Here is a 72,089-nt window from a genome sequence, read left to right on the forward strand (position 1 = left end):
AATGAAAAGAAGGGAAATTGAAAATGGGAAATTTTGACAAAATATAATAGAAAGAAAACCCCTGGCCTTTCCTTTCTTTCTTCAACATAGCTTTAGCAGAATCTTTTTAATATTTAAATTCATAAATTCCCTTTCTTCTTGCTTAGCTCTGAGAAGGCCTCCCTACTGGGATTTATGACCTATGTTGAAGGCAATCCTGGAAAGGATTTATAATAGTGCCTAAACTATGGTACTCTGCCTGAGATGAGAAAAGATGGGGCTTGAAAATAAAGTCATGGATTTAGGTGTTCGGCTCTCTCCCACCAGTGAGACTTTCTCTGGACAAGGCTCAGCCTAGCAGCCTGGGGAGGCCTGGGCTACAGCTGTTTCCCTGTGTGCTGCTAGCCAACAGCACAGAATTCTCCATTCAGAAGCTGGAGGAAAAAGTTGGAAACTAAAACCAAGGGCAGTAGATGCCACACCAAACTGAAGGCATATGAATTATCTTCTAGATGAGTGAGGGAACAACATCTGGTCTTACTCATAAATCAGATCCTGCCCAGCAGGCTCAGGGCATGGGCTTCCTTACACAGAAGCGCAGGAGGAGACACATGAGGAGTGTGGATGACAGTGTGATGCCTCACACGGACGTGAAGTAGAGCAACAGTAAACAGGGTGTCCAGGAAACAATGGGAGGGGCCTGCAGAACTGGGAGCCATTCAGAAACCAGAACTTGGCTCAGAGTACCTGGCACAAGACAGAGGGCCACTTTGAGAGCAAAGCTACAAACGTGCAAGTTTGGGGGACTCTAAAATGCAGTTAGAGTTGCTGATCGAAGGCCAGGTTTCACATATAAACCACCTGGAGAAGACTTTTGGTCACATTTGAACATTTTACATTCTACCTACCTATGCAAAAGCATTACCTTTAGGATGTCCTCTATTAATGAAAAGCCTTTCCTTCCCCCTCTCACACTTAGAAGAATTTGCTATTTGGCCATTTATGTATATTGTATCTTTTTTTCTTGAATTGCTCCTTTTTCTTTTCTGACATCATACTGAGTGATCGTGATTTAGAAAAATATGTCAGGTATGCTTAGTGTGGTAGAAAGTCTCCTTTTCTCCTTCCAAGTTTACTTTCCATCTATCTCAGCCTTAACCTATGTCCAGGGAGAATGACTTCCACCAACCGTGTAATAAGACCTCTCCTGTCCTCTGGCTTCTAGTTGGGTTTGACCCAGAGGAAGTAAGACATGAGATCAGATAATGGGAGAAGAGAAATCTTGGGGTATTTTACCCTGACTCTCTTCCAACTAGATGGTGGTTTGGCTGGGATTGTGTTCCCCTTGAGTGAACATCTCAGATGGCCCCAGTCAGATGGCTAGAGCTCTTTCTAGATTCCAGAGGTAGTCTCTGACTGTGCTTGTGTTGGTCTGATGGTGGGAATAGCTTCCTGTCACTGTTAGTCTTAGAGGGCTTTGTTAACCCTTTTTGAATCCCTTTAGCCTGCCACACCTTGACACAGAGCCTCTTTATTTCCTCTTCTTAAATTATTCTCTTTTTTTTCTTAAATTATTCTTATATGGGCAACATCTCCTATTCCTCTAAAACTCTGTTTAATAAACTGAGCAAAGATATATCATTTACTACATCAAATCTGAAGAAACACCAATCTATTACAAGCAAAGTCAATGCAAAGGGCAATGACAATAATCCCACAGATAAGGGGGAAATGTTTCCAGAAAGCAGTACCTGGCTTTTCATACCAGAGTTCAAAATATGGTTCTGCCTCTTGCTAGATCCACGAATTTGAACAAATCTTACAGTTTCTCCAAATCTGTTTCTTTCCTAATAAGATGAGATTAATAGTAATATCTGTCTCATAAAATGCTTGCAAATATTCAATAAGATAATTTGGTTTAAATGCATAGCATGCCCTTGGCCTTAAAACTGATAGCCTAGCAGCTGTGATAGTAACAATAGTTTTAAAATGATGTTTCCAGGGATAAAAGCTCAACTGAGAAGTATACTCTTAAACACTTTAAAGATGACTCTTAGTGACCTATGCTAAGGAAATTCCATGGCACTACCTTATTCGGTTTATAAACTCCCATGGCATTATTGCTACAAGAATAGGAAGCAATAACCTGGATTATTATTTTATCAATTAGTCTCAAATAACATAAGGTTCCCAATCTTGAAGTATCCTTTCCTCCAAGCTCAAAAGATACAGCACGTTAGGGAAGATGAGAGAGATGGTGGTAAGGATGATGGCGACTTTTCCTGAGGTGAATTACTGAGATTCACTCTTACTGAGACTAACTACATGACAGCACTCACTATTCTAGGCATCTGACACATATCAAATCTTTCAATCCTCATAACAGTTAGATAGTGTATATCATTATTTTCTCATTCTATAAATAGAGCAGATGAGGCAGAGATTAAATAACCTGTCCATGGTCATGCCTAGTAAGTGGCAGAAGGGGTGTTCAAACCCTGCGGCCAAAGCTCCAACGCCCATGTGCTCTACTGCCTCACCCTGAAATTTCTACCCCATCTTTTGATGCCATGGATATCTGGGTTCCATCTTTATGAATACAAACATTTAATTTAAAATTATAACACCACTGAAAATTTTTGTCAAGCAAGCACTTTACAGAGCAAATATCATTAGGCCAGTTTAATTTATTATTGAATTTTCTATTCAGCACAGTTAAAACATTTTTATGTTTACTTTATTGAAATTATATTCATCAGGATCGTTTTTCTGTAAACTGTGCGCTGAACATCTGATTTATTGGTCAGTCATTTTGTCCACATAAAATGTGACTGATTATAGCTTCTACCCATAGTACTTTTCTTTTATGGTTATTATAATAGAGCTTCAACAGACCCACATTTAATTTACATGAATTCAATTAGCTTGGCCAAAAATTAAAATAAATCTAAAAGTTTCAGTGATTTCCCAAATCCACCCCCAAGGGATTCTCAAACATTAAAAGGTTTCATACATGGTGAGGATAGAATTGAGTAGTGATTCCTTCAAAAAGAAATGAAGGAATTAACTTGGGGTGGGAGGAGAAGGGTGTTGATGAGAAACAGCTTATTAACATAATCTCAAAATATCTCCCTACAAATTACAATTTACAAAAGTTATAATTGGCTACATAGTGGAGAAACAAAATAGTACCTTAACCAAATGATGGAAACTACCATCGTGAATACGGGACAGGCACAATGTGCCTACAGGTGTGATAGCCAAAGGACACAACATCACTTAATTTAGCAATCCTACCAAAAAATACATAACTAGAATCACATTATGGGGAAATGTAGATAAACCATCTTCAGAGACAGTCCTATAGGGGTGCCTGGGATGTTCAGTAGGTTAAGCATCTGCCTTTGGCTCACGTCATGATCCCAACGTCTTGGAATCGAGCCCCACATGGGGCTCCCTGCTCAGTGGGGCCCATTTTTCCTCCCTCTCCCTCTGCCCCTCTCCCCACTCATACATTCTCTCTCTCGCTCGCTAATAAATAAAATCTTAAAAGAAAAGTCTGTAAAACCAATCACCTGTAATCTTCAAAATTCTGAAGGTCAGGAAAGACAATTAAAGCTAAGGAACTATTCCAAATTAAACAAGAACGATAACTAGATGCAATATATGATCATGCACCAGATTCTGGAGAAAAACCACCGAGAATGATATAATTAGGATAACCGAAAAAACTGGAAGCGGACTATTATATAAATAATAACTGTAGCCACATTAAATTTCCCAAATTTGCTAACTAGACTGTGGTTAGAGACGAAAATACTCTTGTTCCTGGGAAACAGACCTGGAAGGATTAACTGACACGAAGTCATGATGTAGTCGACTTACTCTGAAACGGGTCTGCAAAAAGTTGTGTGTGTCCGTGACCGAAGAAAAGGCAAATGTGGCAAAACAGTCAATATCAGGGACTCTCGAAAGGGCATGCACGCCTTCTTTAGAACTTCATGAAACTTGTCTTTAACTTGGAAATTGTTTCAAAACAAAGCTTTTTGTAAAAAAAAAAAATAATGACTTTAAGTCTTTAGAGAGACACTGACGAAAACTGGAAGGACTGTGAAAATTGAATGCAGAGCATAGTGGTAATGCTAGAGCTGGCAGTCTGGAATTTTCACCAAATTGCGGAAGTGTCATGAAACACTTGAATTATTTACCTGTTGATTATGGTCCCATCCATGGAACTGCATACTGTATATAATACCCAGTTACGTATACATATGATGAACAGGACTATTTACCAAAAATACTTGTACTCTCTATTTATGGGCAATTCAGAGAATTTCCAGGGTTATTTTTACTATACATGACTTTCCACTTATTTTAGAACTTAAAACCAGGTTTTAAAAATTACTTTAATTTTTAACTAAAATTAAAAATTTTAATTTTTAATTAAAATTAATTAATTTTTAATTTAAAAATCACTTTAATGCATTTCTAGAAAGCCCACTTTTTTCTAGGTCAATTTTTGCAGGTCTCCATTTTTAAGGATGCAGCTTACACCTACATGTAGGGGTTCGTGTTGATTTTTTATTTCTGGTCTGTGTGCTGGATATTCTCCTTTTCCTCTCCCCATCTGTGCTTCCCCCCTTTGCCACCCTGCTCTGAATCGAGGGGGCTGCATGTCGAGCTTCCATGCCCTTGGGTTTCCAGTTGGATGTGAACATGGAGAGATGTCAGCAGATCAGAGGGTGAGAACCGAGTGACACTGGGTGTGTAACCCCTAGGTGCTCCCTGGAGCCGGCCAAGAAAGGTTTCATTCCTCTACTCCAGAGGCCACAGTCCCTGTTGGCCAGCTCATGCTCTAGTTTTTAGTCACAGCTGTGTCAAATGCTGGCTCCCAGAACCGCTACCAAATTATCTGTTGATAGAGCGAAGCTGAGTTTTTTGCTTATCACAGAAGACAGATCAGTACCTTGATGGTCTTAGCAGAGGAGGAAGAGCAAAGTCAGGATATGTATACGGTTTTGAAGGTCTGGTTTAAGGTAGATTTTTCAGTGGGAGCACTTGCTTAGGACTGCACGGAGTTCATGATATAATAGTTCAGGACTGGTGGATACAGATGGAGAGAGATCCAGGTGAGTTTAAAAAAAAAAAGAAATAAACAGTTGCTTGATAAGCTTGGTTGAGCTATTATTCTGAGGAGTGGACATGTGCTCAAATGAGGCTATGTCAAGCGGCACAGTATTGAGATGAATGGACTTTCAGAAAGTTCCTAAAACAAGCAAAAATGTTATTTAAAACGTCATCTTTCTGGGCATGAGTTGTCTGAAATAGCAAAGTCATGTCAGTGTAGACTGTCCACCCCACGGGTTTGGGTGGTTTCTCTTCTCAGCTCCCATCCTTTCGGGACTAGGGATGGCAACTGCTTCCCACTGAGAGTAGCTTGCGGGGTCCTTCATCACCCCGTGGTTGGTCTCCCTTTCCTGCCTGCACCCTGGTCAATAATCTATTAACTTTTTTCACTTACCCCATTTGAATGCGCCATCTGTTTCCTGTTGGGATGATTATGAGTTAGAGAAGCATTTATTTGACAAACCACGAGAGACTCTTACCCATAGGAAACAAACTGAGGGTTGCGGGAGGGGTGGTGGGTGGTGGGGGGGGGTGAGGTAACTGGGTGATGTCACGAGCACTGGGTGATCACGTGTGTGATGTGATGTGATGAGTACTGGGTGTTACGCGAAACTGACGAATTACCGAACTCTACGACTGAAACGAATGATGTACTCTATGTTGGCTAATTGAATTTAAATAAAAAAGATAAATATGCATTCATTTGTATATATTGTTGACTCTGCAACTCACACAGAATTGCTCCGCTGCCCAGTATTCACCAATTGTGTTGTTAGCGCCAGTCGGTATCATTGTGTATGGTCTGTTCAATGGAGGTGAAGTAAACAGCAAACTGCATTGTAAAAGACTGTGCTTTGTGCCTGGATCACGGGAGCCCACCTACAGAAGTGGTCTCCTTGATCTTCTGCATTCAGCCTAACAAAGGACAGGAGTTCATTAACCCACTCCTGCTAAATGCTGGGAATATAGGGCCTGCAGGCCCTAGGGCTGCCCTTCTGCCCCTGGTTTTGAAAACTGTACTTCTTTCTCTTCTCTCTGGGTCTCCATCTCCATCATGATAATGTACACACTGACTCAAAACTGCTTTAGTCTTGGTAGTTCTAGCTGCCAGGAACTGGAAACTTGACCATAGTCCCAAGTGCAAGGATGGCTACAGGCTGACTGCCTTTCCTGTTGCTGCTGGCCTCTAAGGATTCTAGCATCAGTCTGTGAATTCCTCTGTTCTCTGGACACTTCCTGTGGGGAGGGGTGTGTGTGTTTGCTGTAAACCTCCAATGCCACTGCCTACCCATACTACCTACCCGACTGCTAAACTCTTTGGTATGGTATCTGTCCCCTAAGTATCTACTAGAGAAAATGGAAAAAAGGGTCGTATAACAAGTCCTCCCATAACAGACTTACAAAAGCTTGAAAGAAACTAAACCTTTAAAAGAAACCCAGCAAAGAATATAAATGCATGTCTAAACACATTTCCTGAATATATGGAAACTCTCTGGTCTTTCTCCTCCCTAGGAAGATCATCTTTAATATACTAGCCGTGCAAACGCCCGCAAGTGCTGCGCGGAGTTATTTAGTATGATTCAGCGTGGCTATTTGTTAGATCTGTTTGGAACGAAATGAAAGAAAGGACCTAAGACAGGCACAGAGGAGCGCAATTATAGGCAAATCACACTAGGTTTCATTCATCATTCTTTGCTTTCATGCCAGGAACTATTCCAGCTTACTTATAATATGCACATGACATTTATTTCAAGGAGATACAAAAACTCATATGATACATATCTCAGTACTTACAGAAATAAAAGCGAACTCTACACAAAGGCCTGTGTCACAGTCAATTGTACGACACTTTAAAAAAAGAGGGATCGTGGTTTCCTAAAGGACATGTTATGAATACCCAATGTATAAGTAGGAAATAGGAAAACTCCCTTTGGGCTTCATGTAGGGCTCTACTCTGAGACAGCCGAGAAGCTAAAACCCGAGTCATTTCAGGAATTTTGTGGGCCTCTTATGCAATGCATTACAAGGGACAACCTTCCTGCTGAGACTATGTTTAATTTGTACTGCATGAATTACACACTCTACAATCTAATATAGTGATTAAAAGCTTTGACTTTCAAGTTAAATAAACCTAGCTTTGAATGCCCGCTCCTATTCTCACTAGCTCTAAGAACTTCTGCAAATTAATTTATTTCATTAAACTTTGGTCATTTCAGCTAAAAATGGGGATAATGTTAGCACCTTCTCACAAGGTAATTATAAGAATTAAGTGAAATAATGCATGAAAAATGCAAAGCATGATGTCTAGCACATAGCGAGCACTTGGCAATACTGTGTCGTTCAAGCTGCTGTTGTAATATTGAACTTGTACTGGGGTATGGCCAGCATTCACATTTAACCATACTATCTCTGTCTGGATGAAAGGCAATAAATAACACTTTCCTACCTTCTTCCTGTACCACCAGTAGATAACATCCAACGGCCCATTAGGGATTTTTCATGTGGAAGTTACACCTGAACATCAAAGTTGCTATGTCTGAAGTCAAACTTTCATCTTCCACCTAAAAAGAGTCTTTCTAATTTACCAACTGTTGTTAAACTGAAAAATCCCTTTGTTCTTGAAGATAGCTAGATTCATAAATTTGATTCAATTAAAGGCTAGAAAAGTGGAAAACAGAACCATGTATATGCATAGATAATCTGGTCATCACCATTAGTCATCATATTTATATCATGACAGTAATCCCTAAAATGGGAAGAAATAAAATTCAAAGTTTTTCAAAAGGTCCATCCAATTTGGAAAAAAAATTGATCAATGCTTAAATTTAAAGTCCTTAGTAAATTATTTCCAAGTCTTAGAGTTATAAAGATAACTAAAATTTTTTATCTCTATAGTACCTTAAAGTTTACCAAAAATTTTCACTGATATTAACTCTTCAAGGTAATATCAAGTAGGGCTTGATCTAATCTAAGTATCTAATAGAGAAGATGGCAGAAAGGCTCATATGCCAAGTCCTCTCATAATATACTCTCTATCTAATAGAGAAAATTTAAAAAAAAAAAAGGGGTCATAGGACTATCATTCTTGTTTTACATATACTCACACAGAGACAGTACTTTTTATTGGACTATGAGGAAAAGTGCAATGCCATTGATGAGGTGGCCTAAGCAGAAACCCAAGTGAAGTGAGGGACCACCCATGCAGCTCTCTATAAAGAAGAGTATTGTAAGGAAAGGGAGCAGCAGGTGAAAAGGCCCTGAGGCAGGAGCATGCTCAGTGGGTTAAGGGAATAGCAAGGTTGAGGATGGGGTTAGAGCAGAGGTAGCCAGGAGCCCTACAATATAGGGCTTTGTAGGCCATGGGAAAAGACTTGGAATCTTTACTGTGAATATCACCAAAAAGCTCTCAGCTACTAACTAGTTGTGAGGCATGATTTTGAGTCTTCTGATTCTAAATCTGAGATGGTGAACCACAGAAAGGGCTTTCTAGGCAAGCAGATAAGACCCCAGATCGCAGCTCCAAGTACCACCACAAAACTCCACATCATTTTGTCCTCTACCACACCAGCATCCAGCAAATCTAGAATCTTTCTTGTTCCAACTCTCTTATGAAACCAGCTCACATTCTCAGGCATTTCTTTTTTCTCTCCTTTTGCTGAAACCTGTTCGTGGGAACACAAGGGCCAAGAGAGTGATCACCAAAGAGGTGATCCTTCTTGTGCTTTCTGCTTCAGCTACTTGTCAAAATTTAATTTCAATCCAAACTTGGTCACACTTTCTAGTTGTGACATAAGACAAGTCATTTTAACATCTTTGTTTTCCTCTCTCTGCAAAATAAAGATTCCAATTCTATTGATATTTTCAGAAGCTGCTTTATCCCAGAAAAATGAGGTAATAAATGTAGAGCTGTTTTGGTCTCTCTTCTAGAAGGATGATATGCCAGCAAGTATTCATTAAGCAATTGTATGTTCCCAGCCTGAGCAAAGCACCATGGAGCATAAAAAAGTAAAATGCCTGAGTTCTGACTACAGAGAACTCAAAATTCTCTTCAGGAAAAGAATAAGGCTCCATAGGCAACGCCTAGAGCCTAAGGGTCTTAAAATTGAGAGGGATTTTGCTAGGTCTCTTAGGCTCTACTCCTTAATGGGGCCATTGGAAACAGTTGACATCAGACTGGGCTTCGGGCTTCTCCAAATCAATAAGAAGTTTTGGTCCTCATTTCCCCCCTTCAAGGTGTATAAACTCTTGGTTTAAAAAAATAATCATATTGGGTCTTACAAATAGAAAAAGGATGTCAAGGTCATTTAGTTCTTTCAAGGAGCTCAGGAACATATTCTGTTCAACAAGGCAGACCAAGTGGCTATTTTCTGGGGATTTCTGAGAAGACCCCTGTACCCAACCCCACCCTTAACCTTTCCCACTGGCCCAACCCAAAGTGCCTGTAATTTCCACTTTTTAAGTCACTTCTTTAGAATCAATATATTCTATGTATTGAAAGTCCTTGTTAGAATGCAAGCAAGTTACCAAGAAGAAGTAACCCATTAACTGATCAGCATGTACTAATATATCATTTTCATTCCAAGGAGAAAGGCCTTAGGAGACTATAAATACGAGAGGTTTTAGAAAAATAAGTAATGATTGAGAGAACTAGAACAAAGGAACCCAGAATCAGAGACCCTGAGACTTTGATGGACCAAGATCAAAACACCTATTACTGCGTTCAGTGCTCAGAGGTGAAAAGGAACATGCAGGGCAGACACGAGCACTTAAGGCCAACGCAGACAACTCCCCGATGTGGAGTGAATTGCTCTGGTGTTCTAGAAGGAGACTGAACAACAGAAGTGACCTTGGAGATACTCTGCTTCAATTCCTCCACCGTCTGGGACATTTGAGTTACTCAATGTCACTCAATAAGTAAGTGACAGAATAAGAATTAGAAATCTAGACTCCTGACTACCCGACCTGTTTTGCTAAGTTAAAAAAAAAAAAAAAAATTAGTGGCTCTCAAGATTAGAATCTTTGGTTAGGGTTTTTCCAGATCCTATTTTCAAGGCTTCCGGTCTCTGAATTAAAGGTTCTTTTATTTTGGCTATTCTGAATGTTTATTCAAGAAAAAGCTATTAGACAGGGCTCAAACTGGGATTAGCATGCAAAGAAACTTAAATCCTTGGTAGAGTGCATCTCGCAATTCAGAAGTAGGAAAGTTCTCCTGGATCAGAGGTTGGTGCAGTATGCAGACACATTTCCTCTTTTCTTCCCACACTCTCATCTTAAAAATAATACCAGACAGTACTAGACATCAAAGACAGCCAGCTGAGACAGGAGGAAGTGACTGTTCAAACAGGGAGGGATTCAGCAAGGTAAGTCCCTAACAAATAAGCCCTGGTGATAAATGACACAAAGCCATCACCTAATTTATCAATGTCTCCAAAAACATACGGATGTAGCCCACAAACATCATGAAATGTTTTCCTGATAATGTTGGTGATTGATTCAATTTTGTACACAAATTGTTCTTGATAAAAACACCTAAAAACTAAAACATGTTCTACTTTCTTTTTTCTTTAGCTCAAGTGAAGACACCATGGTACAATGAACAGAAAATAATGTTTGAATTGCATAGATATGTTTTTTTATTCCTGGTTCCAGGATAAAAGAAAGAATATCAAATAGAAGTGTGAAAGGGGAAAATATGAATTTTATTTATTTTGTGTATCTGTTCAGTATCATAGAGCACCTTGGTTAAGGTCAACATTCAGGAGCTAAAACCTGCACTCAATACAGATCTAGTCCTTATTGCCTATGTGACCATGAACAAGCTATTAACCTTACTTCTCCGGAAATACTAATAACAAAAACCAATTAGAGAATTGTCATGATGATTGAAATTGAAAAAAAAAGAATCACATATGAAGAACCTAGCATAATACCTAGCACAAAGCAAGCACTTAACAAAAATATATTCCCTTTCCTTCAGGTGCCTTCACTGGGAAAACAATTATCTGTATAAAATAATTTAAGAAGTAATTTACTCAGGGATGCCTGGGTGACTCAGTCGTTAAGCATCAGCCTTCAGCTCAGGTCATGATCCCAGGGTCCTGGGATAGAGTCCCTCATCGGTCTCCCTGCTCAGCGGGGAGCCTACTTCCCCCTCTCCCACTCCCCCCTGCTTGTGTTCCCTCTCTCCTTCACAAATAAATAAATAAAATAATAAATAAATAATAATAAATAAATAAATAAATAAATAAATAAAATCTTTAAAAAAAGAAGTATTTATTCAGAAATCTTAGTCCTCTAAATATCTTGTCAATCATTTACAATTTTGGTTATGTACACTTTAAAAGATTTCTTGGTCCTTGAAAATACCACCAAGAAGAACAACACTCGGGATTTTAAGAGGAAAAAATTGGAAGGCATTCAATTTAAGAGTGATGAGATAAAAATGTTGAATTCCTGAGTAGGAACAGGGGTTATAAGCAAAGTCAAAGATAAACAATAGACAGGAAGAAAATATTTACAATGCAAGAGTTAATAGTCTTATTTTTATTAAGAGCTCCTACTAATTAAAAATATAAATGTCAATGGAAAAATGGTCAAAATATTTGAATAGACAACTTACAAAAATTGTCACCAGGTGTATAAAAACATGTTCAAAACTATTAATAAAAAACACTAAGACATAGAGGTATTATTTTGGTTATCAGATTAGCAAAATTAAATAAATCAGTAATATCCAGATTAGCAGAATTAAAAGCCAAAGAGAAGGTCATATTTTTGGAGGGAAATATGGTATTACCTATAAAACATTTAGATGCTTATACTCTGACCCAGAAATACAACTCAAGAAAGAATTATGGACATAATCAATGATAAAATGTACAAAGGTATCCAAATCATTAGAAACAAATCATTAGAAACAAATACCAATACTTAGGATATTTTCAACTATAAGTAACAATAAAAATTTCAAAGCAGCTAAAAGATAAGAAAGTTTTATTAACTCATGGGCCAAAAGATATGAAAGGACACCTTGAATGTTGGTTAATTTATTGGCTCAGGGATCTCATGAAGAACAATGGTTACTACCATTTTTTCCTGTGCTTGGCATGTAACTTCGTCCTCACAATAACTGCACATGTTAACATATGGTTACACCAATTCCTGTTTTATACCAACACTGAACAAAAGATGAACAGCTCTCTTTTTGTAACCCGTGGAAATGTCTTTCCAAGAAACCTTCTCTTTAGACATCTTCTTATTTCCCTTTGGCCAGAATCATACCATATACCCATTCCTTTTTTTTTTTTTTAGATTTTATTTATTTATTTGACAGAGATCACAAGTAGGCAGAGAGGCAGGCAGAGAGAGAGAGGAGGAAGCAGGCTCCCTGCCACACAGAGAGCCCGATGCGGGGCTCGATCCCAGGACCCTGAGATCATGACCTGAGCTGAAGGCAGAGGCTTTAACCCACTGAGCCACCCAGGTGCCCCCATATACACATTCCTAAGCAAATGCCTAGCTAGCAAAGAGAATGGGATTTCCTTATTTGGTTAGAAAGAACATGGCCTCCTAGCAGTAAGTGGCCACACCTACATCTGGGAGCTACTTTAAAGAAACAGGGCAGAGAATAACAGGGAGAAATTCGGTACTTTGGTTGAAAAAATTGGATCTACAGTTTGTTAACTCCACTGAGTAAGATTGAGAGGCAAATGAATCAGAACAGGAAAGATTATGTTGTAGGCCTGAATTTCAAAAGGTTAATGCAATAACACTATAGGTTTCCTTTCATTCAAGTCAGTCTTGTTCAAGTCAGCCGGCTGGCTCTCCTTGGCCGTTTACCTTCCAAGTGACGTAGGGATCTAGATTTCTTTTAACTTGTGGTTCTACTTAATCTCAAATACATCACCTCCAAGGTTTTGCAGAAGTTAAAGAGAGTGTAATGATTGCACAGGGATTTCATAGCCAGCCTTGGGAGTGGGTTACATTATTTCTACTAACACCCCATTGGCCAGAACACACAGTCCTTCCCCCAATTGCAAGAGAGGCTGGGGAAGGTAGTTTGTGTGCTCAGAAAAGGAAAATAAAATCCCAGTTTGGTTATATACAGCTTTGTCCCCATCAGAGGGGACTTTTTAAAAACATCTTTCACTACTGCAGAGAACAGTCGTGAGGTACTTCAAGAAACTAAAAGTAGAACTACCCTACAATTCAGTAATCATATTACTGGGTATTTACCCCAAAAATACAAAAGCATTAATTCAAAGGGATACATGCACCCCTATGTTTATTGCAGCATTATTTATAAGAGCCAAATTATGGAAGCGGCCAAATGTCCATTGAAAGATGAATGGATAAAGAAGATGTGGGATGTGTGTGTGTGTGTGTGTGTGTGAATGTTACCTAGCTATAAAAAAATGAAATCCTGCAACAACACAGATGGAGCTGGAGAGTACAATGCTAAGTGAAATAAGACAGTCAGAGAAAGACAAATTCCATATGATCTCACTGGTATGTGGAATTTAAGAAACAAAACAAATGAGCAAAGGAAATAAGAGAGACAAACCCAGAAACAGACTCTTAACTATAAAGAACAAACCGATGGTTACCAGAGTGGAGATGGGTGGGAGGATGGGGGAAATAGGTGATGGGGATTACAGAGTACACATATCATGATTATCATGATGAAAAAAAATAAAATATTTAAGATGGTAAAATTCAAATTATGCATATTTTACCACAATAAAAATAAAATCTCCCCCTCCAAAAGATTTTTCTTCTTTACACATTTGTTCTATCCTGTGGGTTTTTTTTTTTTTTTTTGCAAATAACTGTTATTCCTTTATAAATTAAAATAGTTGTATATGCAAAGCAGTGAGGAAAAGTCCCCAGTCATGCCTGATAAGTAATTTTACCTGGTTCTGATAATGTTTAATTTTTTTTTTCTTGTATGAAAATCCTCTTTCTTTCTTTTTTTTTTTCCCCATCATGAGGCCTTGGATAGAGAAGAAAATTACAGTGGAGCACCTGTAGGTTATGGATTCACCTTACGGCATCTTAAAGGTCAAGGATTCAAAATCTAGGAGGTAAAGGAAGTCAGGACATTCTAGATAGAAGTTTAAGGAACACACAGGGACATATGGGAGCTGGCCTCACTACTTTTTTCTTTTTTTGTTGTAGGCTGTTTGTATTTTTGTTTACTTCTCTTTTTTATTTCTTATTGTGGCAAAATACACATAACATAAAGTTTACTAGTATAACCATTTTTAAGTGTGCAATTCAGGGTCATTAAGAATATTTACAGGGGCACCTGGGGGGCTCAGTTGGTTGAGTGTGTGTGGCTCTTGATCTCAGCTCAGGTCTTCATCTCAGGGTCATTGTTTCAATGTTCCTGCATTGGGCTCCACACTGGGTGTGGAACCTACTTATAAAATAAATAAATAAGAGTATTTGCAGCGTTGTGTAGCCATTACCACTACTCAGTTACAGAATTTTTCATCACCCTACATGGGAACCCCACATTCATGAAGAAACCATTGCCCATTTCCAAACTCTTCCCTCGGCCTTTCATAACCACTAGCCTATTTTCTGTCTACAGATTTTGCCTTTTCTGGATATTTCAAATAAATGCAATCACACAATATGTGGCCTTTTGTGCCTGGCTTCTTAGATGACTTAGCATGAGTCAAGTTATGTGATCATCTGCAAAGTTATCTGAAACCAGTCCTGTTCAGAAAAGGGAGTGAATTTCAGTCTTTGGCTTTCAAAATCATTAATTTTTCTCTACACAAAGAAGTCACAGAGTAGCTGGAAGAGGTGAACATACAAATACAAAATTATAATAACATATGGTAAATGCAACGATCGATCGATCTTGTTTGGGAGGAATGCAATTATCCCAATCTGAGCAGTCTCAAAGGCATTTCCTAGAGGTGATACCAGATTTTTGTATCAATGGATTAAGAAACATTAATAAAGCAAAGTGTTCTTAGGGAAAAGAAAGGAAAGCTATGTGAGATCAAATAACTAACTAACTAAATAAATTATATATATATACTTGAAATACTTTAAACAAATTGGCAGCTCAACAGTCCACTAAGTGAATTGTTATTTGGGGGCAAGGCCATGGACCATGCAGGGTCAGACGTAAAGATGGTGACCCAGGAAGAATTCACCACAGTAAACCTCTGTCTCATCGCCATGCTCACTGGGGCCTGTCTTTCACTCAAATCAGATCTCATCTCCCTCAAAATCTTCAGTCATTCTTATTAATTCACGTACATTTTAATACTTGAGGATTCACTGGCTCATAATCTTCTTTATTCACATTTTATTTCTGGCTGCCACAAGCAGATATTAGCTCTTTCAAGGCAGAGGCACACAGAAGACATGGCATTGAATCCTAATGGAGTGTCACTATTTCTTACAGGCAAAGTAAAATCAAGCACATAGGAAAGATGGTGAATTAGATATCTTTCCTTTTAATGAAAAAAAAAAAAACAAGTAAATAATGTGGTAAGACTTAGCCTAGGCGAGGAGGAAGATTAGTAACAATACTAAGCAAGTGTGACCAATGCTCCTTTCACGACGTATATGGCTTCTTGCCTGTGCAACACACCCTTTTCCTGTGGTGACTTCAGTCAACCTCCACTTCATTCATTTCCCATGGTTTTGCTTGTTCCGTCCATCGAGGCTTTCCCCATCCTCAGGCCAGAGCATGCAAAGATGAGCCCAGTTGGTTCTGCCACCCAGATCCAGGATTCCTCATGACCTAAAGGACGGCCTTTCTCAAGGCACCTTTGGGATGATTCAGTATCACTATAATTGCTTTGGGGATTCAAGCTTTGGGGAGGGCGAAGTTAACAGACCGACTTGGGATTACATGCAACCTCTCTTGACTACTCATATCCGGCTTTATTCCAGCCTATGGAGACCATGTACGGTTACATTCAATGTGAAAGAAATGGTCTCACTAAGGCATCAATTTTCTACCCTCTGTACCTTTACCACCAAATCTTACAAAAATTAAAAATCACCTCCATCTCAACCTCTCCCCATGGACTTAACCCCAAACCAATAATTTCTCTGTTCTGTAGTCAAATTTATGCCTACTGGTTAAAAAATAAATAAAAAAGGAAAGGTCATTGCTCTATGTACAGGTTACACTGGGGTCATTTTGCTGTTGTACACATGATGATCCTGAAAGATCCGTTTTTTTCAAAGAATTAACAATCATTCCCAGCATGATAGCCGACTTCTTTTAAGCTGACTTTTAAGATAAAGGAAACAAAGAAAGTAAGACCTAGTCTTTCTTCTGAGGAACAAAGAAATGCAGAAGAGCCATATTCTTGGAAAAGTAGGAAAACATGCAGGAAGGAATGTGGAATCTTACCACAAATAATAGATTCAGGTAGCTCAAGGATAATATTTTCTTTTAAAAATATTTATTATACTTGCCTGGAGAACCAAAAACCATTGTTCTTTGGCCAAAACAAATCAGGGGAAGAATGTTGGATTTCGTACAACACATTTCCCTATGCACATAATACTAGATAATCAAAATAAACATTGAAAAATACCCATCATGTTTTAGGCAACCAGAGAAGGTAATATGTAAAGAACTCTACAGTTGAAAGGGGGAAAACATGTAAAAAAAAAAAGAAAGAAAGAGAAAGAAAGAAAGAAAAAAAAAAGACAGTTGGATTTTATATTATTATTATTAGGGGCTGGAAAAGAAGAGGTTTTGAACAAGTGGTATCTACATTACTTACAACTACCACAAACAGAAGGTACCATATGTTGGGTACTTGGCAGGTAAGAGAATAGGCTTTGGAGATGGGCACACCCAGGTTTGAATCCAGAACCTCCTATTCACTTTCTCAGTTGCCTTCAGCTAAGTTTCTTAATCTTTCTAAACTTCATTTTTCCTATTTGTAAAGTGGAGATAATAATACTTTGTAGAAGGAATTTTTTGTTGCCTTGGTTGTTGTATTCAGTTACTGTTGTGGTAACACCTGGCACCTCACAGTGCTTTTATGAGTATTAAATGAGATAATATATACATATATTTGTACACAGGTCAATAAATGTCTGTTATTATGATTATAATATGTTTGGGTGCCATATATCAGATTGAACACCTAAAGATTCCAATCCAATATTGTCTTTCTTAAGTTATTTTTCTTACCATTAACAGGAGTATCGGCTTCTCATTTTCCTTTGTCCCTTCACTACTATCAATACTATAGCTTTCCAACACTTTGCAGCAAAAGACAAACTAATCTAGTTTTGAGACATCAGAAATGGCCTTGCCCTCCATTCTCCAAACATCCTTCTGATCACTCCTCTCAAACACAGAGCAATGAAGAATGGAGGACAGAAAACAGAGCAGCCATGGATAGAAATGATGAAAACAAAAACAAAAACACAGTTTGTTCGATACAAGGAAGAATGTTCTAACAACCACAGCTGCTAAAATACAAAATGGGCATCAAAAACTTGGTAGATTCTTACAGTTTAAGGGGACTTCAGAGGTTATCTTCAGTTGTCCTCTCAGTTTGAATTCTTTCTATCCCATCATTAACGAGGTACTCGATCTCCTTCTTCAGCATCTCTAAGAGATGCTTAAGTACAGGAAACTCACCCCAAGAATGACATCCCACTTTGAGAAAACTTTCCAGGGGTCAGCAAGCTTTTTTTTTGGTAAAGGACCAGACACTAAATACTTTTGGCTTTGTGGGCCACATGTAAGTCTCCATTGTTGCTGCTTCTTCCCTGGTAACCCTTTGAAAGTATAAAAACTATTCTTCACTCATAATGTTATGAATCGAAAGTTTATGTCTCTCCCAAATTTATATGTTGAAACCTTAACCTCCAATGCAATAGTATTTGGTGATGGGATGTGAGGGCGGAGCCCCAGTGAATGGCATTAGTGCCCTTATAAGAGAAGGCATGAAAAGGTTTGCGTCTTTTTTCCCCCTCAGCCGTGTGTTGACAAGGGGAAGATGGCCATCTATAAACCAGGAAGAGGGTCCTTACCAGACAACAAGTCAGTCAGCACCCTCCTCTTAGACTTTCCAGACTCCAGAACTGTGACAAATAAAGGTTTATCGTTTAAGATGCCCCATCTGTGGTTTCTGCTATAGCTGCCCAAAGTGGCTAAGACACAACCCAAACAAAAACAGGGTGTGGAGGGTCCTCAAAAAATTAAAGGTAGCACTACCATATGACCCAGCAATTCCACCTCCAGGAATATATCCAAGGGATATATCAACACTAACTCAAAAAGATATCTGCACCCCCACATTCATGGCAGCATTGTTTACAATAGCCAAGACATGGGAACAACTTAAGCTTTTTTCTTTCTTTCTTTTTAAAGGAAATACTTTTTTAAATTTAAATTCAATTTATTAACATATAGTGTATTATTAGTTTTAGAGGTAGAGGTCAGTGATTCACCTGTCTTATACAATACCCAGTGCTCATTACGTGCCCTCCTCAGTGTCCATTGCCCACTTACCCCATCCCTTCATCCCCTTCCCTCTAGCAGCCCTCAGTTTATTTCCTCTGATTACGAGTCTCATATGGTTTGTCTACCTCTGTGATCTCAACCTGTTTCATTTTTCCCTCCCCTCCCCCATGATCATCTGCTTTGTTTCTTAAATTCCACATTTGAGTGAGATCATATGATAATTGTCCTTCTCTGATTGACTTACCTTGCTTAGCATAATACCCTCTAGTTGTAGCCATGTCATTGTAAATGGCAAGATTTCTTTCTTTTTCTTCCTTTCTTTCTTTCTTTCTTTCTTTCTTTCTTTCTTTCTTTCTTTCTTTCTTTCTTTCTTTCCTGCTTTCTTGCTCTCTTGCTTTCTTGCTTTCTTTTTTTCTTGATGGCTGAGTAGTATCCCACTGTATACATATACCACATCTTCTTTATCCATTCATCTGTTGATGGATATCTGGGCTTTTTCCATAGTTAGGCTATTGTGGACATGGCTATTCTAAACACTAAGGATCAGGTGCCCCTTCAGATCACTACATTTGGATCTTTGGGGTAAGCATCTAGTAGTGCGTTTGCTGGCTCGTAGGGTAGCTCTGTTTTCAAATTTTTGAGGATTCTCCATATTGTTTTCCAGAATGGTTGTACCAGTTTGCATTCCCACCAACAGCGTAAGAGGGTTCCCCCTTGTCCGCATCCTTCCTAACATCTGTCATTTCTTGACATTCTAATTTTAGCCATTCTGACCAGTGTGAGGTGGTATCTCATTGTGGTTTTGATTTGTATTTCCCTGATACCAAGTGATGATGAGAATTTTTTCATGTGTCTATTGGCTATTTGTATGTCTTCTTTGGAGAAATGTTTGTTCATGTCTTCTGCCCATTGCTTGATTGGATTATTTGCTCTTTGGGTGTTGAATTTGATTTGTTCTTTACAGGTTTTGGATATTAGCTCTTTATCTGATAAAACATTTGTAAATATCTTCTCCCATTCTGTCTTCTGGGTGTCTTCTGGTGTTGCTGACTGTTTCCTTTGCTGTGCTAAGGGAAACAACTTAAGTTTCTATTGATGAATGAATGGATAAAGAAGTTGATGTATATGCAATGGAATGTTATTCAGCCAGAGAAAAATGAGGACATCCTACCATTTGCAACAATATGGCTAATATTTGAAGGCATTGTGCTAAATAAAATAAATCTGGGAGAGGAAGACAAATACTGTATGATCTCATTTATGTGGAATCTACACAAACACAAATACACATATATATACACCAAAACCACAGAAAAAGAGATCAGATTTGTGGTTATCAAAGGCAGGGAGTAGGGAGGGGAGAATTGAAGGAAGATATTCAAAAGGTACAAACTTCCAGTAATAGGTAATTACTAGGAATGTAATGTACACCATGATGATTTTAGTTAGTGCTGCTACATGATATCTAGGAAAAATTGTAAAGAAAGTAGATCTAAGAGTTCTCATCAGGAGGAGAACTTTTTCTTTTTTTAATTGTCTCTATATGAGATTATGGATGTTAATTAAACCTATTGTGGTCATCATTTCACAATATGTATAAGTCAAACCATCATGCTATACACTGTAAACTTATACAGTGATTTATGTCAATTATTTCTCAATAAAACCAGAGAAAAACAAAACCAAACCAGGCCATGGGCAAAATTTTAGTTGCCATTGTTTGCCAGCTCCTGTTCTAAAATGTGATAATTATTTTTTTAAAGATTTTATTTGTTTATTTGAGATAGAGTAAGAGAGAATGAGAGTGAGCACGAGTCAGAGGTAGGGCAGAGGGACAGGGAAAAGTAGGCTCCTCGCTGAGTAGGAAGCCCAGACTCTCCGCAGTATTAAGTCAAAATCTACCACCTCAACTTTTTCATCCCTTAGCTCTTATTCAGTATAAGCAAGTACAATGGAATCTATCCTTGAACTTTTTTTTTTTTTTTAAAGATTTTATTTATTTACTTGACAGAGAGAGAGATCACAGATAGGTAGAGAGGCAGGCAGAGAGAGAGAGAGAAAGAAGGAAGCAGGCTCCCTGCTGAGCAGAGAGCCTGATGCGGGACTCGATCCCAGGACCCTGAGATCATGACCTGAGCTGAAGGCAGAGGCTTAACCCACTGAGCCACCCAGGCGCCCTATCCTTGAACTTCTACTTAACTTATTCTATCAACTCTATGGGATATGTACTATGATTGTCCCACTTTACAGACAAGGAAGTGGAGACTTAATAACTTGCTCTAAGTTACCTAACCTCATTGCAGGGTGGGGATCCAGGATACAAAAACCTAGAGCTTCAAGAAATTCTTTCCACCCTGAGGTCTTACCTCAGCCCCCTAGGGAAACAGAAAGACACCAGAGTCCTCTTTTGGCAGTTCCTGAAATAGCTGTCAAACCTCACAAAATACTCTCCTTTTCATGGTAAATATTATCTGATTCCTGCTGCTTAAATAATATGGTTTTAAATCTCACCATGGTGTTCATTTTCCTTTAAGTAAGGTCTTTTTCAAGTTTGCTCCCCACTTAATAGCTTTAGCCAAAACTGATCTTTTCCCTTCTTACTTATCAATATAATTTTTCTCTATACCTAGTATGTAGAATATGGATTTATGAATATAGACATTTGGGCAAAGGATTATAATAATTATTCAACTCTCTCTGCCTGCTGTTTTCTTTCTTTCTTTCTTTCTTTCTTTCTTTCTTTCTTTCTTTCTTTCTTTCTTTCTTTCCCTTCCTTCCTCCCTTTCTTTCTTTCTTTCTTTTGGCTCCATGCCAGCATGGAGCCCAGTGTGGGGCTTGAACTTCTTGACCATGTGATTGAGATGTGAGCTGAGATCAAGAGTCAGGTGCTTAACCAACTGAGCCACCCAGGCACCCCATCTGCCTGTCTTTTTCATGCGCAAGGCACATATAGTCAAAATTTTATTTTGTTCAGTCTTAATTTTCATGAATTCTGCCTGTGTAAGTTTTCTCTCCTCCAAGTTCATGTAAATTCTTTTAGATGCTCAATGGAAAAAGCAAAATCATATTTTAATTACCGAAGATTACTCAAAATTGGATAAAAGATCCTCAAATCACAACCATTTTCAGACAGAAAATAACTGAAGAAGGCCATACCCAAGCATGGTTGGTAGTCTCTGAGATGGCCTTCAACTGATCCCCACCTCTTGGTGTAATGGTAACTCATGCCTTTGTGTATATAACACCCTCCCTGGCCTTGGGCTGGACCTAATGACTGCTTCCAAAAACTAGAACACAGCACAAATGATGGGATGTCACTTCCAAGATATGCTACACAAAGACTGACTTCCATTTTGCTAGACCTCTATTTCTCTCTCCGTGCTCCCTCTCTGAGTACCCATTTGCTCTCTCACATGCTCTCCATGATGGAGCCAGCTATCATGATGTGAACTTCCCTGTGAGAAGCCTACATAGCAAATAACTGAGACCCTCATCTGACAGCCTCAAGGGAACTGAATCTGGCCAACAGCCATGTGAGTGAGCTTGGAACTGGATCCTTCCCCAATCAAGTGTTGACATGACTACAGTCCCGAACGCTTCGATTACAGCCCACAAGGAAACCTGAGCTCAAGTTTAAGCTGTGCCTTGATACCTGATCCCCAGAAACTATAAGATAATAAATGATTACTAGTTTAAGCTGCTATGTTTCAAAGTCATAAGCTACAACATAACAGATAACTAATATAATAAGTATTTGGTCTTGTCAAAAGTAATGAGACTGATTAATGGGTCAGGAGTTTCCTTTTGGGATGATGAAAATGTTCTGGAACTAGATGGTGGTAATGGGGATACTACGTTGTGAATGTACTAAATGCCACTGAATTGTAAACTTCAAAGTGGTTGATGTTGTGTTCTGTGAATTTTCCCTCCACATTTTCTTTAAAAAGGAAGTAGTACAAGACAAAGAAACTAGGAGAAAAATGGGAAGATAAAAGGAAAACGAAAAGTTTATGTAAGGACACCCACAAAGAGTGAAAACTATGATCAAAATTTGGCAGCAAGTCACTCAGTGTGATGAATCTGTGGAGACAAATGTGGAAACCCCAGGGCTCAGGTGAGGGCAAGATGACACAAGGAGCTGAAATTTACAAAGCAGCAGCCAATGATAAAAAAGGTTTTACTGTGAAAGAAGGAAATAAGATGAGGGGTATGAAGGTGCTGTTCTCTTAATAAATAATTCTAGGATGATTTATACCTTCAAATTACATAAATGTATAATTTATTTCAAAAGTAAACTTCAAACAGCCAAAAAAAGAAAGTAGTAAAAAAATTTTTAATTTTAAAACTCAAGCAAACTTTTTATGCATGTAAGGATAGAATGAAGGGTAGCTACATTTGAACTTGTTTTTTTTTTTTTCCCCTCATGTACCAAAAGTCATCAAGTTAACTCTGTAGTCAGCATCCAACTCACAAACAGAAACTAGAACTTTTTTTCATAATGAGGTAAGTTGTTACTTACATTCACTGCGGGCAGAATTGTTTAAATTATTTTGCTGTTAGGAAAATACTTCTTCGTCACAGCATGTTTGTAGACCGCACTGTCTCTGAGACTTAGTGTTTGCTTTTGGGAAATATATAGGCAGGGGTATCCTGACCGGCCCCCACGCCTGCCCTTCCTCGTGTTGCTTTTCTAGTTCAGTGATTCTTAACTCTGTTGTAGAATCAGGATCTCACAATCAGAAATTCTGATTTGGCAGGGCTGGAACATGGTCTGGGCATTGGGAAGATAGGACATTTTTTTCTAAACACAACAGAGAAATAAGACACATCTGTGTTCCAGACTGGAAGATATCGGACTTTGGGAAATACAGCTCTGAGAAAGACTCTGTTCCAATACATCCTGGAAATCCATCCTGGAAATGTGAGATTGATGAAAAGCACTAGGGCCAAATCAATGTCTGTGAGTAAAAGGGGATGTAGGAGGATGATGTTTCAAACTGCAGGTTGCACGAAAGAGGCATAGTGCTGAGAATAGGACAACACGGCTAGGCAGTTTGGTGTGTCCGAGTAGGGACTTTCCAGTGAAAGAGATAATTTATGGTACTTTCTCCTTAGAGTGTCCACACTCTATGTGCACAGAAATATTTAGTTCATAACAAGTCCTACTTACGCCTCTACCCAAAATCCCCCATAATAGTTCCTGGTGAGTGATTCACAAAGTGATCATCTCACGTTTAGAGACAAACCACTGGTAAAAATGATCTTATGGGTTGAATTCTGTGCCCCCAAAGGACATACATTAAAGTTCTAACATGTAGTATCTCAGATGTAAGCTGATTTGGAGACAGGTTCTTCATGGAATGAATCAAGTAGAAGTGAGGTCGTATTAGGGTAGGCTGTCCAGTATGACTGCTGGCCTTATTGTAAGGGGGAAATTTAGACACAGAGATAAACACAGAGGGACATGAAGATGGTGAGACAAAGAAAAGGGCCAGGTAGCAGTCACGCAGAGAAGCCTGGAACAGATCTCTCCCTCACAGTCCTCAAAGGGAGCCAATCCTGCCATTCCCTTGATTTTGAACTTCTAGACTCCAGAATTGTGAGAAAAAAAAATATATTTTGGTTGTGTAAGCTACCCAGTTTGTGATACTTTGTTACATCAGCTCTAGAAAACTAATACAGAGGATAGTGGCCTTTCCTTTAGGGTGGGAGGGCTTTTATTCAGAACTACAATTCCTGTTTCTTTGAGGGGGGGGGCAGGAAATATCAGATCACCCCTACCATGAGCCAAATGATTTATTCAAATGTAATGAAAAAAAAAAAAAGTCATGCTGCTCCCCCAAAGAATTCAATATTTAATCCCAAAATGTGTCCTTACCATATAATGGGAAATATATATTTGGCCTTTGTCCCTAGTTCCTGGCAATTGATCCTAAAACTCTTGGAATTTCCTGAGTGACATGAGTGCTTTTTGGTATTCATAATGAGCATCTTTCAACCATACCGGAGTTTATGTTAATTAGGAGACTCTCAAGGGCCCCTAGACAGCATCAGGATGGGGGCTGCTTTTGAAAAAGAACAAGGCATGACTAGAGGGTCGCGACACTCAGCCCCACTCCCTGACCTCCAGGGACATAAGAGGAGCTAGAGATTGAGTTCAATCACCAGTGGCCAGTGACCTCCATAAAAACTCCCAAACAACGGAATCAGAGAGCATCTAGCTCAGCAAATACATGAAGGTGCTGGGAGGGTGGCTTGCCTGGGAAGGGTATGGAAGACGTGTGTCGCTTCCTCCGCATCTCACCCTGTGTAGCTCTTCTGTTTGGCTCTTCCTAACCTGTGTCCTTTAAAATAAACCCATAATAGTATGTAAAGTGTCTTCCTGGATTCTGTGAGACGTTCTAGGGAATGAACAAACTGAAGGAGTAAGTTGCCGGGACTCCTGATTTTGTACAAATGAGACAGAAGGGTGGGTAACATGCTATCTGACACTTGCAACTGAGTTGGAAATGGGAACAGTTTGGGACTGAGCCCTAAAAACTGCAGAGTCTGGTGTTAATTCCAAATAGTCACCAGCAGGATCAAATGGAACAGTCAGGAATTCAGCTGATGTTTGGAGACCTAGAAAACTGTAGAGTCACAAACATCTCCATCCTGCAAGGCATCTATGTCCTGTTTGCAAGGCAAATAGGAAGACGATGGCCAAACTGTTGCTCATTCATTCACTTACCCTTTAAGGGACACTTACCACATCAGAGCCTCTCATTGTCCCTATAACTCACTGGGATGGCAAGGAGGGGATAGCGGGCTTCTTAGGAATCGCAGCCACTGATTCCTGAAGAGTCCCCGGGAGCCTGTACTCCATCTTCAGCTTCCAGTTTGCTCTAAAGCCTCCTTGAAGCCAGCTCCCCTTAGCAGCCTCTGCCTGGGCGGCAGCTGAGCACAGACAGGAAGAGTGGGAGAGCATGGGTGAGGTCAGGAAGGAAACCAACCTGGCTTCAGCACCCACCAGCTCTTCCTTTCTTCTCCCTCCTACACTGGTGCTTCAAGGACTTTTTTTCTCACTTTGGACAAGAAATAAAGGTAGCATGAAGTGCAAATTACTGGTTGACAGCCACTGCAGTTTTTGTCACCGACAATTCTCGGTCCCCAGCCACTTCGATTTCCCTGGGCCAAGTCAATTTCCTCCTTCCTCTTCCGTCTGCTTATCCTACAGGAGCACACCACCCCCGATCCACACGCAGCCCCAGAAACACAAATGCAGGCCCTCTGCCCTTCCTGCTTCTCATTCTTGTCTTCTTTAACCTGCTGGAGTGGGACATTTGTAAGTTACTTTGCTGCTTTTCTTCCAACTTTCCCCCGTGGTTGGCGCAGGTGGAGAACCATACTGACTGGGGTTAGGTTTGAGGGCAGGTATGGATTCAAACTCTCCCGTGCTCGTTACCTGTGGGCCTTGTTTAAGTTACTGAAAGCCTCTGAAATGGGTTCCCTTCTGTAAAATGCAGATTTTCAGCCAGCGAGCTGATAGGTAGGCAGGTTTCATTCGATTGTCAGCTACGTTGCAGATGGTCACTTAACACAATTACAGAAAACCATCAAGGTCATATAACTTTTGGAGAACCTAAGCGAACCTGAGAATCAACACTATGCTAAAAATGCAATATTTTTATCTGCACAATAAGTTAGTGTGTTGCAGTTTAGAAACTTCATTAGATGTGAATGGAGTAATGTCTACAGGCAAGAAGGAGTACCTTAGAATTGCATATTAAGCTCCTCTCACTCCCAGCGTTCGGATGGTTGTGTTTGAGCACAGTGACTACATGCCCAGACGTCTACAAAGAAATTCTCCTTTGTCCTTCCTTAGGAAGTTTCCTTTGTAAACTTTGACATGCAAAGTATTTTATAGGTTTATATGCCAAAAATCAAGTATTATGTACTCTATGGGTCCTAAAATTTTTTTTGGAGTAATTCTGACTATAATCGATTTACTTGATACAATGACTTAGAATTCCATTTTTTAGTGAATGTTTATCCTATTATTTTAACATAACACAAGCAAGTGAAGTATATTCTAGCTTTTCAGTATTTCATGTTTTTTTAAATAGTCATAGTAATATATTCTTATTATGCGTAAAAACACTATAAAAGTACAGATAAGCAAATCGCAGGCTGCCGCCACTGTCAGCAACCCCCGCTCACCTACCATACACGCGCACGTGCGCGGGCACACACACACACGCATACACAGCTTGACATGTATCCTTTCAAACCATTCTCTGCATCAAATTTATACATGCATATACACACATTCACAGGATTTACGTTGTTATTGTTTTTAACAAAATATAATTATAGTATACACATTACTGGGTAACGTGGACTTTTTACACTTACTTGTATGGATTAGAAATGCCCAGTACTAGTAGCTATAGTTCTAACTTGTTCTGTTTTCTAGATTTTATGCAAATATTCACATACACTGAATATTTTGTACACACACGTTCATATCAAACATTGTAAGAAACTTTTTGTTGTCTTTTTCTCCTAATTTTATTTATTTCTCCATAAATAAAAAAATAAAAATAATAATTTTTATTTCTCCTATCTTCATATTCAATCTACTAATCATAACTGTAAGGGTTATACCATATGGCTTTGGGTTTCTAAGAATGTCCTATCCACATCCTTTGTTCACAATTCTGAACAATGTTTTCATGTTGGTTTGAGGCCTATATATTCTTTGTATTTTTGTAGATTTTCAAATTTTCTGCATTTGTGTTAAAATACATTTTGCAAATTCATGATCTGTTACTCATTGACTTTGGTTTCTTCTGCCATATATATGTATAAATATGTCTTTCTTTCTTTCTTTCTTTCTTTCTTTCTTTCTTTCTTTCTCTCTCTTTCTCTTTCTCTTTCTCTTTCAAGAGCACACATGAGTGGGCAGGGGAGGTGGAGAGTAGGGGCAGAGGGGGAGAGAGAGAATCTTAAGGGGCTCGATCTCATGATCTTCAGATCGTGAATGACCTGAACTGAAATCGAAAGTTGGACATTTAACCAACCAAACCACCCAGGTCCCCCAACCTTCTGGATTTCTTGTCCTGGTTTAAAAGTTCTCTCTCATCCATAGGTAGTAAATCTAACGTCCTAGATTTTCTTTTCTTTTTCTTTTTTTTTTTTGGTCCTAGATTTTCTTCAAAGATTCATATTTATTTCTTTTTTAAAATTTTTATATTTAAGTCTTTAATCCAACTGGAATTTATTTTCATATATGGTACAAGATGGGGCTCCTACTTCATTTTCTTCCAGATGAACTAAAATGTCAACTGTGCTTAAATAAACTATCTTTTTTCCTAATGAAATAAAGTGCCAAGTTTATTACATATTCGAAATTCATACATGTTAGAGCTTATTTCTTGATTCCCTATTCTGTTCCACTTAAATGCCAGAATTCAGTAGCACCTTCTAATGTCTGTCAAGACAATATCCTTACCATGATATTTCCTTTCTACACATATCATGGCTGTTTTTGCTATTCAGTCTTTCATAAAAACATCCTTTATGAAATTCCCCCAAAATTCTTCTTACAATTATAATTGAAATTGATTTTTGTTTATTAAAGTTATCAAGTAAAAATATGGCATGTCTTTCTAATTACATGGATCTCCCTTTATGCCTTTCAATAAGAACTTAATTTTTTCTCTAAGTTTACTATTAAATTTTCCTGTTAAATTCTGATGTTTTTCTTCTTAAATTCATTCCTAAGTATTTTATTATTTTTGCCACCACTATGAATGAAATACTTTCTAGCTTTTGTTTCTGGTTACCATTATTATAGAGGAAATCCACTGCTTTTTATATCTTTATCTTATATAATCTCTATCTTATATTAATATATAATATATCTCTTTCTTATATAAATGATTTCCTTTGACCTGATTTTCCTATTAACTCTTATAAATGTTCTATATATAATGTACTTGGTGATTTTTCTACTTAGAGTTTTCCACCAGTAAAAACAAACATGTTTAAAACTTCTTTTCCAAAATTCTTGCTTTTGTTTTAATTGAAATGGTTTTCATATTTGACCATTTAGGATATTTATAATTACTTGGGGTGCTGAGCATAAACAATTATTTCATATTCCCTAAGCTAGTTATACCATTTACCATTATCTGTGTTTTAAAAAATCATTATTAATAACTCAGGGTGACTGGGTGGCTCAGTCGGTTAAGCATCCATCTCTTGGTTTCATCTCAGGTCATGATCTCATGGGTTGTGGGATCAAACCCCACAAAGGGCTCAGAGCTCAGTAGGGGAGTCTGACGATTTTCTCCCTTTGCCCCTCTACCTACATTCTCTTTCTCAAAAAGAAAAAAAAAAAGAAATCAATATTGATAACCTTCAACAATTAAAGATGAATAAGGACTGACTGTCTACTTTGCCACATACATATCAGATTATATGTTAAAATGAAAATAATTATACAATCATTTATTAGCAATCAGGAACCAAAACAGTCACGCACGCTATTTCTAAACTCCATGAAACCTAGCATCTCTTCAACTTGTAGGAACTCCAAAGAAAACTTTGCTTGGGAACTTTACCCCTTCACAAATAAAACAAATATTCTGATGGTGAGATCCACTGATCTTCTGGTCAGATTAGGCAGAAAACAGAGGCTTGGATGGGATTATAGATGTAGAGGGCTGCTCTGAGGATGGTAGGTAAAAAACTAAGGCTCCGGCCAACAGCTATGTGAATGAACCATCTGAAACTGGATTCTCTGGCCCTGTTCAAGCCTTTGGTTCACTGGCTCCTGACACTACCCTGGCATCATGAGAGACCCTGAGGCTTAACCATTCCAGACCCACATGAACGAGGAGATAATATCTGTTGTTTTAGGCCATCAAGTTTTGAGTTGTAGATCACTAACACAACATATACGATATACTTTTTTTATATGCCCCATCTTACTTTATGTTGATATTTTTCTTTTTATATTTGTAGCTTGTTTGCAAGTAGCACTGCTTATTAATTTGGGACCTGTACTCTACTTTCCTAATATACTAATGGTTCCCTTCTTTATCCTGGCAGTTACAACCAAGCCCATTATTTCTCTGTTAATATTAATTTTAGCTTCCAAAACCCTTAACAAGTGATCTATTCTTCTACTACTGCCCTCCATCTCCCATGCACCTTGTAGGATAAGACTTGAGAGTCCCCATTCTTCCTATCCCCACTTACAGAGTCAATGTCTACCCTGCCACCCCTCAAGCACCTCATTCTCATCTCTGTTAGGATTTACTTGTTGTCAGTTATGGTCCACTCTCTAGAATTTTCCTCCTATAAGATAATCAGATGATGCTTGCTTTAAATCCTTTCATATCTACAAATATCTTTGTTTCATTATGCTAGTGGAATGGCATTTTGGCTGCTTATAGGATCCATGGTTGCACTTCTAAGTAGTCTGTCACGTCATTCTATACTCGGCAACTCATTCTGCAAATGAGATGCCCAATGCCAACCTGAATTTTTAAATTAACCTTAAAAATAACTTGTTCTACCTGGAAACCTCTACATTTTTTTCTTTGTCCTTGGACTTAGGGAATATTATCAGGATCCACTCCAGCCTGCATCAGTGTCTTAGATCTTCCTTCGGTTTAGGAAATTTTTCTTCTATTATTTCTTTAATTATTACCTTTCTTCCAAGTCTTCTTGCTTTTCCTTCTGGAACTATTATTATTTGCATGTTAGGTCTCCTGTGACCCTGATTCTCATCTCTCCCTCTTGATGTCAATCTCTTTTCTGTTTGACTAGATAGTCTCTGAAGGTTTCCTCCATGTATCTTCCCAGCCTCTAATTTGAATCTCAGTAAGGAGTGCTTTTTCCTTCAATTTATCTGCTGATATTTTACATAAGAAATAATGTGACTTAGTTTCCCAAGTCATTTCTGTGCTATAATGAATCTCCTTGCCTGCTCTTGTTTTATTCGAGTTGCTGCTCACATTGTCCACCAGCTCTTGCACGAGCAGGGGCTGCTTCTCCTGCTGTGCTTGTTCTTCTCTCTCTGGGCATTGGGAATCTTCCAGTGTATAGTTTTTCTCTGTCTGCTTCTTTGGGACCAGCTGCTGGACCCCAGGTAGCATTTGGTGGCTTCTGTTCCCCTAAGACTATACATGGATGTAGCAAGCAGATTTTCTGACTCCTGTCTAACCACCTGAGGAAGACTGTCTGCTCCTTGGTGTCCTCAAGCTTTCCTGTCTCAGAGGAGCAGTGGGCTCAGCTCATTTGCTCAGTTTTTCCTCAGATGATCATAAATGACAGACCAACACTGACCCATCCCAGCATCTGGGCCTGGTTCAAATCTTCACCCCAGGGCTCATCTGTCCTGGTCCCCAGCTCTTGCAACATCCAATGCATGGCAAGCCCTGCAAAATCCTCTTATTCCCATCCTCCAGGGCCTGGCTCCCTTCTAGCCCCAACAGCCATTTGGCTCATGAGGAAGAGGAATTAAAGTTGAATTTGGGAATTCAGCAGGATGTTTTAGCTGTCAGGTTTTCAAAATTCCTTCCTGTCTTTAAAACTTACTCCTTAACAAAGATGTGATCCTGATCTGTGTCTAACATGGTGTTAGACAACATCCCAACCCCCAAGTACCTATTTACAGCCTCTTTTTTTGCATGCAGGTGAGCATTACTGTATGTTGTCTATAATTAGGGTATTTCTGATATAAGCCATATTGCAAGGACAGATGATAGCTGTTGCTGATATATGGGAAGATCAATAAAAACATTTTGCTTTTCCTGGTCTCAGTTTTGAATCAAATGGAAAGTAAAACAAAAGAGTAAGACAGATGGAGATACCAGTAGCACCTTAATTATTGATTTAAGAACACGGCTTACACATTCTGGTAGCTAGTTTCTAAAAAGATACCTCCCCACACACCTCTCTGAACCTCTGCCTGGTATGGACATCCCTGTTTTGTCATCTTTCATCTATTAAATCTTGGTTGGCCCTGTGACTCAGTTGTCATCAATAGAGTATATCACTTTCAAGGCTCGGTCAGAAGAAGCCTCTAGCTTCCACTTTGGTCGGCTGGAATGCTCATTCTGGGAAAACCCAGCCACAGTATAAGAAGTTCAACTACTCTGAGACCACCATAATGTGAGGAAGTCCACACTAACCTTGTAGAGTGCCCATATGGAGAGGCAGAAGTGCCCAGCTAGCCCTAATTGTTTTAGCCAGCCTTATGCAGGCAAAGAAATGGTAGTGAAAACCTTGGACTTTCTGGCCTTGGTAGATGCTATGTAGGGAAAAACAGAAATCCAGCTGATGGCTAGAATCAAGGCCCATCATATATGACTCCAGTCAAACCAGCTGAGCCAAATCTAGCTATTTGAGCCAACCTAATTCCAGCTCTAGTCATTGCAGGGCAGATACAGGTCATTGTGGCTATATTCTGCCCAAATTTCTGGTCCACAGAATTAAGAAATTAATAAAATAATTGTTGTTTAACACCACTAAATTTTATAATAGTTTGCCAGATAGTGCTAGGTAACTGGGAGGGGTGTGTAGTCACAATGGGCATCCTGCTACCCGGTCTATCACAGACCACACTGGATAATCACAGTCTCTCCAAGCAGGGCTGCCTCAGTATGATGACAGGTACAGAGGAGCAGACTAGAACACATGTCTTCTGAAGGCAGACTGCCTTCTAGGATAATGAGGAAAGAAAGGAAGGAAGGGGCTGAGATACTCCCACCCTGTCCCCTCCCAAACTCACCAGGCGGATAACTCATTCCACTTCTGAGGGAGACAGACAGGAAATGAGGGAGACTAAGATACCAAGAATTTTTAGTAAAACACTCTTCTCATGGAAAGGAATGGGTAGAGAAGAAATATTCCCCCATCAAGGGTCTCTGGTACCACAAAGGAAAAGGATTCTGCCCCAGCAAGACACATCCAGCAAATGTGAGGAGGAGTGGTGGTTCTGAGTAATATGGTACGTGCCACAGGCCCCATACTTGGATATGCGCGCTTCAAGAAAAAGAGCTCATTACAAGTTGGAAAAGCTGCCTGCAGAATTGTGTAATTATACTCGTTTGCTAGGGCTGCCGTAACAAAATACCACAGACTGGATGTGGTAAACAACAGAAATTTAAACAACAGAAATTTATTTTCTCATAGTCCTGGAGCGTGGAAGTCCATGGTGGAAGAATCGTCAGGTTTGGTTTCTCGAGCCCTCTCTCCTTAGCTTGCGGGTGGCTTCCTTTTCATGGAGTCCTCCCATTGCCTTTTTGTTCTGTGTGCTAAAGTCTCTGCATGCCCTAATCTCGTCATCTTATAGGGGCATCAGTCAGGTTGGATTAGGGCCTACTCTAGTGGCCTCATTTAATTTAGTCACCTCTGTAAAGACTGTCTCCAAGTAGGGACCAAAAGATGCACTTATTTACCATCAGAACCTTGTTTGTCCATCTTGGATGAAATCTCCAGCAAACTGATTGCTCTTGTGCCTTTTTCTTGTGTCTTGGTTCCCAGGACACCTGATAGCAAAGAAGTGGGAGGTGGGGCGAGTAGAAGATTTGGGTCTCCGTTTACTTCTAATTACCAAAGGCTACCATTGACCGAACTGACAAATGTGAAATGCCAAACTGTATCTCTCACAAATGCGCCCAGCTCAGGGGGTAATTCAGCTGTATTGCCCCTTGGTGAGGTACAGATGCAGGGATTTACTCCCCAATCCCACTGGCCCCTGCCACTCCCTTCACTGTGGGGGCTCCTTAGCGTCATGAAGCTCTAGCAAGATGCCCCTCAGCTAACCTGGCCCCATTCCCTTGCCGACTTCCCCTCCCTGCTTTGGCATATTTTAATCTAGGGAGAAGCCCTTTCTCTTTCCAAGTTTCTTTCTTTTTTTAAAAAAGATTTTATTTATTTATTTGACAGACAGAGATCACAAGCAGGCAGAGAAGCAGGCAGAGAGAGAGGAGAAGCAGGCTCCCTGCTGAGCAGAGAGCCCAATGTGGGGCTCGATCCCAGAACCCTGGGATCATGACTTGAGCTGAAAGCAGAGGCTTAACCCACTGAGCCACCCAGGAGATCGCTCTTTCCAAGTTTCTTAAGAGGCACTTTTTCTCTCCTCTTCTTATCCCACTCATTCTCTTTTGTTGTCTTTTTTTTTTTCTTTCTCACATTAAACCTTTATGGCTCATTAAACCCAAAGTCAGAGTCATTAGCAACTGAAGAACCTGGGTTCCTTTTTTCCTTGAAGGCAGAAAGAGCTTCAAGTTTAAGCTTTCCCTGAAAGTGGCTTCTAATGCAGCCAAGGAGGGAAACAAAATAAAAATAAAAAGCAAAAGTCAGGTCTCCATATCGAAATATTCTGACATTCAGGTGCAGCCCCAGAGTTGAATATGTACAACATAACACCATAGGTGGCTACAAGAGATTTCTCAAACATGGGCAGAATTTCTTACTTCACAAGCAGCTGTAACTGTCATATTTCACACTTGTGGTGGCTAGGTGACCTGAGTGATTAAGCACATCAGAGTGGGTGTAACTATTAGCCTGGTCCTGGTAAAGTGAACCGACCCTCTGGCCTGACCGCCAGCAAGTCGACCCAGCTCAGCGAAGGCAGCCGGGCATTTACTCGGGAGGGTGGCACGCAACAGGATTACAGATGCTGCAAAGCGAGAAGGACCCTATTTCCAGAAGTGAGAAGGCACCTACAGGGTGCGATCAGTTGGGCTGCAGGGAAGCAGGGGAGCAGGGAAGCTGAGTTTATCCAGTACACGGAACTGATGTGGGCCTACAGGTGAAATGAGCAGGATGGACAGAGAGATGCCACTGAGCCCAGCTGGGAGACACATGGCTCATTTCCCTGGAGCCGTGGGGCTAATAGACACCGAGGCAAGATTAACATTAGCAAATCCATTCATTTCTATGTCTTTTTGCTTGTTTCTGCAATGAACTGAATGCTTATACCCCCCCCCCCCCACTCATATTAGTTTCAGTCCCAACCCGCAAGGTGACGGTATTAAGATGCAGAGCCTTGGGGAGGTGATGAGGTCAGGAGAGTGGCCATGCTATGTCTGTCCCAGCAGCCTGAAATGACTCCGGCAAGAATTGGTGGCAAGAGTCGGGCACTGGTGTGTCAAATGCCCGAAAATGTGGAAGCAGCTTTGAAGTGGTTAATGAAGAGAGGCTGGGAGAGTTTCGAGATTGCCCTGCGGGGCCCATGAAGGGAGAGTCTGGCGAGCACCTGGAGAGAGACAAGAGCAGAGAGGAGGCCTCCGTCTTCTAAGAGAACACGTAAGGAATCCCCAGCGGAATGTTAGTAAAATTGTGGGAGGATGGCAAGGGGCCTTCTGATGAGGTCTCAGAGGGAATCGAGGAAACTGTTACTAGAAACTGGACGAAAGGTGTTCCTGGTGATAAAGCAGCAAAGCTCCCCTACCCACCCACAACCCCGACCGGGGTTGGTGCCCTGGTGTCTCCAGGAAGGCAGAACTTCCTCAAGGAAAGCAGGTGAGCAAGGAAATTGGGTATTTGGCAGAGGCTATCAGTGAAACGTTGAAGGGGCAGCCTGGTTCCTCCTGTTGGCTTTTAGTGAAATGGGAGGGGACAGGGACGGAAAGATGGCATTGTTGATCAGGAGGGAAGTGAAACTTGAAGGCATGGAATATTCTCAACCCATCCCTGCCGTGAAGAATGAGAAGTCCTGTCTGAGAGACGACTTTCAGGGTGTAGCCAAACGACCATCTGATAAGGAGATGAGTCAGCCTTCTCAACAGAAGCCAAGAGCTACGGTTCAAGACAAAGAAAGACCTGCTACCCTCCTCCTCAAGGTGATCCAGGCGCGGTCAGAACAACTTCAAGGGACGCGACACCTGTGCCTGGGCTGCCTTAGGGCACCTTGCCCTGCGTAGGTGTCCCTCACAACTCAGGCTCTGCTTCCCACACTCCAGTGCCCGACTCCAGGGCCACCGAGGCCCAGGTGTGGCTCTCGTGGCTCCAGGGAGGCAGGGGCCATGGCAGCCACCCCTCTGGAGGCACGGGCAGCGGACTTCAGCATCCACGCACTGTCTGCGGGTGTGCATGATGTAGGAGCCTGGGGACTTGGTGAACTCTAACCAGATTTGGAAGGATGGGGCTCCTTGGAGCCGCTGGCGTAGCACCCAGGCAGAAAACATCTCTGAGACCCCAGAAAAGTAGAGCCAGCGAAGGGAAACCACAAGCACAGGACAGTACCTGTGAGAGCTGCAGCTGCCCGGTCCCTGTGAGGCCATGGGGATAGAGCCTCCGAAAACCGCTCCGCCTGGAGGGCAGAGCATCCAGCCCAAGGTTATTTTTGAATCTTAAGGTTTTAGATTGACTAGGAATCTGTCACTCATTTCTTCTTTTCTATTTCGACCTCTTGGAAGGGGAATGTGTGCCCTGTGCCTGTCCCACCACCTACTCCGGAAACACCCCACTTGATTTCACAGCCTTACAGATGGAGGGAAATTTGCATCAGGATGATTCATACGTGGAGTCTTACCCTTCTCCGATTTAGAGGACCCTGAGATGAGACCTTAAACCTTAGACTTTAGAGATGATGCTGGAAGGCGATTTAGGGACTCCTGAATGTATTCTGCATGTGACAAGAACATGAATTTGGGGGGCCGGGGGTAAAAGGCAACAGACTGAGTATTTATGCACCCTCCCCATCCCCATGGCATAAGGAGGAGGGGCCTGTGGGAGATGAGAGGGTCATGAGGGTGGAGTCCTTATAAAAGAGACCCCAGGGGCACAGTGGGTTAAAGCCTCTGCCCTTGGCTCAGGTCACGATCCCAGGGTCCTGGGATCGAGCCCTCCATCAGGCTCTCTGCTCAGCAGGGAGCCTGCTTCCCTTCCTCCTCTCTCTCTGCCTGCCTCTCTGCCTACTTGTGATCTCTCTGTCAAATAAACAAATAAAATCTTAAAAAAAAAAAAAAGAGAAAGACCCCCCCACACACACACACACACAAAGAGATCTCTCATCCTTTCTGCCATGAGAAGCTGCCATGAGAGAGAGGCTGTCCAGGCGGCAGGTTCCCATCAGACACCAAACCTGTCGACTTCCCAGCCTCCAGAATTGTAAGAAATAGATTCTGTTGTTTATAACCCACTGTGTCTCTAGTCTTCCTGTTCTAGTGCCCAAACTGACTACCAGAGTTTTCAAGATTTTTAAAAATACACTTTTTAGAGCAGTTTTAGTTTCAGTAAACTGAAAACTGGGGAGAAAGCAGAGTTCCTACTTACACACTCCCATTATGTTGTGTCTTTTTATGTCTTTTTTCTCTTACTATTTAAAAGAAATAATGTTGATGCTTGCTAAAAATTATCATTTGAATAGTTGGCAGTCATTCTGGACTGGGATTCTAGAAGGTGCAAATGATGATATTGGAAAAAGATGGGACAAAGTAGTGTTTGGTCTCAACTTCAGCCTCATGCGGGAGTGCCACAACCCTGATCCTTAGGTCCCAACACCAGAGACTGATGGATCTGGAATGCAGAATTAAAAGGTGTCCAGATGATTCTATGTCTAGAAAGAAGATCAAGGAGACAGAGCTATTATCAACCAAACTGGGAAAGATGAGACATAGTTAAAGGTGCTCCTTTCATCCAGTCTGGAGTTTTCTGTCAGCTTAGAAACCAAAGAGGTTGGTGTGTGTCAAAGTAGAAGGTGTACCTACAAGCCAGTCCCTCCTCTTGGGGCTGTGGTCATCGGATCATATCATTGTGGTGCCCTGGTCTCAGTCACAGTGAGCTAAATGTAAGCCATTCTTTCAGCTCCGACAAACAGCAGATGCACTTTTACTTTCAATCCTCAAAGCTAATTTCTTCAAATAGAGTTTTGATTTTCCATTTCATCCTGAAAACTTTCTACCTGAATGAAGGGATGGCTTAGGTTTTAACAATTCTCTTTGGAGCCTTGCAATTGCGAGTAAACTATTTATTGCCTATCTCTCACTGACATCTGCCTCCTTACAGTTTTCCATTTATAAATGGAGACAGCAGTTAAAGAAAATGGAAAGAGGACAGTCCAGATGCCCTCTACATCTCCATTTGTGTCTAAAATCCTCTGGGTTTCTAAAGCCTTTTATGAATAATCCCCAGAGGCACCATTTAAAATGGACTCCTGTTTTATTGTTCTGAGAATTTTTATATCTATCCCCCACATTTTCCAAATCCAGATCTACCTGGTTTGGCTATGCCCTTGAGGGGTTGGCAGCATAGAAGTCACTGATGTGAACCCCAACATTTTTTAGTTTCTCTGAAATAGGAGTGTGAGAGACTATAGGGATGTAAGTGGTAAAACTGATCAAGTGGGAAGTGGGCAGGGCTTACTTCTTGCTTCTTTGTTAGCAGTAACAGTCTATTCTCCAGCCAGCCAACGAAAGCGTGAGAGATGATGGGCTCTGTCTTTCCATTTTGCAATGGAAATGCACTGCATACCAGGATATGTGAAGGTAGAAGTTCAGATGTGCTGCTTCCGACATGTGCCGATCAGGGACAGGCACTAGAAAGAAGGACAAGATCAAAGGTGCCAAGTGCCCTGCACAGCAGGTGTCTTCACTAACCCTACTGCTGCCTTCAGGGACTCAGGGCACAGAGCAACCTTAGCCTCATCGGCAGGCACCCCCCTCCCCAATCCAGATCTAAGCCAGGCCCAGGCCTTCAACTCAAAACCCCAATATCTTCCCAGTCTTGAGAAGCTAACCCTCTCTGTCAACTCCCAATACCAGCCTCTCTCCTCTTTCTTTCACAGAGTCTCCACATCCCTAATAATAGAAGACTGGGAAGGAGGAGTTAATTGCCTATGGAAGCCTGGAAAATTCCATTTCATGGTTTGAGGCCAAAGCTGCAAAAGAACTTTCAAGGCAAGGAGGCCCAGGCTCTGTCAGAATAGGAAAGTCTATCTGCATCCTTGGGATGGAGATGGAAAAAAGGTGCCTCTCATTCCCTTAAGGAGAACAAGTAATGTATCAGGTTATCCTGCTTTAAAACAAACATTAACCTTTCCCCAAGCCACTGGCATCTCTTACCCAATCCAATCTAACCAGCCCATCTAGAAGCAATACCCTTTTGTACTCTCAAAGCCCTTCTATTGTGGATTATCTAATTAATTACTTTCACATTATCTAGTCACATGTATGTGCGTCTCATTTTTTCCACTGGGAGTCTAAGCCCCAGCAGGGCCAAAAGCAGAGTGCTTGCTTCATTTGGTCCTATGTGGATAATAGTGGCCATGTCCCCTTATACCAGGCATCATAAATAAGGACCAGGCCTTTCCGCCACTGCTGGAGCTAGCTGAACTTCTCTGGAATTATTATGTCACCCAAACATAGGAAATACCCTCTATTACCTTCTCACCCATTCCTCTCTCCTGCAAACACAATGCAATGGAATTTCTCTTTGCTCTGATGAACAAGAAATTTGTACCCAGGTTTAATCTAATTTGGGGGAAAAAATGGACCTCTCTCATACTCAAATATTACAATGAACTCACATCTGTAGAAACACATGGAAATACACTCACTTTCTTATAACTTATCAGATGACTTGGACAAGTAGCACAGGCTTTAGATGACCAGAGAATATTACACGTTGAAGCTTGTCTGTAAATTTGCTAAACCAAACTGTCTCTCTTTAGACGGAATCCTCTCCTTGTTAGGATCCCAAAAATAGTACATCTGCCTCTCTATTTTCCTACCTCATCTATGAATAGCCTCAAATTTTGTGTGAGCTGTGGAGTGGAAGATTATGAAACTTCCTGTCTTTCTTCAAATATTGTATTGTGGGTAAAGTTATGGTTTCAGCTGATGCTTGTTCAATAAGTCCTATCCCAATCACAGCTGTAAGATCTGGGACCTCTGTTGTTCCCCAAAAGCTTCTATTACAATACAGCAATTGCTCCAAAGATGAAGCTGTTGCTAAAAGAACATTTTCAAGCTAGCATCCGAATCCCAAAGCCAATTCTAGAAGAAAATTCACATGGCCTAACCAAGATTCGACTCATATCTTCAATTACTCCCCAACCACCTACTTCAGGGTTCTGCATAAAATAACATGGGGTTGTTTCACTTGTACTAAATTTAGTATGGAGATGTAACTGCTGCACCTGGAACCAATCAGATATGTTAGAGTTAGGGTAGCAGACGAGTCGTAACGTGCAGAGGTGAAACTACTGCGATAAATGAAATAATCTGCTGTTGCACGCACCCCCCTTGACTGCACTCACACACATCCCATACCACTGCACCTACCCTAGCATCTTCAGCAAATTCAGTGCTGCCCTGTGATTTATCAGTCCATGTAGGCAAGTTACAATGGCCTACTCTGTTCAGGGGGCAGTTCTTCGCCTCCTCCCCTTGACTGGCTGGAGCAAGAAGGGATAGAAAAGACAGCTTAGGGGAGGGTCTTGAAAATGCTAACATGGATGTGTGCTTCTTTTGGGTTCCATGTAGACTGACCCCTTCTCCCCAGTGGAGGAGACTCCCCGTTTGGCTGCCCATCCCCGCTATGACTGCTACTGGTCCCCTCAGTCCCCACGCTCTGTTTTTGGTGACATTCTGCAGCCAATCTAGTTACCAATTGGGAGCTTCCGCATCTGGAGGTTTTCCATGGCAATGTGCAGGCCACAGGAATGGAGTGCAACCTGTGCTGTGTCCTTCCCTGAGACCCCCTTCCGCCATGTCACTCTCCTCCTCCTGCACGCCCCGTCACAGCAGACACAGCCACGAGGGCTGCAGCCTGCTAGAGCCAGCAGAGAAAGGACAGCTCTCCTTGGTGAGAGCTGTCAGAGAAATGCCACATGCTTGGGGAGCGTGGCTGGCTCAGTCAGTTGTGTGAACAACTCTTGATTTCAGCTCAGGTCATGATCTCAGGATCCTGGGATCAGCCCTACTTGAGCTCCATACTGGGCGTGGAACCTGCTTAAGATTTTCTTTCTCCCTCTCCCTCTGCCCTTCCCCCGCCCCCATTCCCTACTCCACTCCCCACTTGTGTGTACTCTTTCATATCAACTGGGGTGGGTCAAAAAAATAAATATAAAAATAAATAAAAATAAAAAAAGAAGTCATTTGCCCCTTCATGCTAGTCTAATATCACATTGGGAGTGATAACCTTTTGGCCTTCTCCACTTAGGGTCTGGCATTTTTGTTTTTGACAGTGTGTGCCTGCCAAAGCAGTGATTAACTCTGGGGAAAGGGCTAACAGGTAAGTGGAAGAAAGGGTTAGCAGGTCACACAGGAAAGGCATATGGGGGCTGTCCACTGAAACCTCAGTTCCCAGCAGCCTCCTAATTAACATGTGTCAAATCTTTTCTTGTGTTGACTTTACCTTCATGCCCTAATACTTTGAGGTTACAGTAGCCTATGGGAAAGAGTGGGCTCTGTAGAAAGAGCAGAGCTTAGGAGTCAGGTAGACCAGGTTGTCTTTAACTAGCTGTGTGAAGAATACAAGCGATGGAGTCTTTCTCACAGAAGGTTTGTGAAGTTATCTTAAGCTCTGAGTATGTAGAAAATTATTTTGTATTTTAAACATTGACTTAAAATATTAAATTAGTTGAGAATCTTACACTTCAATTCAATTGGCCCAAACTTCTGATCTGAATTGTCAGTTCTGATATATAGGTTGATCAAGCACTTTTAAGTTGTCATGGATTGGATATTGGCAAAGATATGGAGAAACTGTCAGTCTCATATATAACTCAGTGATAGGCAGTTTGCCAGAAGGAAATAAAATCCTTAGATTATGTGCACCTTAACCTAACAGTTAACACTTCTAAAATTTATCCCAGGAAAATAATTGCATAAATGTGCAAAAATGCATGTATAAATACTTTTATCACCACTTGAACAGCCAAGTATTAGGACAAATAGGAAATCAGTTAAATAACTGTATATTCACCCAGAATGTATGTATAGAAGAATGATGTAGTTCTATTGACTGACTTGAAAAAATAACCACCACACAGTGTGTGTACATGCACACAAAAGAACACACACCACAGGGGTACCTGGGTGGCTCAGTGGGTTAAGTGGCAGCCTTCAGCTCAGATCATGATTTTCAGGTCCTGGGAGCGAGCCCTGAGTCAGGGTCCCTGCTAAGCAGGCAGTCTACTTCTCTCTCTCCTTCTGCTTCTCCCCATAGCTTATGCTCCTTCTCTCACTCTCAAACAAATAAAATCTTACAAAAACTGCCCACATATTACATAATTATATATGCATATACACAAACATATACCACATTTTGATTCCATTCTACATATATATTTAAGTAAATACAGGAGCATCTGGAAGACTGTATACTATCATCAATGGTAAACATAAGGTAGGACTATAGGTGACTTAAAAAGTATTTTTCTCCATCACTGAACTTTTTTGTAGTGAAATGTATCTTGTTTTGAATTTCCAAGAAGCAGGGCTTCGTGCTTTGAAGGAAAGCTCTCAGAAAAAACTTGGAAGGAAAAAGGAAGCAAAACAGCCAAGAGGAAGAAACGAAGCCAGAATGTCTAGCTTCGGCCTCATCCCATGGGGAGATCTGGAGCAACAGAGTTTAATCCCTATCTCCACATCAGGGAGCCAGCCCTTTGTACCCCGACAGAGCCAGCTCTTGGTTGTAAGCCACTCCCAGGAGTGTATATAAATAATCTCCTGAGCCAAGGGGCTCCCTTGGGCTGAGGATACTTCTCTGGAGAAGGGAGCAGCTGTGCCAGGAAAAACCAACATTCATAGCAACGGTGGGGGAAAAGATACCAGCCTGAAAGGGAGATCTGGGTGGGACACCAACAGTATCTTCTGCAGTGTATCCTCTGCACTGTAGAGAACCTTTTGCTTCTTGTAGTAAATGCCCTCCATCCAGGCATAGCTTCTCTATAATTCTGATTGGTCGCAAGAACACATGCTGATTTCAGGACCATAACTGAGACTCATCATCTTCCTCATCCATCAACCTTATTAGATCTTTCTCTTCCTCTGACAGTACTTACTGCTGGCGGTGTAGATGAGATGTCTTGCCTACTGGTCTGACCTTTTTTCAAGGAGGCCGATCCCATGGTGGGCATGCCCTTATCAGGACAAAATCATTCCCCTTCCCCTCAAACTACCTTAAGGGTACTTGATGCCCAGTGCGTCATCCGGCTGTCAAACGCATTCCTTCCTTTCCCTCATTATGTAGCAGCAGCCCAACTTCCCCAAAACGATCAGGGTCAATACCCCGGGCTTTATGGTGACTACTTGTTTTGACTACTGGTTTGCTGGCACAAAGATCCTCAGTGACAAACATCAGCCATAGCTTTAAGTGTAGTGGGACTCTTGTGCCCCTGGTTGAAGTGTGAGACCTACAGAGCCTAAAGTCATTAGGGCAGAAGCAGATTGCTGTAGTGGGACATTGAAAATGACAGTGAATGAGATCATTCCTCTTTCTACCACATCTGCTTCCTGCTTACTACCTATCAAAATCATTTGATATCCATGGTTTTATGGATACCAGAACATACCAGAACAGTGGTGTTCTTTCCAAGGTGGTAACTCAACCAGTGCTCCAAGTGACTGTTCTGTGTTCTCTATCAGGCTAGTAGAACTAGATCTTGAGATAGGTGCTAGTACCAGTGACCCCGCAGTTACATATCCATAGCCACACCTACTTTCCCATATAATTGGTCCCTTAGTCTGAGCTAGTATCAGTCATTCCTCAGAAGCCTCCCAGAGTGCTGGGTGGGGATAACCCCATGAGCAGAGCTTGAGCCATTAGCAATGAGTATACCGACCCGCTAGAAGATAGGTACAAAGGCCCAATAAAACAGATCTGACCAAGAAACTAAGATGTGTATGACTTCTATAATTAGAAAAATAGCCATAAAGCAAAAAGAAAGATTTTATATTCAGCTACATTTTAAAATGCTGTACATTCCAAATGCTTTAAAGTTTAAAATGTGTACTGTCTCCATTTATTTATTAATTCAATGATTTATTTATATTTTCATGAACTTACAGATATTTATTTTATACTTTGGGTTATAATCCAACTAAATTAATCATATTTTATACTTTGGTTTATAATCCAAATAAATTATTCATATTTTTTTTCTCAAATTGTTCTAGATTTGGCCATTAGGAAATTTTCAGTTGGTTCCTGTGCTTCTTTGGAATGCTACCATAGATATGGGTGCTTACTTTAGTTTTTTTGAGTTAGCATATTCATTTTTATTGAGATATAATTCACATAATAAAATTTGCCATTTTACAATGTACCCTTGAGTATTTTTTAGTACATTCACTCTATTGTGAAACCATCACCTCTAATTCCAGAACATTCTGTTACCTCCAAAATAAATCCCAAAATAATTGACAAGCCAACATTCCCCCTTCCCCCAGCCCCTGACAACCAGTAATCTATTGATTTGCCTATTCTGGGTGTTTTATATAAATGGAAGCAAACACAAAGTAGCCTTTTGTGTGTAATTTCTTTTATTTAGCATAATGTTTTCCAGGTTCAACCATATTGTATCATGTATCAGAACTTCCTTCCTTTTTATGGCTCAGTAATATTCTGTTGTATGGCTGTATCATATTTTGTTTACTCACTCAGCCCCCAGTGGACATTTATGTTATCTCTACTTTTGAGCTGGTATTAAAAACATTGCTATGAGCATTTTTGTGCAGGTTTTTGTTTGTGCAGGTGTTTTCAACTCTTGGGTATATACCTAGGAGTGGAATTTCTGGGTGTTTTCAACTCTTGGGTATATACCTAGGAGTAGAATTTCTGGGTCACCTGGTAACTCTATGTTTAATTTTTGAGGAATGAGAATATAACTTTAAGTCTATTAAATACATCATTCAGCACTATTTTTCCACTGTCATGTGTCATTTATAACCTTCTTGCCAAAGAAAATTTGAGACGGTTCTGAGTATAGAGATGTACAATATAATAGTTATTTTTAAAAATTAGTGTAGTAAAAAAATCACAAGACATGTAATGTATGCATAAGTAGTTCTTAATCTCTTGGGGCCATGGGTCCCTTGAGAGGCAAATGGAAGCCATGGAGCTAGCTTAAGAGAATCTGATATTCAAGACGGCAAGGCCCTTATGTCTTCAACATGGGATAAGATGGATTCAGTAAATGAGTGTTACATTTGATTTGGAAGTTTTAGGAGCCAGAACTCCTCCCACTATGGAAAGGAGATCCTAGTCTCCCTCGTTCCTTATTTCACAACTGTCACCCGACTATAACTCTACACTAGAATTTAGCAGAGCAGAAAACAGAACTACAACTGCATAATTTAAAACTGATCCTAGGAGATCTCTACTCTTAAAATCTCATGGGCACAAACCAGTCTCAGAGACCTAAGATCAACAGGCACAATTCCCTGCCTGGTGCCCACATGCCTCCATACTGCAAAGATTAGCTTACTCACACCATCTGGAATGTTCCCTGCCACATCCCAGTTTAGAGTCTAACTCTACCTGCTCACCACCCCAGAGAGGAGGAGTTTCTTCCTTCCCATGGTACCTGGCCTAAGTTATTTCCTGTTACTGAATTATCCTCCTCCCAGTAGAACTGGCAGTTCCTTCCGGGTATATTCTGGTACAATGATCCAGACAAGAAAATCCCAACTGTTAACAATTTCTTTTCCCATCAGGCTTACTTAGTTTTAAATTCCATTGCATTGAAACACTGACATCCAGTGGTTTGTCAAACCTAGTTTGCACCAGTGAGTAAAAGCCAATTATGCACATCAATTTCCAATTCTATATTCAGTGACATATGAAATGGACCACGGTAGAAGTAGTTACACCATGGGAATGGGCAAACGTTATACACATCTGGGGTTTTTCCCCAAAGAGCCAATAGTTAAATCTTTACCAGCGTACCACTACTGATACCCTAATCTGTACACACCAAATCTTATCCAGTTATTCCTTTTACACAGTGCTCTAGCATTGTGTGTAAATATTTCATACACACATACCTCATGACTGTCTTCTTTCACAGATAAGAAAAGTGGTATTTAGAAACATTAAATGTCCAAAGTTACACAGCTTGAAAGTAGCATATCTGAAGCTCAAACTCAAGCCTTTTAGCCCCAAGTCTACACATACGTGTGCATGATTTATACAAAAATGTTCTTAAAACCACTCACTATCCTGGCATGAAAAACATTGCATAGATCTATATACACTTGTGCATCTGTGTCTTACACCTAAGCTGAAACGCACACAAAAATGTAAGTTAGAAAGAGAATATTTCTTTTATAGTAGTTGCTGAAACAAGGCAGCTCTACTTATCTTGCAAATTAATTTGGGAAAGAATTTTATCATAAATCCCTTTTTGCATGCTGTCCCTCACCATCTGAGGGATTTGAAGACTAATCCTGAATCACCTCATTTCATATGAATTTCATCTTATTCCCTCCTCCCATTTATATCTCCCCTTTATAACACTGTTTTAGTCTCTTTTATTCAAGGATCATTTTCAGTGTTGATTTGTGTCTTTTTCACTAGACTGTGAGCACCCAGGTGATAGTCGTCCTCTCCCTTCCAGTTCCTAGAATATACTGTACACAGAGTCACTTCTAATAGATAGTTGTTGAAATGAAATGACTCATCTCAAGATGACCCCAAAGAGCTGATACTTGTTTTTATTTCTTTTATGACCATTCCTCTCACCTTGCCACAATGACAACCGTTTGCTTCCATATTCAACACTCACCTTTCTTCTAAAGTCATAATTCCCTGAAAGTTTTGGCATCAAATCACATATAGGGTAGAAATACTATTCAAGACCCTAGGCACCTTGTCTATGTGCTATAACATGAGTCAACCCAAGAGTTTCTGCCTAGTATTGCTTTACTATTTCCCTGAAGAGAGCCACAGTTTATACTTCCTCTGAACAATTGCACAGAATTGTCCAACGCTCAGTGGAATTTCTTTATGGAAATATTTTGTCTCATCTGTCTAAGATTATATATTGGTAACATGTGAGTCCATAAATCATAGATGGCCAGAAAGAAGCATTCTAACTCTTAATGTATGTTCTAGTATATTTTAAGTCTGAGCAGTTGAGTCAAAGAAACTGTATTTGCCAGTGACCTTAGCCATCAATGTTCTTGTCTCTACAGGTCCCTGAAGCATCAATCATTATATTCTACCACTGGGCCTCCTCACCTCCAAATATATTATATGTTGCCATATTTTGTTTTCAGGCCCCCTAGGATTGGAGGGTATAAGGTTCTCTACAAAAGTACTCAGTATATCATGAATCTGAATGTCTTGATACTTGTCATAAGGAACAAAATTGTTTTCTTTTCAATTTCAGCCAGTTAATCTTACCTAGAAGCCTTTGTACCAACCCACATCATTTTTCTCCCATCTCAACCTTCAAAGGGACTTCTGTTGTTGTTAGAACTTTTATACTTTGTATCCCTTACTCATAAATCATCTACTTAGGCCCATAATCATTTAATTTTCCTCTTCAGTTAACTCTCTCCAGGTAGTATAAATCAGATTATTACATTATGTGTTTGCATAATTTTCCCAAAATAAATCAAAGAATTTCTTACAGACAGGATCCCATGAACCATTCTCACAGCTCCAGACAGAAGATGTGAAGGAAAATAGATATGTCTAAATATGGAAGAAACTGAGCCACGGAACATTTTGTAGGTTTGAACCTGGTATTAAATAGTATCCTACATAAACCAGACTGGCCAAATCTTATAATACCAGGCTACTACACATTTCTATGGACAACAGCATATGCAATCTGTGATTCTTGAGAATACAGACATCCTGCGTTATTCCACAGAGCAGCACAAAAACACCATTTGCTCTGGGTTCCTCGGAGACCACTTGCTCCAAGTCTCTGGTGAGCGATTCCATGATGCTCATTTGTTGGTATTGACCTTGGCCATTCTGGCCTTTGGACCCCACATCCTGACTCCAGATCAGGTTGACCAATGCGCCACATCTTGAGACATGCAATAGAGAGAAATGGTTAAGGGCACTGGCTTTGCTCTTGGATTTGAAACTCCACTCTACTACTTGAACACATTCTTTTAAGCTCCTATTCTTGCTGTTTCTTCAACTGCAAAATGAAAGTTAGTATTGGTCCTCGTGGGACATCTGTGAAGGTGGAATGATAGATGCATGTCTAGCCTCGGGCACTGTGTCAAGCCTGGTACTTGCTAAGGAATGTTAGCTATAATTATGATTATGAATTGTTATTTTTTATCATCAGCACTGCCCTAGCTAAACTGCTAATCTGCCAACAGTTACCACATCAGGCAAATCCTACTTGTGTAGGATTTAAGTATATGTGACCAGTTTTATGTAATTTCCTCCCCCTTCTCTTCTCCCTATGCACAACTCACTTCTTCGGTTAATTAACCCCAGAGAAAAAGACCATAGCATCCAGATTTCCTTACCTCTCATCCAACACCCTAATTCTCCAGAACAAGGCCTAGGCATCTAACAGAGTAATCCAGGGATTTAAAAAAGAAAGAACCCTTTTTGAGAAGCAAATCACGGATTTGGATGAAATCTGGTTATCCTAGCCTATGAACTTCCCTCTGGGCTGCTTCCAAAGAAACTATTTTTGCCCTGCTGTTCACAGAGACACCCGGGATTATTTCAGAAAATGAGCAATGATGACTTTCTATGTTCTATCTCCTTGCCCCACTAAAGTCTGCTACTTGTCCTTGGAGGCCATTGACGGGACAGAAAATTGCCTTATGGTCCAGACTATCTGATTTCCAAGTGCTTATTTAGTGTGGTCCTGCACTTTTTGTGAACAATCGGAACACCAAGATTTCACATTTGCATTACTAATTGAGTTTCTCAAAATAAATTCACCATTATTACCTGATGTAAGGTATGAATTTCTCATTCAACAAGATAAAGGCTAAAACAAACCAGCAAACAAAGACTTATGGTTTAACTATGAGTGGGTTAGCAGCTTAACCGGGGCAGTTGAGACAGGGAGACTGAGAGGCCTGAGGAGAGAAAAAGCTGTTTTTTCCCTCTGCTCCCTTTCCTGCTTCTCTTCTCACCAGGACCTGCACCCCTGCCCTACACGCCTTAATGTATGTTCTCCTTGTAAGGGACAAGGAGTTAATGATTTCTCTGGAGTCTTCTGGCACACTAGAGAACAGCTCATCTCGGGAATGAATGGATGAGGCCACACAGGAATATTCCAGATCACTGGTGCTCTGGACATGTCAACGCCAAGACCCCCTGGCTCCGGGGACTGAGTAACTTATGATGACACCTGGACTATGTCCTTGTTCTGACCAGTTCCCAGATGCCTAAGATGACACATGCACTAGACATAATTATGAATCAAAACCCCAGACCCCAAGCAAAGATGAGCCTCATGCTCCTTCCCTTTCTGAGTCTTCCAGACCCTCTGTCTATATCTGCTCTCTCTCTCTCTCTCTCTCTCTCTCCCTTCAGTAAACTCTGCCTCACTTCCTACTGGCTTGCATTCGATTTCCATCCTGGTGAAGCCAAGGATCCTCTTGAATGGTCCTGCAGGACCCCCTCTGGTTCCTCGGATGTGACATCCCTGCATCACAGTGATGGTGATAAAAATAATGATAATGATGACAATATTCATTAGCAAGTATCATGTGAGATATAGTGCAAGACGCTCCACATGCATTTTCTTATTTTGTCCCTGTCTGAAATGCTCCTGTAGGCATGATTCAGAAAACAATGTGACTCAGTCTCCAACGAAGGGCATTCAGGCACCTTTCAGAGCTCATAAATCCCTGTCCAGAGATTGTCCTCACTCTCAGAAGCCAAAGTTAGCTTGTCAGGTGTCTAATTAAAAGAGACAGGGGAATCAAAGATTCATTGTCTAATTTCTTGTGTCTTTAGCAATAGGAGATCAAAACTTCCCTTAATGACTCAGATTTTAACTCCAAAATCCATCACGAAAAGAAAATACTGGATTCTCTTAAGTTTTCTAGCTCAAAGTCTTACTTCGCTAAAATTCCAGTTGACTACAATTTAAATGTGGGTTTCCTCATCCTATTTCTAGTTAAGCATCTATGCAACGTAAAGATGAAAATGTCTGGATATTGAATCAGGGGTGATTTAAAAGTAAAAAGCCACAAGAGGAATGGCCATTTATTGGATAAAAGGTTGGGCAATAATAGCAGTACATAATGGGGGTAATATTGCTCCCCAGGAACCATCTGACAATGTCTGAAGACATTTTTCGTTGTTAAAACTCAAGAGTGGGGGGGACTGCTGGCATCTTGTGGGTAGAAAACAGTGATAAACTAACTATGCTCCTATAGGACACATAAGACAGCCTCAAATAATTCTCCAACCTACACTGTCAGTCCTAGCCTAAAAAATCCTTCCCACAATATATTCCAATTCTCTAAAACTCCTCCAAAGAGACAGTTACACACCTCTCCTTTGTGTATAACCAATTCTGTATTCTCACTCTTTTTCCTGGTTCAGGCAAGGATTACTGCAGATCAAATGAAAAATGGTAGGTGGTGGTGGTGGTGGTGGTGAGATTCAGTCATGTTTCACCTTCTTTTTTTCTGGGCTGATGTGAAGCGTCCAGTGGGGAAAGTTAAGGATTGGAATTAGATAGATCTTGAAGAAATATGGAGACCACAGGGCTGGCCCTAGAGAAAACGGTGAACTTTGCGTCCCTATCCCCTCCATCTGACACACAAGTTCCTTTTATCTGGCTGCTTTCTCCTTCTGGCATCTCACTCTGAGTTTCCCCTGCAGGGTGTGCCCCTTGCACAGGCTACCTAATATCCATCTCCTCAATGCTCTTTCAGTCAAAGAAACCAACCCTCTATTGGATAATACTTGTCTAGAATGGATCCCATGTAAAAGGAGGACAAGAACAAAGATGGGGCGGGTTTTTGCCTAAACCTGAAGCTAAGTGCTTCACAACACAACACTATCACAACACAACTGAGACAGGTACTGTCAGCCTTGTTCTATGGTGAAGTACCTGAGGCACCATATGACTAAGTAACTGACCTGATATCAGATGGTTAACCAGTGATGAAGGTGAATTCAAACCCAAATCTTTCCATTCCAAAACCATGCATACCCTTTTCACTTTACCACATAGCTTCCCAGGTCACATTTTGTTTTCTCCCTATGAGCTGATGCATGCATCCAGAAATCCCTGAAAGGCTCATCATATTAGTAGTAATTACAGACAGACATCCATTTTGGCTTGATACACTTTCTAGGGGACAGGTCCATCAATGCCCATTAATCAGGTCAAGTAGACATGACATTCAGCCACCTACGCAGAGTATCGTATCTAAAGGGTTTTGAAATAAAATTCAAGCAGACAAGTCTTCTTAAGACCAACTGCCAATCAATACCATTTATGATAATGTATTGTAATTATAAGCTAAAGCCTGACCTGCTTTAATATATCCAGCTCATAAATGGGACATCAGTTCCCTCCTCATCTTGTCTGACTCTGAATCAGGTCACTCTTCTCTCTTTCAGCTTCATAAATGCAATGAGTCAAATCTCTATACACTATTTCCTTACAGGGCATCAAGGATGAGGGTTGCTTTCTGTGCTCAAATGATAATACCTAAATGATAATAGAGGCACAGGGGCCTCTAAAAAGCTCTACCTTTATCCCATAGGTTCTTAATTCATTAAAAGGTTTCAAGAGGTCTATGTTTGTACAATTTCATACAAGTATGCATTTTTTCTTCACAGAACTGATGAAAGCTTTCTTCAAATCCTCAAAGGTAACTATGATTCCTGAATTTAGAAATCATAGTCTCCCCTATCCTACAGAGATTTCCTCATAATTTCTGCCCCCATTCCATTGTCCTGGATTACAGTATAAAGAGTTTCACTCCTTAACACTAGCCTGGGGTACTAGATGCATAAGGACAGGAAGCATTCCTGGATTTACATTCTCTTTCACTACATGCCCCAAAGTTCTGGGGATCCCATGGTCTTCATCAAGAAGCCATCTCTGAGTTCAGGAAGAGAACTAGGCTATTTATAACTGATGTTTTAAGCTGAATGTGATAGAGTAAATGTGACTTCCTTCAACTGTTTTTGGGATCTCTGGGGGAATTCAATAGAAGTAGAAAATTTAAAACATCCTATATACAGCAGCAACCATGCCTTCTGGCAGTTCTTTCTCCCACAAAATAGTCATTTTTCTATCCATTCAATATTAAGTCTATTAAAATTGAAGAAACCTTGAACATCCAACTTCCTATCTAGATCAGGAATTTGATTAATCTTGAAATCTCCTTTGCTGGCAGGGTTGACCCACCTTCATCTAGGCCCTCTCAGTGATAAGGCCTTAACTTGGCTTTTAAGGCGACCTATTCCATTACCTTAAATAGAATCCAAAGTGTGCATATCTTCATTCTGTTGAGTTACAATCTGAACCTATGTAACATTTATTCAGTTTCTTTTTATTCAAATATTTCTTGAGTACCTACTTTGAGGCTGGTATTAGGCCAAGCCAGGGAGATACAATGCAACTGTGGCAGACACTATCCCTAATCTACTGGAGATTAACATCTAGCTAAGCATTGCTCTTGAAATGAGCCAGAGGGATAACCTCCCCAACAAGAAGTCTCAACACTGGAGATGGCAATCAGTTTCCCTCCAATTGTGTCTCTTTTCTAGGCTCTATATCTTCATTTCAAGTGTTTTACAGAATTCTTCATTATCCCAGCCCAGCTCTTTCTACATTTCTCAGTGGTCATCTGAACAACGTGTTACCTAGAATGAAATGCAATACTCAAGTCTGGTAAGTCTGAGACTTAGATTGATTTATTGGACAGAGTTTAGGGTATGTGTTTCATAAGACTTCCCCAAGATGACACTGAGGCTCTAATTAATTTATGATCAGTGAAGAGAACAGTGGAACCCATGGAGAACACCAAGATGACTCTCCAAAGACTCAGCCAGCCAAAGCAGAGCCCATTATTCTCACCCACAGTACTTGTGTTCTTGCACAACCACAATGAGTCCCCACCACTGCGGTCCTGTCACCTCTTCTGAGCTAAGCATCCCTACTGGGTGTAGGCACCCAGGTCTGCTCCAGCCTCTAATCCATTCTTCACAATGCTACTTTCTTCACTCTCTCCAGATATGGATACCTAGAGCACTCCCCCAATAACATTCCTGATTAATGTCAGTTAATAAATAAATGCCAGTATGTTTCCTGGAGAATCTGGCCTAAGACAGGAATCCATGGGGGTCCAGGTTTAAATTAGTCCAATTCAATCAAGTTCTAGAGCTGACATGGTTCTTCAGAGCTGTGACTCCCTTGTCATGCCTTCTGGCATGGCAAGTGGACCAGATCTGTATTGCCCACATTGTCCAACTGCTGCCCATGCGTGAATGTGCCTTTGGGCATGGCACCTCTCTCTAGGTGTTAACAAGTCCTAACAGATTAAAGGATTGAGTATCCAAGCCTGATGGGTGGTTCCACAGCATCCATTACACTCCCCGAGGGACTGTGTAGAGCAGAGTTTCTTCTATCTGCACTACATAAATAAAAGAAAAACTCTGTGTGTGTGTGTGTGTGTGTGCGCGCGCGCAAGCACGTCTGTGTGTTTAATCCAGAGATTTCATGGCTAATTTGGCATGGCAGCCCTACTTAGACACTACCCTGCCTGATAAACCGACTTCATAACCTTGCTGGAAGAATATATGAAAATAAATATGAATCCCCTTAAATAAGAGGGGCCTTACCCACCTCTTTCTTTTTTTTTTTTTTAAGATTTTATTTATTTATTTGACAGACAGAGATCACAAGTAGGCAGAGAGGCAGGCAGAGAGAGAGAGGAGGAAGCAGGCTCCCCGCTGAGCAGAGAGCCCCATGTGGGGCTCAATCCCAGGACCCTGGGATCATGACCTGAGCTGAAGGCAGAGGCTTTAACCCATTGAGCCACCCAGACTCCCCATTACCCACCTCTTTCAATGTTTGCCCTTCCCTGTTCCCTACATGAAGACAAGAGTTTCAAGAACTAACACTCTTTATAGTGTTACCTCCCCATTCCTTCACAGTTCTCAAATCATCAGCATTATCTGAGAACTTACCAGAAATGTAAATTCTGAGGCCCATGAAACTCTGGGCGTGAGGCCCAGCAATCTGTGTTTTAACAACCTGTCTAGGTGATTCGTATTCATGCTAGATTTGACAAGCACTGCTCTAACTCATTTTCTTAATTTCCTAGACAACATTCTGGCCATCCAGGACAAAGCTGTCGGGTCATCTGAGTGTCCTTCTTGCTTCTAGTCCCCCATCCTACTTTTTATATTCCTCTATTCTACCCATTTTCATATGGACTCTATGATCCACAGAAAAGGGTCTTTTCTCAGAGACTATGCCCTCCTCCAGGGCAGGTATTAACTATGTTATTTTGGCAAATCCAGTGCTTTGCATGGTTCTTACATATAACAAATACTCAACAAATTCCTTCCATTACTAAATATGGAGCACATACTGCTAGCCATGGATTTTTCTAGGTATTTCAGAAAACTCATCTTTAACAAGAAAACACAGATAACCTCAAAAATAACTGCAATGAAGTGATGCAGATGCTATAGCAAAATATCATTAGTAATGATCTTCTCTGTGTCTGGAACTCCCCTAAGTGGTCTGCATGTGTTAATTCCCTGAGTCGTCACAGCAATCCCATGAAGAATGATTCTAGGAAAAGAACACAATTCATCCTAAGGGGAAATCGTTCTTTTGTTGAGCTGTAATTTTTAATGAGGCCTTTGGTTATACAATGCAAGAACCCAGCCCAGCCTGCTGTGAAAAGGATAAAACACAGGTAGCTAAAAGTGAAAGAGGATGTAGAAGGTTGTCTTCTTTGGAGGTGGATGTTTTGATAACTGGGTTTTTTGTTTTGTTTTGTTTTGTTTTTATCTCCTGTGCATGAACTGGGGAGACAGAACACAGGGATATATGCTTAAATATCAACAAAGTCTTAGCCCAAATAGTAACTCTCTAAGGGTGACATTTTAGACACTGGGAGCAAGGATGGAGATATTGGGGTAAGGGGAAGAGATCTTCAAATCCTAGCGTCTACAACAATCAGTCTGCTTTACTTTTAAGGTAGCCTTCCTGTCATTTTCCAAAATTATGGAAAACGTTTTCTTCATGTGGTACTTCAAGCAGAACATTAAGAAAGTTTGTTTTATAATCTGAAAGAATTGTTGGAAAGTCATATTTTAATACTATTAATACATAGAAAAATTTCTTGGATTCCCTATCTTGAACTTGTTTCTTGATAGATTCATGGCCGGAATTTGAATCATTCACCACTATTTACGTTGAGCAATTAATTCTCCCCAGTGGGATCTGACCATCTCTGAAAGGCTATATTATCAGGCAAGGAAAAAAAAAATCTATAATATCGGGCAGCTAAAATGATTTTGTAATTAGCATGACATGGTTTTCTATAATGTCACATTAACTCTGAGCATGAAAAAAGACTGGAATAAATTGAGCTCGAGGTGCTAAGTAGACCCCTTTCCAACACGTGGGAAGGAAACCATGCAATATCCATCATGTTGCACATGTCACAATACCTACTGTCATCAGAAATATGAGGTTAGGAAACTTTCTGTATTATAGAAATCCCAGGGAAACAAAACAGGCAGTGTGGTAGACTACAAAGATTATAGGAATGGCCCCATTCTTCACCTCTCCCTTTATCCATGTGTGATTAGTAGATCTACCCATAAAGGAGTGTGAGGCCAAAGGAGGTAGAATACGTTTCCTTGCCCTCTGACTTTGGGTTTGGCCTCATGGCTTGCTTTGCTCAACCGAATGAAGCAGTGGTGACAATTATATTCTGCTTCAAGACCAGGCAATCAGAGGACTTGTTTGGTTGTGCTTTCTTTCTTGACCCCTGCCATCTCCATGAGAAAAGCATGCTCTACCTGCAGGTCCCAGGAGGAAGATAAAAGACCTGTAGATCAGAGCCACAGAGGGCAGCGTTCCTAACCAGGCTCCTTCCGGGTGAGCCAAATCCCCTGCCTCTGCAGACCCAGCATGAGAAATAAATGCTTACTGTTGAACGCCAGGGACGTTTTGTGCTATTATGCACCAAGACCGTGGCCATGGTTGGCTGGGACCAGGGGACATCTGTTTTTTGTTTCAAGATGACTTCAAATGCAAACTTGAAAGTTAGCGATAATGATAACTGAGCCTCACCTTGAAATGTACCAAAAATAGAATGACTGGAAACAAGGAAACAAGAAAGAAAGACTAAGACAGATAAATGGCTCCTTGAATTGGCTTTCATTCGGGAGATGATAACAGAGAAGAATCCGGTTCTCTCAGTGAAACTCGGGGACTACCGCTTGACACTTTTAATTAAAAAGACATTAAAAAATTAACACAAAACTCTTCCCACTTTGCTCCAGGGCAGCTCATGAAAGATTGCCTCTTCGCTATCAGAATGCGTAATATCTACATCCAGGCCCATCTGCTTCCCCTTCTCCAGGAAAGATTGTGAATGTCAGTGCCTCCAGTGAGAAACTGTCCTGTCGGGGCTTAATTTCCTCAGCACTGATAACATAAAAGCAATCTGGCAGAATAAATTAGTGGATGATTCCAAAGCACACATTTTTGATCTTCTGCCATATTCCTGACAGAAATTATAACAGTCAAACTATTTTTCACTACCAAGAATGGAAAGACCTATTTGAAAAAGCGCAATCCTGTTTTATTTTCTAAAAACAAAAAAAAACAAAACAAAACAAACAAAAAAACCACCCTGTGAGATGCTGGGGGGGGGGGTGTACCTTCTAGGACAGTGCTTCTAAAACACTAATCTACATACAAATCACAGATAGACCATGTTTAAAGTAGATTCTGATACAGGACGGAGGGAGGGAGTTCCAAGATGCTGAATTCTAAAAGGCTCCTGTCTGTGGCTGGTGCCACTGGTCCAGATACCTCAGGGGGAACATTCTTCATCAATGAGCAATCTCTATAAGAGGAAATTATCCTGAACTTGAGGACTGATTTTCAGTATTAGGAGAGAGTACAGTGCAGTGGAAGGAACCGAGTTCAGGGTCACTCTAGTGGGTTAAGTAGCAAGATTTAAATCTTGCCTATCCACTCAACTTGTTGCATATTTTTAGGCGCTCTGCTACATGTCTCTCAGCCTCCATTTCTTTGCTGATAAAATGGAAATAACCATTGTGGGAAAGGAGTTAACCTAGGGAAAATCTTGCTAAATGGCCATCGGTCAATAATATAAGTTCCCATCTTTTAATACAGTAAAACCTCAGCCATAATCTCACTTTCCCTAATTAACTGACCTATGTTGTATGTTTGGAGGGGAGCTGGTCCATGCTCTGTCCATGTCTGTTTATTTATCTTGGGACAAAATGTTTCGATCATAAGGAGACATGAAGACATTCTGACACGTTGAGATGGTTAAATGCTATTTATTTCATTAAACTTCATTAAAGGCACACTCTCTGCTAAAACTGTGATGGGGGCTTTGAAGTACACAAAGACAAGATTTCACACCCTCAAGGAAGCTAAATTCTAAAAAGAATCAGATCACATTTTCTTTGGATGGTGTTATCTTTTTCTTGAATCTGTTTAAGACTTCCCTGTATTCTGGGACTGAATATATTTCATTAGTATTGTCTTTGTGCTTTTAAGAGGTATTGGGTTTTGTAGAATCAAAAAAAATTTTTTTTCCTAGAAAGGAAAAGCTGTCTTGAAGCTTTAGAAGCTGTCTTGACCAGCTATTGGTTATATAGGAACAGTTAAGTAATCTCCACACCTTTCAAACTGGATTCTTCTATAGTTAAGCAGTCCTAAATATACGTCACTGGTAAAATGTCTTTTGAAATGATCTGGACAAAATACAGGCAAGTGATATCACAGAATAATTCTTAGTGTATATTTTTAGATGGGAGGAAATTGTTGAAGCGATGGATTCTCAGGAAAAACTTCTTAGCTGCTGATTAATCATGTAATATCACTAAACCTCATAACCCTCATCTATAAAATGGAAATGAAGACTATCTACTTTATCTAATTTAGGAGGAACACAATAGTTGTTCAATAAATAATGCCAGTTACTTATTATTCCTTGATCACTTTTTCTTATGATTTCCATATAGGATACCAGATATCTCAAGTCAATACAAGCTAGAAAAGTTGGTTCAAAGGCTTTTGTCTTGTAATCTCCCATGTAAAACAAAAAGATGAATGTGGAGCTTGACTTCACATGGAAGTTTTTAAATTCAATCATTATTTTTGAGTTTGCCAGCACACTTTCTTTGTGGACCCCTACTTACTTCCTCACAGAGCTCTTATACATAGCATCTTATAATCTTCTCCCCTGGAACTGGAAAGCCCCCACCTACATTCTGTCCACACCCCTAACCATGTACAGTCACCCGTGCCAGCAGCTCCTAGAACTGGTGATAAGCCCTAGAGTGCCCTTAACTAATAACAAAGCCTGAAGTTATGGAAAATCACATAGTTGGAAAGCTTCTCAGGAAATGAATTGCAAAGATATGAAACTGAGACCCGGGGGTGGGATTTTTTTTTTCCAACTATGAATGCCAATTACAATTTTGTAATTCAATTGTAAACACTCCTATTATATATCTACGAAATTGTAACTGGATTAAACCAAAGGATAGCCAACCCATGTACCACCTTCTAATAGCAGAAGGTCAAAGAGAATGTGGGAATTTGACAATTTTTATGTTTTTGCAAGAGTTGTGTTCCTTAGTGGACATGCTTGAGATTCCTAATGTAATCAACTGTCTCCATTTATTAGGTATCTACTATATTCTAGATACATAATAACTTTATGAAGTACAGTTTAATCATGTCAACTTACAGATGAGAAAACTGAAATTCAGAGGGGTTCAGTATAATTTTGCCCAGGCTAGAAAACTGTGAACTGGTAGAGCTGAGATTTATATAGTCTTTGTGACTTCAGAACTGACTGCAGCACACACAATTATTTTTATAATATCACAACAATATATCAGGAAAATTAAAAATAGAGCTACCCTATGACCCAGAAATTGCACTACTGGGTATTGATCCCAAAGATACAGATGTAGTGAAAAGAAGGAGCACATGCACCCCAGTGTTCATAGCAGCGATGTTCACAATAGCCAAACTGTGGAAAGACCTGAGATGTCCTTCAACAGAAGAATGGATAAAGAAGATGTGGTCCATATACATAATGTAATATTATTCGGCCATCAGAAAGGACGAATATGCAGCTTTTGCATCGACATACATGGGAATGGAGGAGATAATGCTACGTAAAATAAGTCAAGCAGAGAAAATCAATAATTGTATGGTTTCACTTATTTGTGGAACATAAGGGATAGCATGGAGGACATTAGGAGAAGGAAGGGAAAAATGAAGTGGGGAGAAATCAGAAGGGGAGATGAACCATGAGAGACTATGAACTCTAAGAAACAAACTGAGGGTTTTAGAGGGGAGGGGGATGGGGGGAAGGGTTAGCCCAGTGATGGGTATTAAGAAAGGCACATATTGCATGGAGCACTGGGTGTTATAAACAAACAATGAATCATGGAACATTACATCAAAAACTAATGATGTTCTGTATGGTGACTAACATAATAAAAATAAATAAATAAATAAATAAATAAATAAATAAATGAAGTAAAAAAAAATAAATTCAATGAGCTAACAATAATAACAAAAATGAAAGTGTCCCCTTTTCCTCTGGAAGGTGAACTTTAGAACTGATGAAATAGGAAAATCAAATAAATGACTACCTCCCAGCCACCTCTAATTGCCATTGTAATTTCTCCCTCCAGATCTTTTATGAAAGCTGTGCATGAAACAGCTGGCTGATTTGAGTTTCCCATACCATCCATACGCCCCTATCTTATCTGTAGGAAAAATGGTGAGCTAATGAACAGTCGAATATCGAAATAGCTGAGGTCAAGGAAGAGGGTTAGAGAATGGAGATTTGGGGGAAGCCTCGAAGACAGGGGACCACTGAGAAAATGTCTATATATTCATGGAAGAAATTTCTACGTGACGAAAAATTTGTTTTGCTTGCAGCAAAATAAGAAATCCCTCCCTTAAAGAGATTTGCTTCGCTGAGAAAATATTGCCTTAAACTCTCTTCAGGGCAGGATTGGGAAGGGAATGTGCAGAAGTGGTAGCCAAAGGAAGGAGAGATAAGGAGGAAGAATGTGGTAGATGAGAGGAAAAACAGAAATCTGGAGAGGGAGCTTGAAGGAAAAAAATGTCATTTGGAGAATGTGCAGGATGAAATGCAGTATGATTCCTGAGGCGACCACAGCCCATAATCTCTAGGATTTTCAGTAGAGGCTGCCAAAGGTATCGAAATTGATGAAGAGGCGTATTCCTTGCTATGATTGATGGCACTGGACGAGAGAACATCTGACTCTGGGTTACATCCAGAATATGCTAGCTAATCTCCGACACCACTAGAGAAAAGGACTCACACTATACCAAGGGGTGGGGAGAATTAGATCTTTTGATTCCTCTGAAATTGACAACATTTAAACCTCTCACAGGCCTCATGCCTTAGACAGTCTTGATAACATCACTCTGTCTTCATCTTATATATATATAGCTCCTGTTAGATGACAAAACAAATATGCCAAGGCAAGATTTACCTTAGAAGCATTTTTGCACATCTGCTGATGTCTAATAGATGTAATATTTGATATATTTTTATATTAATGAATAATTAATAAATTAATGTCCCAATATATTTGGAATCTATATTAAGTTTATATCTATAGGTCCTTGGGCAATTTATGTAACCTCTCTGAGTCTTAATTTCTCTAAGTGTGAAACTGAGATAACGATACCTACTTCATAGGCCCAGTGTAAAGATTAAAAGGAATATTCTTTGCATGTAGGTATGTATATACTAAATGCATGTAAAATACTTGTCATGGTACATAAAATCTGGAAAGTGCATAAATTATAGGTGTTAGTTGCTGTGTTTAAGTTGTAAATACCTTTTTGAGATCTTGACCTTGATCTGAAGTACAATTCCATAGATTGGAAATCGAGAGCTCTCATTATATTCCTGCCAGTCCCCAAGACTGGTTTTTTCTTTTTTCTCTCTCTACCTCCTCATTCCTGGACACAAATTTGACACCAGTCAGAATTAGCATGTGTGCAACACAGGGTCCCTTCAAACTTCTCTAACTACTTCCCATCTTCACACACACATACATACACCAGCATTTATGTGTTTTTGATTAAAGTCTGTATTTGAGGGTCACGCGGCAGTGCCACCCTGCAGACCATGTAGCACTCCTACCATCACACTAATCCCATCCCCCCCCCTCCCTTTTCCTATTTTCCTCCACCCTGGGAAGTGGCAAGAAAATCTAGTCTCTTCAGCAGTACACAGCAGTAAAGCCCATATTTAAGCCCACTGGGTATAGCCTTTCATTAAGTGCTTTCCCCAGCAAATAGAGTTGTTGTCCCCAATGGAATTCTGGTGAAACATTCTCCATTCTGATATGTTATCACTAATATAACATGGAACTTCCTGATGGTGTGTGTCACTAAGCCTGTAATAAGTTTACCAGAGCAGCTACTGAGTCTTTTCCTTCTTTGGGGTTCTTCAAAGGTAGATGTAGATTAATGTGTTTGTGCAGCAGAGAGCCTGAGATGCTCTATTTCTCAGCTTGTCTCATAACATAAGATCTTGCATTTATAAAAGGGGTTTTCGTAAATGATCTCGGAGAGAAGGAGCTGGATTCACCAAAGCTCCAAAAGCTTTAGAAACCTAATTAGCAGCAGAACAACCACCAGAAATCGGGTCTCCAGACCCCTAGTTATATGCTCTTCCCACTCCATACTACACTATACCCAATGCCCTTGCTCAACTAAATAAACCCTCTGTAGACCTCTGATTAGAGACCAGGAAGTACCCTCCTTCCTGATCAAGGCTGACCTCAAAGTTCTAACTTTTATTTCTATTTTAGTTCTTAAAAAAAAAAAAAAAAAGACATGCTTTTCTTTTAAAATGATGCAGTGTTTGGAAACATCCTCAAGAAGGTTCTTTCCTTTTTTCAAAAATAAATCTCAAGGCCTGGTTTTGTTTGTTTGTTTGCTTGTTTTTGGTGAGGTTGTTCTTCAAAAGGACCCAATGCACTTGGGTCGTGCAGCCATCTGCCACTACATGCTCAAGTATTGTGGTTAAAAAACTCTGGCCACCCCGCCTTTGATATAGAAGAACCACATGGGGTTGAGTCATATGCTGTGGAGAGAACACAGCTAATTATGGGATGTGCTGGGCCCGGAGAATATGTTAACTGCTACGTAATTACAACTGCAATCCAAGGGGACAGAGTCATGGAAATCCAGTTAATATAAAGAAGTCAACACAAAATTACTCAATTCTAAGCCACAAACTACTGAAATATAGTTCCATTCTTGAACTTCTATTCATACGAACTTTCAAACTTAAGATCTGGTTTGTCACCAGGGATGTCCATGATAGAACAGCACTTTTGCAGTTAAATAAAACATTGCTTTAACAATTATGGGTTGTGATGGTTTGAAAGAAGATAAAAGTTCTGGAGATGCAAGACCTTGATTCTAGCTTTGGGTGTCCAACTAAAAAGGTAAAAGACTTGGCGTAAGTCGCTTCATTTGGGGAGGAGGCAGGTTGTGAGGAAGATTACTTGAAAGACCATCTGACATCATGACTAAAAGAAATAGTCCATTTCAAGGGAGTTGTTGAGCATCAAGTTCATGTCATGCAAGCATTTAGAATTCAAAGATGAATAAAATATAGCTTAATAGCTTATCTCACAAGGTTATTACACTTTTTCTGAATGTTCTATAATTTAGAAAGCTCACGATAGTAATAGAAAGCTTACCCTTTGGGGATTTTCTTTATCTTTTGACAAAATTTCAACTCAAATTCTGATCAAGTAGTGATCACAGTTTCTCATGATCAGTGGATTAAAAAGTTGAATGGTGGGAAAGTAGAAATAAAACTTTCACTGGCAATATTTCATGGCCACATTCGACTGTGTTCTACAACACTCTATCTGTAGGACATAAGTCTACAGGCTGAAACCAGAGAGAAAGCAGGGGCACCTAAAAGAATCCTAGAACAATAGTTGTGTATTATACTGGTATATGTGTGTGCCTGTGTGTATGTGTAAATATATTGTCCTGTCTCTCGGGGTAGCATGGTGTGACACAGTAGTGGTTCTTAACCTGGGATCTCGAATTACAATCATCTAGGTGGCCCACATCATACAATACCATTTTCATTCAGTGAATCTGCACTGTACTCATTCTGATACTATGGCAATCCTATCAAGTTTATCTACAAAAGAAGTATAGGAAGGTTGTGGCCTTGAATTTTGAAAAGTCTCTCTGGTTTGTGTTAATTTCCATATGGAATTTGTTTTGTAGGATATTGGGAGAAGCCATGGTTGGAATCAGAGTTTGATTCCCTACTATGCTGATTAATTGGCCGAAGGGCTTTGGCAAGTAACAGTCTCTCTAAAACTCAGTTTTGTTTATCTGTAAAGTGGACATAATATCCAGCCTGAGGATTAACTGAGGATTAATGAGGCAATTTATATATCTAGTTCTGTGAGAGGCACTTAGTGATAGTTTGAGGAGTTATGATACAGGTAATACTCTTGAAATGGATCTACAGACAGGGTTGTAATGGAAGAAAACATATGATTTCTGAGGCACAGTCAACTCTTGGTAACCTATAATAATGAGAAAGGTTATTGTAGGAAGCAAGATCATTAATAAATAATCTAAAAAATCTCATTTTCCAAAATTAAAATCTTTATTGTTTTTCACTATAAAACTTATATATGTTAACTATAAAATTTTAAAATGATATAAATATGCATAAGGTAGAATTATAATTTTATCCTTCCCAACTCCAAGATTCAGTGATTATTCTTGATATGTTTTTAGGTATGTCTGTGTGTTTAATGAACAAATTATTTTTTTTTTAAATGGATCATGTTATATATGTTGCCCAACAGATTGATTCAGCTCTGTTCAATAATATATCCCACACCTTTCATGCCATTATATATTACAATCTCTCATTGTTTTAACATGCTGCATAATATAATGCTATATGGATATATAAAAAGTATTTACCAAGCTGCTTGAACATTTAAATTGCTTGCAATTTGTAAGAATCACAATGCTACAATAAAGTAAAAACTGTACTTTGGAGAATGTTGCCCATTTTCTTCAATCTTTTAAAAATATATTAAGACATTGTTGGAAGGAAGGAAAGAAAAGTGAAGTTTATTAATTTATCTAATAATATGCTGTGTAGAATGTTAACATATTTGTGAGATTTTGTTGTTGTTGTTGAATTTTACTGATAATTTTCCAGAATGAGAATTAATTGGATTGGGTGGCACTCTTGGGAGTCATATTTGTATAGCCTTAGATAAAAGCTACAGAATCTAATAAAGTTGGTCTTCATTGAAAATGTGATGAATCTAATCCAATGACTCCAGTCCCTGGTTTCCAGAATTACTCTCATACTTTGACGTCGATAGATATCCCATTGTGAGCCACCTCTAGAGCCAGACAGCAAAGCTTCTCAAGTGAGATGCCCAGAACTTAACCAGGCAGACATCCCAGGATCTTAGCTTCATTTCATAGATAAAATGGGACAGGCTTGGGACTTAACATTCATTAAGAGGGGGAACAGAAATATTTTCCTTTAGTGTTGACTTTGGGAATGTGTGGAGCAACTCAAATATTTCAGAGGTACCAGCTCTTGATAACATTCTGGCAGACATCCGGTGTGAGTAGACACCCTTGCTTGGCAAGATTACTCTCTTTTCTCCAGGGAGTCTACATACACTATGTGGTTTCAATCAAAACTCCATTGAGATTCTTCAAATGGACATTTACTAAGCTGTTCTTAAAGTTAACCAAAAGAGTACCTGTCTAAGAACAGTCGGGAAATTTTGAAACAAAAACAAAACAAAACAATGAATCAAATCAAAATATAAAGTTATAGTCATTTAAACCCTATGGTGACTGTGTCAGGAATAGACAAATAAATTGGAACAGAATATAAAAGTCTGGAAATGAACATCTATAAGAATTTATATGTGATAAAGGTGACACTTCAATTTGGAGGTAAAATTATGTGTTACTCAAAATATAGTTGGAAAAATTAGATTCTATTTGGAAAAAAAAAGCTAAATATTTCATTTATATACAAAAAAAGACTTAAATATACAAAAGAAAGCTCTGAAAATTATTAGAAAGAAACATCTAATAAGACAATAAATTGTGACTTGAATTGCAAACATATAGCACTAGAAAAAAACTATAGGATATATAAATATCTAATATATATATATATTTCCTCTATATACATAGGAAAGTCTTTCTAAGCAACACACAAAACTCAAAGGACATAAATACAAATATTGGTAGACTTTACTCCCTAAGTCTTTCAAGTTAGATACTTTGAAAGACATCATAAGGTTCTTTAGAAAACAAGGAACAGTGGGAAAAAATATTTTCAAAAAAAAAGGTCAATACTTATAATGTTAAAAGCTCTTACAAAGCTCTAAGAATAATGTAACAAGACCACTAGGGAAATAAACAAAACATTTGAACAGATAGTTCAAAAAAAGAAGAGGGAAAATCACCAATAAACATTAAAAGATAATCTGTGGTAACTGAGTAACTAGAAATAATTTTTTTTTTAAGATTTACTTATTTAGAGAGAAAGAGAGAGCACAAGCAGGAGAGCAGAAGGAGAGGGAGAGACAATTTCATGCAGAGTCCATGCTGAGTGCAAAGCCCAACACGGGGCACAATCTCATGACCCTGAGATCATGACCCGAGTCGAAACCAAGAGTTGGATGCTTAACGGACTGCACCACCCAGGCAAACCCTAGAAACAATTAAAACAACACCAAGATGCCATTCTCACCAATCAGATTTACAAAAATTAAAAAGATGATAGCTGATGTTGTCAAAAGAGCAAGGGCAAGAAAGGGAGACTTTTAAGCACCCTATGTAGGAGGACAACAGCCTTCTTGCAGTATAATTTTGTAATGTCCACCAAATTCAAATGCATTTATAGTTTTTCAGTTTCTCTCCCACACAACTACTCACTGATGCTTAGATATTTGTGCCAGGGTGTTACTCCAGCATTCTTTCCATTGTTACCTGCATAGCACATACCAACTCCATAAAAACATGAAATGACTGAGGAGATGATTGGAAGGCTCAGGAGGAAGAAACCTGGCTTGAGTAGACTCTCTACAACTCAGTTCACTGAAAGGGCTGGAGGAGATGCAACATGAAAAGGAATGGTATTTTTTCAGATAATCCCTCCTTTTCAAGAAAGACCCAAACCCTGGGTACAAAACATTCAGTTAGGCTTCTGTTTTGTACCCCAATTTGCATTTCTTTTTTGTCTAAAATCAAGGCAATACTTTTTCTTATCTTGACCATCGTAATTTTATTTTTTATTATTTTCAAGATTTTATTTAAATTCAAGTTAGTTCACATATAACGTAGTATTAGTTTTAGGGATAGAATTTAGTGAGTCATTCATTGCATATAACTCCCAGTGCTCAATGCTTTAGAAAAATTAAATGAATAAGAGGTTTTATGTCAGTGCCTTCTAGGACTGATGTCAGAAGTTAAATGCAAGCTGGCCATCTTTACTGAGAACACTCATGGCAGTATACAAACTTACATATTTGCTAAAGCTTAGGGATAAAACTATCATTAAAGAAACATTGTTCCTTTGGCCATGGTCTGACAGCCTCACCCAAAGAGGACTGGAATATTCCTTTCCCTGCTGTTTGTTAAAGGTTCATGCAGTCCCAACTTCTACAGCCATGTTTTTCTACCTAATTATACAGTGCAACCAGTGTTTGAAAGGCTCGTTCTGTTTTATTATAGTTGCCCACAGACAAAACAGAAGTATTTGTTTAAACTTACCTATTGAACACGAAAATCACTATTGCTTGATACCAATGTTGGATTTGAACATTAAAATGATGACAGTGGTGGCCATCTGGCTAAGCAGAGATTTTAGGCCCAGAGACCATCACCACATCACCTCTTCCAGAAAAAGGAGGATATGACACTCAGTTTCTTGGACCACTGGGAAGACAACATTCCAGTTGTTCTAACCACAGACCTGCTCCCAACCACTATTAACAGTCCTTTCCTGTAAAACCAAAAGGCCACTACTTCCCAGGATGGTACAGGCTTCTCTTTCTAATGATTGGCCCTCCCACAGACCCTCCTGGATCCCTAGCATGGTATGTATGTTCTTAGAGTTACTTGCAAAGGGGGACTCCACCTACTTATGCTAGAAAGTACTGGGTAGTCAGGAACGTGATGGTTAAGCTTAGCATGTAGTGTTGGGCTACTGAAGGCAATCCCAGCTCTGCCACTTAATTTGTGTGTGATTGAGCATATTACTGAACTTCCCTTAGCCTCAGTTTCCTTATCTGTAAAATGGGAATAAAAAAAGTACTTGCAGGTTTGCTGACAAGATCATTAAAAAAAAAAATCATTAAAAAATGTAAGTTGTCATTGTTGGCATTCTCATTATCTACCTGCACACCCCTGCTTGGTCAGACTTACACAGCAAAACAGGTCACGCTGACTCCCACAAGGCCAAGGCACTGCCTGGAGGTTTCCCAGGCTGAGGGCAAACATACCACGTCGGAGGACACTCAGCCAACAAGAGGGTGAACCTGGTAAGTTCGACCCTGAGTCCCAGCCTTGCCTGTCCCTCCATCTTCTATTTCACCTTCTCAGGATCCAGATGGAAAGAAAATAAGTGCCAAGGCTCCATGTCACCGTGTTACCTTCCTTCTAAAACCAGGCCCTCAGCAGATCTAATTGTGCACACATGTGTCCTTTGCTAGACTGTGAACCTGAAGGAGGAGGAACCATTTCCTTTCTCTTCGTATTTCTCCTGGCGATTTGCCTTGTACTGTGTCTAGAGAAGAAAGAGACCAAGGGAGGGAGATTTGTAAGTAAGACAACTGGACCAGCCTAAGGTAAAGGGGGATTTGCTTTGTTTCCCAATCCCTTTGTTCCCAACTGTGAAAGATGTTCTTTGGGGCACCTTGGTGGCTCAGTGGGTTAAAGCCTCTGCCTTCAGCTCAGGTCATGATCCCAGGGTCCTGGGATGGAGCCCCCGCATCCGGCTCTCTGCTCAGTGGGGAGACTGCTTCCTCCTCTCTCTCTGCCTGCCTCTCTGCCTACTCGTGATCTGTCTGTCAAATAAATAAATCTTTAAAAAAAAAAAGAAAGATGTTCTTCCCCTTGGTTCATCAATGCCTTTCAGCATGCCTTAGCTCATCTCCACCGTGCTTTGGATACTTTCCCCTATCTTTCTATCAGAACTCTCTCTCTCTGCCAAATGGCAATCAAGTATGAATGCATTAATAGTCTAAAACAAGGTACTAATAAGTAGATATAATAGAAAACTAAAATCCTGGGTGCCTGGGAGGCTCAGTCGTTAAGCGTCTGCCTTCAAGTCAGGTCATGATCACAGGGTCCTGGGATGGAGCTCTGCATTGGGCCCCTTCTCCCACTCATTCTCTCAATCTCTCTCTCTCTCTCTCTCTCTCAAATAATAAATAAATAAAATCTTAAAAAGCAAAACAAACAAACAAAAAAACCAAACAAACAAAAAAGAAAACTAAAATCCTTAATTCAGGGCAAGCTCTTCTCTACAAAGAATCTATTATGGGTCACTATAATGGCGCACCATCAAATTCTGTATCAGGTAAATGAGAGGAAGATATCCTCTTTCATTTCTTTCTCTAATGGCTTCTTGGACTGGCTCTGAGAGAAATGTACCTGGAGGATCTGAATAAGTCTGCCCCCACCCCCCACACACCGCTACTCTACTAATTCCATCATCTCTCCAGAGCCAGCTTTGAGAGAATCAAAGTTCATATAGAAGGGACTGTGAGCATAGCGTCTGCACTGTGTTCAGAACTCTGTCAGAGAACCCACAGAGAGCGGAAGAACCATCGAGCTGGAGGCTGCAGCACATTGTTCTGAATACAATCAAGTGCTTGACTTCCTTGCCTGACCACATGCAAGCCCTACGGACAGCCAATGAGTAAACACGACCAAAGGCTGGTACTTTCCCTCCCAGTTGAAACCTCCAGCTAAATGAATCATAGCAGTTCTATGAGAAAGTGAGGGGAAAACCCACCAATTACTAGCCAAGAAACTTTAACTGAGGAAGTAGCTAGAGGAAAGAAAGCCTAGCAAATCGTTGCTTTTCAGATGGCCCTCCCTTTGTGCTTCAGACGGCCCCAGTTCCTTTGGTTGGAGTATGGCTTTCTCTGCATTGCCTAACTCTGTTCAGTTGGAGTATAAACTGCCTGAGGACAAAATCTCACAGGCCGTGGTGGTCACAGTGGGTTAGGTGAGCCAGAGAGCCTGGGTTTGAGTGCCTGTCTGCCATTTATACCTTAATCAATTTGCACTAGTTATTCCATTTCTTTGGGCTTCATTTTCACTTTTGTAAAAGGAGGACAACATGACAATCGACCTCAAGAAATTATTGTTGGTATTCCCTGTGTCCAACTGCCATGCCCTCGCCCGGGCAGAATCAATGATGATCGATAATTACCATTTCTTACTGCCGACCATTGCTGTCCTCCAAGAGCAGTGCCCAATGCACTGAAAATTTTCAGGACAGACATGATTCAACAGATAAATCCCCAATGTTGCTCCGTGGAATTGCTACTTTGGTGAATAAATTAAATTGTCCAGAACAACTGTATCATCATATTCTCTCACTTCTGCTTACGTTATCAAACAATTCTTTTTATTTAGTAGCAGTATATGAACTTTTGTAGCATCTCTTAGATATAATGGGAATATATATATGTATATATATATATACATATCTATATTCAAGAGAGTAATTTCTTTATTCAACAACAAACAATTCTGAAACAGATAGCTTCCCAGACACTGTGAAAACGCTAAGAAAATGACACAAAGATAAAATGCCTAAATCGCTGTAACTGATAACAGCTCAGATCTATTATTCACCTCGTCACAAGCGTTGTATTAGGCTCTTTGCATATATTAGCTCATTGTGTGCTGACAAAAATTGGCAGGGTGATGATTATGTCCATTTCAGGGAAGAAAACTTAAGATTCCAACAGACTCAACTTTGCTTAACCTCTTACAGCTACAATTTTCCAGGTTTTACAGCTACAACTTCCTCTGTGTTTCTCAAGCCCATTCATTTTCTACTATCCCTCTTTTACCATCTCACTGCGATGTCAGGCAGAATGAAATAAGCACTCTGTTGGAGACATGAGTAAATCACTCTGGAACTCTGGAGCTCTGGAGGGGGAGAACAATGAACTTGAATGGTGGAGGGTAAGGGCACTTAAAAGGAACTATATATGGTAAGCAGAAGAACAGAGGAGAGAGAAGAGGAAGAAGGGGCTCCAGGAAATGAAAACACATCAGCCAAAGCCTAGCAGTATCCATTTGCACGGGGTGGGGCGGGGCGGGGGGGAGGAGTAGCCTGTGTGTCAGGATATAGAAAATTAGCTGCAAGTCAGGGTGGATTGCATGTAGGTGGGGATAGAATTTCCAGAGTGTTGCAAAAGATTGTTCTTAAAGGACAGACACAATCTCCCTGCATAGTCACACACCTTGCTGCATAGGTGATGGAAAGATAAACTTGAGCCCTACCTTATATTTGGAGAACCACTACAATTTCTGTTTGAGCAAGTCTGACTTAATGATGTTTGTACATAACGCAAGCATACACCCACACCCACAAGGAGCAGCCAATGCCTAAATAATCCTACCTTGATCATTCATTCTATTCATTTCCTGCCATAAGGCGAAATACCCAGAGATTCTTCTCAGTTCCACAAATAATCAATGAGCAAATACACACAATGAAATCAATTTGTTGCAAGAACCAGGAGAAAGAGAGAGAGTGCTTGCCTTCCAAGTGGCTCAAAAGCAGGTGTTTTAAGAGGAATAGGGGGTTTGGAGAATGACAGGCCTCAGCATCCATAGACAGAATGGGTGGGGGAGGTTTGGAGACCTGTGGCCCTTTAAGCTGGTCAATTTCCCCCAACTTTCTAGACAAAAGTTTAGGGAGACCTGGACGTGCACCAGAACCCAACCCCGCTGTTGCTCTGGACTGTTCCACCACTTCGTCATTTAGCTGTTCTGAAAGCAGCAGCGGCTTCCTCTAGAATACAACCCCTTTGCCTCTACAGGGAAGGCTTTTTTTGGCCACAGTGAAAGGAAAGTGGGAAGATAAAACAAACTTTAATTCATCTGTTCTTACTCATAGGGCTTCCCATCAAGGATGGGTTTTGTCCTTATTTAGAATCAATACTAAGTAAAGAAAGTATAAATATACCAATTGAAAACCTCTTTCTGTGGATGCCTTAGCAGCCACAGTTAAATTGCCTGAGGGTTAGAGACACCATGCATTTTTCCCTAGCCCTTACTCTGTAACCATTGAGTGTTAAACTCAATCATCTCCTGAGATCCTTGGTATAACAGCATCTAGGATCTGTTCATAGGGCTTTCTAAAAATTTGTTTTTTGGCCTTTTTAAAAAAAAGAATAGCTCTCGGGCAAAGTGGGGGGTTTGGGAGTAGGGAAGGAAAAAATGAAACAAGGTGGGTTGGAGGGGAGACAAACTATAAGAGACTTTTAATCTCACAAAACAGGTTACTGGAGAAAGGGGATAGGGAGAGGGTGGTTGGGTTATGGATACTGGGGAGGGTATGTGCTATAGTGAGTGCTGGGAAGTGTGTAAGCCTGACAATTCACAGACCTGTACCCCGAGGGCTAAATAATACATTATATGTTAATAATAATTTTAAAAAATATATAAACAAGCAAATGAAAAAAAAATAAAATAAAAATAAAAAAATAAAAATTAGCTCTTGGACAGACTTAGATATATCCCTAGTAGGCCAGTGAAGTTTTTGAACCCTAATTGCTTGTGTTGAATATTTTTCCCCAAGAGATAAAATCAACTAAATTTCAGTTGCGTGTTACTATGTCTGACAAGAGTTAAGAAGATCTGGGTAAAAGTGAGGCATTTCTCTTGGGCATTTCCCATGGATCAGCCCTGTGTCAAGGGAATCAAACCCCAAAGTGAACCTAGGGTCCACAGGAAGCAGCATAGACCGAATTGGATGACCTTAATCATCCCCCACTGCCCCTCACACTAACCAGCACTATAATCCAAGGGAAAGCCAAATTCCAAAGAATATTTAGATTCTTCATCTGTAAACTAGGAGACCTGAACACATGTGTACTCTATAGGACCTTTCTAGCACTAATCTATTTCACTTCCTTGCGTTGCCCTGGGCAAACAAAAAATAAGCCAAAAGGTAAGGGCTCAGAGCTGAGTACTTGAGAAAATAAAAGGAAAATGCTTTCTGGGAAT

This window comes from Enhydra lutris, unplaced genomic scaffold (assembly GCF_002288905.1).
Source record: "Enhydra lutris kenyoni isolate GAN:26980312 unplaced genomic scaffold, ASM228890v2 scaffoldscaffold14, whole genome shotgun sequence".
Lineage (NCBI taxonomy): Eukaryota > Metazoa > Chordata > Mammalia > Carnivora > Mustelidae > Enhydra > Enhydra lutris.